Here is a 72,089-nt window from a genome sequence, read left to right on the forward strand (position 1 = left end):
CACAGCCTACCTAGCATTCTACCCTTAGTGTTTCTGCACTGTCTTGTTCATGAATCAGAGGCTCCCACTGGGCAGGAGACCACATTCTATCTGCCTTTGTATCTCTTGTAGCTAGTGCAAAGCCCTGGCAGGTTGCTTAAGATGTATTTGTTGGATGGATGAAGTGATGCTGTGGGGTTTATACGCTATAAGAAAGGGAAAACAAGGAGCACTTGGATCGCTCAGTTTGTTAAGCCTCTGCCTTTGGCTCAGGTCATGATCTCAGGGTCCTGGGATGGAGCCCTGGCGTCTGGCTCTGCACTCAGCAGGGAGTCTGGTTGGGGATTCTCTCTCTCTCTCTCTGCCCCTTCCTACCTCTCTCAAATGAATAAATAGATCTTTAAAAAAGAAAGAAAGAAAGGGAAAACGAGGGGGGAAATGAGATAACTGTTCTCAGCACATAATAATTGGCATGAGAAGAACATGGCAGGAAGTGCTCCTGCGGAGATATTGACGCACTTCCCGCTGGTTTTAGCACTGGTTTCCTGAACCAAGAAAGAGAGAGTGAGAAAACCCTGGAGAAAAGAAAAAGTAGCAGAATATACCAGATGCATGTCCTTTCCTCCTTAACTCCTACTTCCTCCCCAGGTGGTGAGAGCTAAAGGAATGACAAAACAACCTAACCAAATTGGGGCTGGCCGTTGTGGCTTGAGCAGCTATCAGATCCAATGGCGGAAGCACAGAGATGGGGCAGTGTTTGTGCAAGGACATGGTTTCAAGAAAACCTAGTTGGCCCTTTCCTTGCTTCCGGCAGAGAAATTCAAGTGACAGCAGCACTCGTGCTGTCCGCCAAAGGAATTGGCTGAAAGCAGGAGATACTGGAGGCACTAGACATGCTATTTCTTTTCAAGAGAGTGTCTGTGACAGCCTTCGGGCTCCCTGGCTCCCTTTGGCACTCGGAAGCAATGGCAGCCAAAGGAACATTGGGGACCATTCTTCAGTGCTTTTCCTCTGTGCCGTCTCAGGATTTAGAACAGCACAGGCATGGCTGAAAAGGTGACTGCAGGTGTTAAAGATTTTGTCCCTGGAGCAGAAGAGGAGCCAAAGACCAGGAAGCAGGACTTGGTTAAACATTAGCACTCAGGTGCCTCCACAGGCTTGAAATCTGGCTCCAGCATTTCTTACAAGATTTCAAATGTGTGAATCTTTGGATACTAATTTTTATATTTTAACTTGATTTCTGTTTATAAACAGGAGCTTAAATTTGAACAGAAAGTCGTTATAGAAAATTCTTAGTGTAGAGCAGCCTGATGGAAAAGATCGATGGCGATGGGCATCTTTTCTCCCACACTGATTTTTCCCTCTAATTCTGAATATCCCTGCTTTCCAATACTCATCCAAACCCCTTTCTTCCCTAAGGAAAAATATCATAGGAAGATTATCACAAGACCAGCCAAGGCAATTCTTCTGTGGAGAGTATGCTGCATGGAGCGGACACGGTCCAGCAGTCAGTGATTACACAGTTAGATTTTGAGCTCCTTCCATCCGAGAGGATGTTGGACAGTGTTACACCGAAATACATGCCGTCCATCTCTATGCAAGGGGCCATCTGTCTTTATTGTACAGCCAACCCTGAAGTTATTACTTCTCGCAGGACAGCATGCCACATAATCCTCCCACTCCTGCAGCAACAGAGAAGTCAGACTAGGGGTGGGGGAAACAAGGACTGAATGCAGACACAGCTGAGTGGGAGTCAAAGGGAAACCAGAGAGTTTCAAGTTTTGATACCAGATTTAAATTTTCATGTAGTTAAAATCCCCATTTTTTCTTTAGAAATCCCTCTCTAGCCCAAAGTTATAAAAATATTTGTCTATGTTTTCATCTAAATGTTTTGAAGTTTTGTTTTTGTATTTAACTTTTTATTCTACTGGGATTTTTTTTTTTTTTTTTTGGTAGAGGTAATGTAAGGCATTTATTTTTATCTTTGTCCACATATCTAACAAAGGATTCCAGCTTACTTATATTAAATAGTCAGCTTTTGCTCAGTGGCAGAATTACTACAAAGCAAATGCAACATAAGCTTTAGGTATCTTCACTGTTACCAGACCCTTCTAAGACCCCAGCAAGAGTTTTAGCACTGCAGTCACATAGTCATATTATTTCTATAAATCTTTCAAAAATATTTTTGTATTCTTTTTCTTAAACAGAGCACCTGTTCTAAGTAAGCTTCAGGCTTCACCAAACCTGGGTGCATCTGGTGCCCACTGATTTTTTTTAATGCTGTCTGTGGTAGGTAGAATAACAGCCCTCCAAAGAGGTCCACATCCTAATCATCAGGACATGGAAATATGTGAGGTAACATGGCCAAAGGGAATTGGTGTTGCAGATGGAATTAAGGTTGCTAATCAGCTGCCTTTAAGATATGGCGATTATCCTAGATTACCCAATGTAATCACCAGCATCCTCAAAAGTGGAAGAGGAAGGCAGAAGGAGCTATGACTCCAAGAATGGTGAGAGATGCAATGTTGCTGGCTTTGAAGATGAAAATGGGGGCAACAAGTCAAGGAATGTAGGCGGCTTCGAGAAGTGGGAAAAGACAAAGAAGCTGATTAGAGATGCCGGAAACATAGTCCTGCTGATGCATTTCTATTGGTCCAATGAGACCCATGTTGGATTTCTGAACTATTGAGTTGTACATAAATACATGTGTGTCGTTTAACCCATCAAGTTTGTGGTGATTTGTTATAGCAGTGATAGAAAACTAATACCCTGTCTGGTTGTCATATAGACAAGGGTTTGTTTCTGTGCTTTTTATTCCTGTCTGGTGGGCTCTCCATCTATTCCTGTGCAGATAGCAGACTGTGTCAATTACTATAACTTAGTAATGATTCCTGATATCAGATAGAGCAACTCTCTTATCTTCTTCCAATATCTTTTATCTTCCACATGAGATTTACACTTGGCTTGCCATATTCCACAAAAGCATAATACTACAAAGCAACAAATCAAAACCCTGTGAAATGTTGATTGAAACGGCTTTGTATTCAATAAATGATTTGGGGGCAAATTGACATTTTAAGATATCGATTCTTCCTATTCATGGACACAGTATATGTCTTCACTTATTTGGGGCAGCTGCTTCTTTGAATTGTTCCCCCTTCAGTAATGGTTTATAATTCTCTTCATCAAGGTCTTGAAAATCTTTTGTTAAATTTATTCCTCATACCTTAAATTTTTTGTTGATATTATTTCATATATTTCAAATATTTCAAAATATTTCATGCATTTTTCTATCACATTTTCTAATTGATTATTAACCATGTAAGGAAGGCTGCTCATTTTTCTTGCTGAAGTTCATCTAGAAACTTTGCTGAATTACCTTAGTTGTTTTGATAATTTGTTGGCAGATCATCTAGGAATTCTTATAATTATATTGTTTGCAAATCGGGACATAATTTCTATTCTCAATTCTTATATCCTATTTTTTTTATCTTGGCTAGGGCTTGGTACATAGCTGAATGTAAACGATCTTAGTTGTATACTTGTTTTGCACTTTTGTTCTAAGAAATTCCTTTAATGTTTGGTTATAAGGAAAGAGACTTAGTGTGGTTCTTTTCATATATAATTTTTATTAAGAAAAATATTTTCCTTATTTCTTTGTTTAGAGGTTTTCTTCATGAAATTGTTTTTGTCAGGTGATTTTTCCTTTTTTTCAAGCTTTTATTTAAATTCTAGTTAACATATAGGGTAATATTAGTTTCAGAAGTAGGATTTAGTGATTCTTCATTGATTGAGATAATTATATGTTTTTTCCCTTAATATGTTATTCTAGTATTATAGTAATAGATTTTCTAATGTAGAATTATCTTTGCTTTCCTGGGATTGACCCATTTTAGTTATTATACTTTTAACAGACTACTAAATTTATTGTACTTGTGTATGTTTAAAATTTTGCCTCTATATTTTTAAGTGAGATTGGCTTAAATGTTTTTTTCTTGTGCTGTTCTCTAGTTTTGATATCAATGTTACATTAACCTCATAAAATGAGTTTGTAGTTTTCTTTTTTTAATATTCTGTGATCCAGTTTGTATAAAACTAAGATTGTTTGTTCCTTGAATGGTTAATAGAAATCATCTCTAAAAATCACCTAAACTTAGTATCTTTTGGATTTCATGGTATTTCTCATGTGCTCAGCTCTGCCCTGTATGTCTTATCTTGGGACTTAGACTGAAGGGTCAGATTTACTTGAGACATGCTGTCCTCATGGGAAGGGAGGAGCAAAAGGTCAGAACAAAGTGTGCAAGCATGTGTATAGCTTCTTCGCAGAGATGGCAGGGAAAAATACTGTGCCCGCCCAGGGAGTGATACCAGGATATTTGCTTTTTGAGTTGAGTGGCAAGTGTTGATAAAACAAGAACAGAAATCCAGATGGTGGGAGAGCCACATATGTGATGGTAAAACTGGTAAAACTGGTATCTCTGGTCACGTAGAGAGCTACCTATATGCTGAGCGTACAGTTCTTAAAGGAGGGATTGAAAGGTAATGTTACTAGGTTTATTTATGTTGGTTGTCATTAACTACATTTTGCAAGTTATTTCTATAGTTCATAGACTATGTTTTGTTATAGATTGTAAGACACACCTTTATTTTTTGTGCTACTCAGAAAGGGAAAAATAAGCTCAATTAAGCTCTCCAGTAATGACTTATTGCATCAGTTATGAAATGTAACCAGTCTCAAAGAGATTAACATGAGAACTGAATGGGCATCTTACAATCAATAAAATGTGGTGCCAAAAAGAGATGAGCTCAGGAAAGAATTGGGCTGTTGCATACAAAAATGAAAGGGAATAAGGTCTACAAAGTCAGGGTCCTACCGAATTGGAAAAATCAACTGCCTGTAGACTCAAAGGAAGAGTTGAGATTTTAAAAGGCTTTGAGAGATGAAGATGCAGTGAGACTTCTTGGTTGAATGGAGTGACTCAACTCTAAGGCAGAGATCAGCTTTGAGTCAGATAAACGGCCTGTCTACTCAAGCTTTACAGCCTCAAGGTAGAGAGAGAGGCAGGCCTGGGGTGAGGAACTAAAGAAATAGAGAAATCTGTGATCTAAATCTACAAGATAACCTTGAATATAGTTAACAGCTCATGGATCTTACTAGAAGCAAGGAACTCAGAAGCATAATGATTATTTGAGGGAGTTTGCTGCCAAAGGGTTCTTGAGCCTTGCCTAAAAGAAAACCTAACTGTTTAGGGAATCTTACAACAGCCCTCATGCAGGACGTGGGCCACGTGAACAGTGCAGTTCTCGACAAGAGCACACTCTTCAACACCCATATTAGATGTGGCCAACATGGGTTAAAAAATTGGAAAGAATATCCTCAAGTGAAATCCAGAATTATGAAGAACAAAGGGCAAATGAGTTTCTACTTCAGAGAACAGGATTGGGGTCTATTCAAGGAGCTCTCCATTCTTTCATGGCAGACCTTCACAAAGTCAGTCCAGTGGTATTTCAAAATTGCTAAAGACGTGGCTACTAAGCATCTCCCAATTTTCCTTCTTCTGACTGGAAGTGTCTACCTGTGGAAGTAGAGGAAGGTAACTTGTCTTTTTAGCTTATAGACTATTGTACAATGAAAGCCCCATCCAGAAATGGAAAGGTCACCTAGAAATCCTGAACTTGGAAGTAGTTTCAGTGTAGATCAGATCTCTGGGTTGCCTCCCTGGGGAAGGGGTGAGCATGTTCTATGTGTGTGAAAATGGTAGGTATCTATCAAACCCAGTTCATTTTCCTGCTGACTACACTGGAAGATCATATTGCTCATTCTCCCACTATATTAGTGGAGCCATATGACTGAGTTCTGGCCAAGAAAATGTGGGTGAAAAGTGACATATACTATGCTACTTCTATACCTTGCCATCAATGCCCCTCCATAAACCTCTCTCTCCCTTCAAGGAATTTAGAGGGCTTGTGTTGAGGTGGAAGGAGCCCCTTTGAATGCCAGCAGAAACCAGGAGAGAGAAATTCTCCCCCACCCCAGTACTCCTTCCACCAGTAACTATGGTTGAAAATGAGCAGTTCAATTCAATTCTCCACCTCCTTCCACTCCCATTAATTCCAAACCCAATGGTCAATTCTTTGTTCTTATTTAATTTGAATTCTTAGCATCATTTGTAATGGTTAACCATGCCCTTTTCTTTGGTTTTCTTCCTACTATATTGGTCATTTCTTCTCCACCTTCCTCGCTGGCTTCATCCCTTCACCAGATCTCCAAATGTAGGAGTGACTCAGAGCTTCTTCTCTCAGCTCCCTAAATCACACCCTACCTGATCTTATCTACATTATGCCTCTAAAGTGTGCCATATTTATGATAGTGGAACCCAAACCTATAGATTTATTTCAATACTCTAACCTGAACCCAAGGTTCATATATTTAGCTGCTACTCAATATCTCTATGAGGAAGCCTATCTGGTATCCCAAACTTAACACGAACAAAGCAGAAATATTGATAATCCCTCCTATCATATTTATTCTTCCCCAAGATTTGCCATCTCTATAAATGGCATCACTGTCCTCAGACCCTACACCTAGGATCCCTCTTTGACTCTTCTATAATTTTTCTTTTCCTCACACCCCTTAATCAATCCAATCAATCAATCTATCAATCAACAATTTACTTCACCATCACCACTAACCAAACTGTAAATAAGCCACCTTCATCATTTGGTTTGAAATTGCCTCCTAGATGATCTTATTTTTTCCTTTGCATTCCTCCTCAGAGAAGCCCCTGGATCTTTGAGAAAAATAAATCAGATAATATCACTCTTCTGCTAAAGGTCTTTAAGCGTCTCTGATTGCAACTAGAATAAACTCCAGATTCCTTACTTTACCCCATGGGGTCTTACATAATCTTTACCCTGCCTGACTCTCCAATCTCATCTCCCCTATTTGCCCCCCTCACACACTACATTTTAATCTTACTGCTCTTGTTATCGTCACTCAATTATGTCAGGTTCATTCCTACCTTAGGGCCTTTGCACGTCCAGCTCCTTCTGGATCTTATCATGGCTGCTTTCTTCTCACCATTCTAGTCTTTGCTCAAATGTCCTTGTCTCAGAGAAGCAAGTAATAATCCCTGAGTTATTTTCCATCCCTTTAACTAATTATGTTGTCTTCATAGCATGTATGTGGTGCTGAAATTATAATTTTTCCTTATGTGCAACCAATTCACTTAAAGAAGTTTGACTGTATTTTAGTAAGTGATACACTTCCAATAGCTTAAATCATTGTGTTATCATTTATAAACAAGTAAAGGAAGCTGGATATTTAGCCTTTCTATTAGGAAATCTCAGGCAGGAACTAAATATCATGAGTGCGGTAGAAATTAAAGAGAAGTGCTGGCTTTTGTGGAGAGAAACTTAATAAAACCATTGGTTCAAAAAAATTACTTAATTATAACATGCCTGAGTTTGAATGCCACCTGATTATGGCTCCACTTCAATTTACAGCCAAGATTCTGGTGCAACCAGCACTTTGAAATGTCATGGCAACATTGCCTGCTGGCACATCTTATTCTCAGTGAAAATGTTTGTTTTTTTTCCTTCCTATTGAAAGCACCACTTTCATTCAATTGCAGTCAAGTCTTTGCCCTCCAATGTGTCTATTTTCAGGGGTAGTTCACCCCCTTTAAGCACTCATCTTCCATGCAATAGAGTACGCTTTCTCATTCTTTAAAGGGATACCCATGCAGACCTTCTGTGATGGAGGCTTTAGGTCTGGCTTTGGTCCTCGCTTCCCTCTGCTGATCCCTACCTCCCAACCATTGTCATCTCTTACTCCTTTTCCCGTTCCTACTTTTGTCCCTCCAAACCTGATGAACACAACATGGCTCAGTTTTCTCAGTCCCAGCTCTCTCTGGCTGGCCAGGAACTTCTAAGGGTAAAAGAACAGTCTAGTCACCAAGCTCCTCTTTACAACCCTGTTACCTCTTATTCTTGGATATAATTCCTGGGTAATTCCTACTGAGCACAGAATCTGGAGGCTAGACTCAGACATGGTCTGACTTTAAGCATGTTGCCCCCAACCAGAAGACTTGGGACCCCATGTTGGTAAAGAGAACTAAAGTGCTTGATAGTTTACCAGATGACTGTTCTGTACTTTTCCCCAGATTCTTAATTCCTGCCATTAAGTCCATTCATGAGAAAAGCCACCAATCCTGTGTTGGTCAGGATGATGTGGAAGATGTGAGCTGAGCTACAACTAGTCCAGATACCCTCCTAGAGAACTAGTTTGCTTTTGGACTGCTTCCTATTTGACCAACCCACTTGGCAAAAGTCCTGGGAGACCTAATCTGAATTAACACTTATTATCCTTTTGAATAGATCAGAATCTTTTCAGAATGAACTTTTAAATTTGAATAATAAATAGATCCATCTGAAGGGAAAAATTCCATTTTATTCTTGAGAATGAAGTCCTAGTTTGCTAGGACCACCCTCACAAAGTACCACAAACTGCGTGTCTTAAACAGCAGAAATTAGTTTTCTTACAATTGTGAAGGCTGAAAGTCTGAGAACAAAGTGTTGGCAGGGTTGGTTTCTTCTGAGGTCCATGGGGGAAGCTCTGTTGTGGGCCACTCTCTTTGGCTTATAGATGGCTATTTCCTCCCTGTGTCTTCATGTTGTCTTCCCTCTGTACATGTCTGTGTCCAAATCTCCAGTCATATTGCAGGAGGACCCATCCTAATGACCTCATTTTAACTTAATTATCTCTGTAAAGACCCTGTCTTCAAACACAGTCACATTCTGAGGTCCTGGGGATTAGGACTTCAACCTATGAATAGAGGTGGGGTGTAATTCATCCCATAACAAGATCTTCAGCCTTTTGAGAAACATTCCACTGAGAGCTATATTCTGTCTCTTACATGACCACCTGTAGCTAAATGAGTGCAAGAATATGAACAAATTAGTTAATTTCTATCTAAGAAGGTTTGCACTGGCCCTTTCCTTGACCTAGAATGTTCTTCTCTACATGGCCGTGTGGCTGGCTCCATCACTTCCCTTAGGCCACTTATTAAATATCACTGAAATGAAGAACATCTCCCAGACCACCAATTAACACCTTCATCTTACACCCATCACCTGCTTCTATTTATCACTTTACTGTGCTTTAGTTTTGTTCATAGCACTTAGCACTATATGAAATTAAAATTTGTTTACTTGAAAAAATAAAAAAGAGCAGTGACAACGTCCATACGTAACATTCACCGAGTGCTTACTATATGCTAGACCCTTTCGAAGCACTTTATATATTATTGCATTGGATTTCACAGCAACCCAGTGAGGTTGTCACTATTTTTAACACTATTTTGTAAATGAGGAAATGTGCTTATCATCTTATTTACCAGTGTGCCCTGAATGATACATATTAGGAACTTACATGTTGAGTGAATAAATGAGGGATTACAAGTGCAAAACTGAAACAAACAGAGAGGAATAAAGTGTGCTGGCAGGGCTTGGTTATCCAGATCCAGAATTAACTTTGAGAATAATTTAAAAAAATTGTCTATCACCAAGAATGTCTGAGAATGCATATATGGATTCTCATGTTATAGAATCACTAAGTCATGTGATCAGTGGTTCTTGATGGAAAGTGTGCATCAGAATCAATTGGGGAAGTTCTAAAAACTGTACCTGCGTGGCTCCCAGACCCATGGAATTAGAATCTTTTGAGGAAAGATCCAGGCAAGTGAGTTTTGAACTCTAGGCTGACACTTCAAATCACACCTAGGGGTGGAGGAAAGAACCCTGTGGCCTTGGAGGTCAGGGTGATCATAACTCATGCTATGCAGAGCATAGAGGAGCATATTGTTATCAGCATGGCCTTTGGAAGTCATTCAGACCAGGGTTCAGATCCTAGCTCTGTCCTTGCTTTTGGTGTAAATAATTTAAACTCCCTGACCCAAAGATTCTTCAAATGTGGAATGAATATAACATTTCCTATCTTATTTTTTTTTTTAAAGATTTTATTTATTTATTTGAGAGAGAGAGAATGAGAGAGAACACATGAGAGGGGATAGGGTCAGAGGTCAAAGCAGACTCCCTGCCGAGCAGGGAGCCCGATGCGGGACTCGATCCAGGGACTCCAGGATCATGACCTGAGCCGAAGGCAGTCGCTTAACCAACTGAGCCACCCAGGCGCCCCAACATTTCCTATCTTATAATATTGTCCTGAGGATTAGGTGAAATTACATACTGTTTAGTACAGTGTCTAGCCCGGAAGTAAATTCTCAATACTTAAAAGCTATGCTAAATAGAAAGCCCATAGGAATGCGAAGGAATGATAGAAATCCCCCCCACACTTTTTTGGGGGGTAAATGCATTGAAACCAGTCTTTGAGATATCTGAAGGACACCTCTGTGCCAGAATTTGCTACTCTAAGCACACCAGACCCTTGCAGGTGTCCTAAATACGGTGTGACCCCTGGCCAAAGTTTTCAACTGCAGACTCTTCTTGGTCATGCTCAATGGACTCTCAAATCTCATGAGAAGTTAGGAGGGATTTCTCCCTACTAAGAGTTTCTTGGGGCTGCTGCCAAGTAGTGGCAGCCCTATATCCCCCTCAGTTACCAAGGACCCATGGTGGCTTTAGCCACAGTTGCAAGGTAATTACAACCACTTTTTAATTTGGTCCAAGTTGAATAGTTCAGAGGAAGATCACCAGGTATTATTTCATTATCCCAAATCATTCTAATATGTCAGCAGAGGAAAAAGTCACCCATGAAGTAGATTCAAGTAGAGGAAATCCCTAGTAGCCCAGATTGGTTCTCCATCATGTGGATGATCTGACAAGTCTTCCACCCTCAGGATATTGTAATTCTAGAATCTTGCTGAAATTTTGACCTTGCTGGCTTTGGCTTTCCTAGAGCTCTGTAGATGTGAAGGTGATTAGCATACAGTTTGAATCACTTACCCTTTCTGTTGTTCACTGAGCAGAGTTTAAATGGAAATCATTTGCATAACTGAATGTTCCTTTCTTCAGTGTTGTGGAAGGAGCTCCTTGTTGTGAGTTATTCCATAAGGTGAATTATCTTAATGGATTCAGGGTGTATGAAAAATTAACAGATGTTTGTGGAAGTCTAAATCTATTTTGCTTTGTTTAAAGATGTGATTTAAGCTCATGTGTCTTCAGATAGCTCCTAAATGATTCAAATAAATAACGTCAACCACCAGGTGTGTTACTAAGGAAAGGTTGTGCCCAGAGAAAGTATGCATGCCAAATTGTATTTTAACTTTTCAAGGAAATGGATGATTTTCATTGTTTGTGGTGTTTACCATTTCTAAGGGAAGGTCTGAGCCTGTGCCTATACTGAGCTTTTCTGTAGCTTCTAGAAAATTGAGGAAATGAATTTGCCCTCAGGAACAGTGTTCTATATTAGGAAACGTGCATATTGGGAGATGGTCAAGGGAGTGCTACCTGAGTGTAGAGAGCTATTTAGAACTATTCAAATTTAAATCTCTGATTTGATCTGAACACAGTGGAGCAATAAACCCATTTGTTGCATTTATGCTTGGCTGAAGTCAGAGGAAATGTAATATTGGTATCATCTACTCTTGTGGCTACAGACATACATATTTGCAAATAGGTCATTGTTTAAACATATTTGCATAGCAATGAAAGTATAACCTCCAACTGAATAACTTAATGGAGATAATAATAATATTTGTCACACATCTATTGCAGAGTATTTATGGTGTGGTGAGTGTGCTCAGAAACAGGGTTATATAATCTAGGAGTCTTGTACAGCATGGCATACATCTCCATGGGCCCCACAGGGCTAAGAAATATATGCAGAGCAGTTTTAGACAGAGAAATAAACCTACTTTTCTTTGAAAACCCATTTCTATTAGTTATTCTCTAAAAATTTCTGAAGCAAGCAGTTTAAAACTGGAAGAGTAAAGTACTTATTAAAACTTCTAAAGTTCCAAAAGTGGTCTTGAAGGCAATTTGGCTATAACTGGGCACTATACCTTGGACTTTTTGGCAATAATCGAAAAATAGGCAATTGTGAAACCCATATCAACTAAGATATTAATTCCCCACTTACCTCCCTTCCTGAACTTAACTGAAACATTTTCTCTAATGTTTAGCTTATTAGTGATTTTGTTACTGCAGCTACTATGATGAGGCAAGGGAAATTTAACATGTAAGTAGATGATAACTAAACTTTAATCCATACTTCAGAAACACAAATATTATTAGAGCTGAAAGGAAACTTTGAAGGCTTTCTAGTTCAACTTCATCATTAGTTAGGAAAAGAGAAAGAATGACTTGCATAAGGTTAAATCACTGATTAATGACAGAACCAGAAGACAGGTCTAGGAGAGCCCAGATTAATTAGGATAATTAACAGCAAAAACAAGACCTATCAGTAATTTTCCTGACAATATTTCATTCCATGGGTTTTCTTTTTTCACGGAATCAAATTTTATTGAAAAACAAAATTACAAAGAAATCACCTTTATGTTCGTTGTAAAATCGTGTAAAATTGTATTTATGCACTGAATCAACTAGAATTTCTGAGTGAGTTAGGATTTCTTGAGACATACATTAAAGCATTTGTGAAATGACATGGTTTTCTGATGTTGCTTTCCATGGACCTCTTTCTAGGCTTTTCTTCTGAAGGTCAGCACAACATCACTGAACAACCTCTTCAGGGAATAAGAGACTGAGCTTGCCCAAAGGTTCGAAGTTTCATTTAACTCTATGGACACTTGATAGGCATAAAGTAAGAATTTGGACCTGAGCTAGTCATGTCTGTGTGTGCATATGTTATGTCTGTGCATGTTTGTGTGTTTGTGTGTGTTTCTTCCTCCCCTCAAGGGTGAATAAAGTAAATCTCTAGCCAAAGGCATGATTTGGCTCTTAGAATTTCAGAGTATATGGAGTCAAGCTCATACAGTAAGCCAGTCCTTCTGCTCTCCACCAATAACACTTTTAATCAGATTTTTTCTTTACGTGAATATTTTTATTTTATTCCACACTTAGTATACATGTGGGGTATATGTGTATATTTTTCCTTTATATATCTTTTTTTTTTTTCTGCTGTGGAACTGAATGAAGAGGGAACAAAAGGTTTGTGTTACAATTATTTTAGCTTCCCTAAGGATTGATCTTTTTATCATTATAACCTATTCTTTGTCTCTAGAAACAATTTTTTAAAAAGATTTTATTTATTTGACACAGAGAGAGAGCAAGTGCACAAGCAAGGGGAGCAGCTGAGGAAGAGGGAGAAGCAGACTCCCCACTGAACATGGAGCCTGATGTGGGGCTCGATCCCAGGACTCTGGGATCATGACCTGAGCTGAAGGCAGATGCTTAACCAACTGAGCCACCCAGGTGCCCCTCTAGAAATAATTTTTTAAAAGATTTTATTTATTTGAGAGACAGAGAGAGAGAGAGAGAAAGCACGCATCAGTGGGGAGAGGGGCAGAGGGAGAGGGACAAGCAGACCCCCCGCTGAGCATGGAGCCTGATGTGGGGCTTAATCCCAGGACCTTGAGATCATGACCTGAGCCGAAGGCAGACAGACGCTTAACTGACTGAGTCACCCAGGTGCCCTGAAACAACTTTTATCTTAAAGACTATTTTGTCTGATACTAGTGTTGTCATTGGACTCTCTTCTGGTTATTGTTTACATGCTGTTCTTCTACTTTCAATCTATTTGTATCTTTGAATCTAATATGTGTCTCTTGTAGGGTCAATAGCTGGGTCATGTCTTTGTAGCCATTCTGTCAAACTGCTTTTTGATTGGAGTGTTTATTCTACTTACTTTTAATGTAGTTCCTGATAAGATAGAATTTACATCTCTCATTTTGCTACTTCTTTTCTATATGATTTGTTTTTTTGTTTCTCTATTTCTCCATTACTACCTTCTGTTGTGTTAGATATTTTCTAGTGTTCCACTTTTAATTTCCTTGTGATTATTCTCTTATGTATTTTTTTTTTTTTTAGTTATCTTCTTAACAGCAACTTTGGAAATCAGATCCTCCCCCAACCTAGAGTTTGTTGTTCCGTTGTTTGTTATTTGTTTAATGACTTTCTGAACTAATTTTGTAATATCTATATCCTGTGTTGTGTGTGGTCACTGAAGTCTCTGCTCAGTTAGCTTAGTAGTCAACTAATGATTGGAAAGAAATTCCCTTAAATGCCTTGAGCAATAAGTCGTTAATTGTTGCCCAGGAACTCTGTAGAGTTTGTTGTGGCATTCCTTCAACACTTTGACAATTTACAACTCCACTGTATCTTTTTCTTACTACTTGCAAAGAGCCTCAAGGTTAACCAGGGGTGAAAGCTTAGGGTCTTCTCAGATCTTTCTTGGCATGCCCATGGCCTTCTAGATCCCCAGGAATATGGCAGAGATTTTCAAAACCCTCCGTAGATATTTCATTCCGTAGGATTTTCGTTTAAGGTTTTTGGGAAGGCTCTAATGTCCCAATTTGTATCCCCAGCTCAGGCAGCTATGATATTAAACAATTGCTGCTGATTACTTTTGACAAATGCCCTGGGGTTAAGAATTTTCCCGTGGAGTCAGAGCCGAGTCAGGTCACCGGAGGACAAGTCCTGTGACTGGGGCATTTACAGGGAGCACCAGAGAGGTTAAATGGTGACAGTTCTCTGGGGACTGGGCTTTTTGCAGTGCTTCAAATCCATTCTGTCCCCTCCAATGTCTGCTAGACTGCTGGTTTTCACAGCTATCGTGGTTGTGACAATGCTAGTTTTCAAGGCTACTGCAAAGCTTGGAAGAGGTATGGGAATAATGTAAGTCAAAGCAAAGCAAATCTCACTTTTCTTACTGTGATAAAGCTGTTTTTACTTAATAAACACTCCTCATATTGTTGTTTTTTTTTTAAAGATTTTATTTTATTTATTTGAGAGAGAGAGAGAAAGCACAAGAGACAATAGGGTCAAAGGGAGAAAAAGACTCCCCGCTGAGCAGGGAGCCTGATGTGGGACTCAATCCTGGGACTCCGGGATCATGACCCGAGCTGAAGGCAGATGCTTAACCAACTGAGCCACCCAGGTGCCCTCTCCTCATATTGTTATAAGCCTTTAGTTAACTTCCAGCTTTCTGAAAAAGTTGCTTTTGAAAATAGTTCGTCCATTTTCTCATTGCCTTTATGGAGGCACGGAGTTTTGGAGGTCCTTACTCTGCAGTGGAAGTGTTCCTCCCCTTCTTGAGATTTTAAGACTTAGTTTAGACATTAATCTGTTCCATGAGATCTATCTTGGACTTCTAGGATGGACTAAATGCTCTGATGTTGAGCCCTCATTGTATCTGGGGCATATCTCTCCATAGCACTTGCCATATTGTAGTGAAATGATGCTTCTCTGTTACTGTTCTTCTTTCATTAGCCTGTAAGTTCTTCAAGAACAGAGACAGTATCTCATTGCTCTTTGTGGCCCCTACTCCTTCTGCGGTGTCTGACCCAGCTTATTTATTCAGCTATGTCCTCTTTCTTTAGGTACATGCCAACTTCCCTCATTCTAAGATCATTCAAGGCAAATAAGAATATAATAGTAAAGGTTAAAATGAGTATTTGAGTGGACTCAGAGATAGGGAAATACATTTAGGGCTAAGATTCATACTGCATATGATCTCATACAATTGCCAGGCTTAGAATGAAAGTTGGCCTTGAGATGCCTAGGTACAGACCTCTGAGAAACTCTGGTTTCCAATATGGAGTTATGATTATAAAACAGAATGATGTAAAAAAGTATTACAACTTATATCTCCAAATATCTGTTATCCTTTTTTATTATCACTGTAGGAATTGGACTTATTTCCAATAATATTTCCCCAACACAGATCTCTCCTTGGGAACCAGCTCTTGTCAATGTAGTCCTATTACTAAAAGTACCCTGCATCAGGCTACCCTGAACCCTTGGTTCACATTGAATTTGCCCCATCTCCTGTGCTCAGTCCCTCCCCTCAAAGGATGAAGATTTACTTATCAAAGTGATATGAGTGAAATACATACTGCCCGAGGACCAAATCTTGGTCAAAAGAGGTTCAGGGGAGACAGTCCCCTAAGTTGCTCATGGGGGCTCTGCCATACCTTTCTTGCTTTCTTTTTCTTTTCTTTTCTTTTTTTTTTTAAGATTTTATTCATTTATTTAACAGAGAGAGAGCTGGAGAGCACAAGCAGGGGAGCAGCAGAGGGAGAGGGAGAAGCAGGCTCCCCGCTGAGCAGGGAGCCCAATGCGGGGCTCGATCCCAGGACCCTGGGATCATGACCCAAGCTGAAGGCAGTCGCTTAACCAACTGAGCCACCCAGGTGCCCCTGCCATGCCTTCCTTTAGCTAATGTGCCAAGAAGCTCTCTCTACTTGGAGTGGCATGGCCAGAGCAGCTAAGTGCCTGAGGATCCAGCCTCTTATTTGTGGTACTGAAAGGATTGCCGAGAAATTAAGACAGAGTTAAACAAATAGCAAAAGGCATTTGCAGAGAGATTTAATTTCTTGCTCTCACACCAAACCGCATACTTATCTACAGAGGAAGGGTACAGTAGTATTTTAACAGGTATGAAGCCCTCTGAGATGTTGATGAAATGATCTGTAATACGGTTCTCATTATTTTGTGCAACCTTGGCATTGAGCTCAGAGACTCAGAACCTAGAGTCTCTCCTTCATGAAAAAAAAAAAAAAAAGGACGAATATAAATTAACTCTTTCCTTCCCCAAAGGAAAATTGAAAGGCTGGTGACTCAAGGTCAAAAGCTTTTAAATTTAATAAAGATGACTTCCTGGCCACCTGCTGTGCCACAAGACTTTAAAGAAACAGTTACAATTTTTAGGACACATTCATGAGATGAACATACTGTCCCTTTGAATTTTCTTTTAAAAAAGTGAATAGTTCATAAGCACAGTATTATCAAACTGCTTAATTTCCATTTCTTTTAAAATAAAATTTTCTTTAAAAATGATAACATTTTGAGCAGAATTCTCCCCACAAACTTTGAAACTATAATGAAACTGCTCTTGGGTGAAGGATTAAGGAAATGCTTTTTTATTAATAACAGGAACTGACAGGGATTGGGAAGCTTTAAAATTCTTTCTCATTGTTAATGGTAAGTGAGTCTAGGTGAAGCAGGTCAGATCCAGCTAAATTTAGAGCCAAGTCTCCAATTTCTGTAAAGTAGGATTAAAAATTGGAATAGTTTTATGCCTGGAACACCCTGAGTATTTTTCTCTCCTTTTTATAGCAAAGACTTGGTATGTATGATTGACTGGTAATGTTTTTTTCTTTGGTATATCTCGAGGCATAAAACAAAGAAATTTTAAGCAGTCAACAGTCTATTTTGAGTTTATTAAGATTCAGAAATAAGACAGAGAATCAAGAAGAAAAGAAGCAAGAAATATTATGAGAAAAGAGAGCATACAGCTGATGACAATATTCTTATTTTCTCTCCCATGAAAGATGATTACATCTTTGTCAAGTTCAGAGTTTACCTGGTAGCTGTACCAAATCCCAATTGTGTTCATTCCTTACCTAGTAGTAATCCATAGGTATTGGCAAATGACAAAGTCGACTAGCCTAAATGGTTTAACTAGTTCACAAATCCATGGAATTTCATCTTTCATGTAATGAAAGTGAGACAAGTGAGACGGAGCCCACCCCCCCAAAAAAGTGTGGTGATTGCTTTAGATTTGGCCAAGGCTGTGTCCTTCCTAGAATCCATAAGTGCCTGGGCACAGGGAGTGATGGGGTGAGTCCATTGGCATGATGGGCAGAAGCACATTCCTATGCAGAATTTTGATGAGGGGAGGAAGAAGTGAGAAATACTAGCTTGATTCAAGAACAAAGCCTCAGAATCAGAGAGGAAGGAGATTTGGGGTACAATGTCTTTCTCTTTTTTTTTTTTATTTAAAAGATTTTATTTATTTATTTGAGAGAGAGAATGAGATAGAGAGAGAGAGCATGAGAGTGGGGAGGGTCAGAGGGAGAAGCAGACTCCCCGCTGAGCAGGGAGCCCGACGCGGGACTCGATCCCGGGACTCCAGGATCATGACCTGAGCCGAAGGCAGTCGCTTAACCAACTGAGCCACCCAGGCGCCCCACAATGTCTTTCTCTTAAGTTATCTCCCAGCCCAGTGTCATGGACTCATGTGTGAGTGTTCTGAAGAAAGGGCTCCAAAGGAGTCAGAAGGGTAAGTGCATCAAATCCTCACTAAGAAGTGGGAGCACCAGAGGCCTGGCGCCAAGACCCACAGAGCTGAGTGTAGCATGAAGGTGGTGAGAGGCTATCTGCCCTTCACTATGGGGATGACAGCTGACAGCGCTCTCAGCTAAGATGGATGTCTTGAGACAATAATGTATACTAGGTGTAGAGGAAAAAAAATTGGGACTAATTTCCAAACAGAAGAAATGCTGGGCTGATGATAAGAATGTGGAAGCAGGACCAAAGGGCAGGAGCAGAAACTGTAGATCAGCAACATCTTCCATGTTTGTTTTGAGCCATTGTAGTTTTCCTAGACAGGTGTCCCTAATTGTGGCGATGGCTTTGTGAGCCTGAGTCCTTGCAGATTATTAGAGAGTAATAACCATGGCAAAAGCCACCTTGTATCTGAAAGGACTAAAATGGTAAGCACCCAGGGAAAAACCTCTGAGAACCCCTAAGAGTTTATAAGAAAGAATACAATATTCAATAAGGGGAACTGGAGGTCTTATAATCATGGGTGGATGCAGAGTCGGAAGAACACAGTGTGAAACTCTGAATGCAGCCCTCATTTTATCACCAGCATATTGAGGCCAGAAAGAATTTTCTAGAACTTAAGGAAAATTGTCCCTCAATCCCTACAACCATTAAGCTTAAGGAGAAATAGGAACTTGAAAAAAACCTTATGCGTATAGTTAAAGATCACTTTCACTTATGTTTTGATGCATTTTTCACTAGGGCTGCTTTTAGAGGCCTTATTATTATCCTCACTGCATACACGAAGGAAATGGGCCTCAGTTTCCTCAAGTTGCTAAGGTTTCAAAGCTTCTGAGTGGGAGAGTTTGCATTAGCCCTCAGAGCTAATGAGTTGTTCTCTGAGAAGTGATACTCCCTGTAGGATCCTACATGCAAACATCTCATTTGCATGAGGGCAGGTACCCTTTTTAGACCTCAGGTTAGGAATGAGTTTAAAACTTGCAAGAGCAGAGGGGTAATTGCAAAACGAAATTCCAGATGTATGAAGTTGTATACAATGGTCTTTAAAAACAATGACCGGAAGCAGCCACTTTCCTTTTCTGGAGGTTGGAGCAGAACCAACGGGAACAGCAGGCTCGTGTGGTGGCCCCTGGCAGGCCCCTGGAGCACAACTGGGATGGGATAGGCATTGCTCGCAAGAGCCTGAATCAAAAACTATCTTTTAGAAAGAGAATCCTCACTCCGGGTACTTGGGTCCTCCGGGGAGCCACCAGAGTAACAGAGAGATTGAGGAATCTCAAAGAATTATGAGATCAGTTTTTGGTTTGTTTTCACTTTTTGTTGGCGGCTGCCTCAGCTGACGCTTAGTCAGTACCACATAGGTTGTCTGACTTCTCAGGCATCTTGCAAAGCCCCATCTATCCTAACCACTTTCTATCCTCGGATGACATCGAGGCTAGTTCAGCTTCTCTCTGATGGTGTCTGTCATGGGTCTCTGATTGGCTAGTATTGCAGATTCAGCTGGGTGATCTAGAATGGCCTCACTCACACATCTGGTGGGTGACAAGCTGTCAGTGAGGTACCTCCATTCTCCTCCATATTGTGAAAATTAATTGAGGAAAACCTCACTAAAGTGGAGTTGGGAGGTGACAAGGAAAGCCATACCACTTGATGTCAGCTGAAGGAACAATTGTCAATCACAGGTCCCAGCAGGGAAAAGGAGCATATTGCATCTCCTACAAGAAATCGACTACCCCTGCAACTCAACCAAGGAGAAACTCTTGTCATTTTAAACTCTTGCTTTTCTCCAATGGACTTTTGTTTCAAACACCCTTCCCAATTTCCTCTTTCTTCTCTGTAAAATACTGTTCCTCTCTTTTCTTTCTTTCTTTCTTTTTTTTTTGTCGAACTTGCCTATAGTTTTGCCATAGCTTGCTTATCTTGAATTGCAATTCTCCACTACTCCTGAATAAACCCATTTTTTTTGTTGTTGGTAAAATAACTGACAGTTTTATTCTTAAGGTTAACTGTATGGACTTTCACCCTTTGGGAGCCTAGTTCAGGTTCATCCCCGTGTCTCCAAGTGCAGCAAGAGAGGGAAAGTCCCTACAAGCAAGCACTTTTTTTTTTTTTAAGACTTTTTTCTTTATTTGAGAGAGAGAAAGCACAAGCAGGGGGCAGGGAGAGGGTGAAGCAGGCTTTCCCTGAGCAGGGAGCCTGAAGTGGGGCTCGATCACAGGACCCCGGGATCATGACCTGAGCCGAAGGCTGATGCTTAACCAACTGAGCCCCCCAGGTGCCCCATGTATAGGCACTTTTAAGCCTCTGTTTGTTACTGTTTTCTTACTGAACCTTGACAAATCCTCCTTCTTAACTCAAACTCCAACAAAATCCCATAATATATGCTGATGCAATTAATTTTTAGAACTCCTAACTATGAAATTTCCAAACATAAACATTGGTAGAGAAAATAGTACAGTGAAACTCTGTGCGTAATCCAGCTTTAATAACTAATTATACATCGCTTCTCGGCCTTTTGGCTAAGATCAAGTGTAATAACTAATTATACAAAGTATATCTTAATTCTACATGGTCATTTTAAACTGTATGCTGTGGCATAAACTGCTCATTCTCCCCCAGATCTACTCACCTCTTCTATCATAATAAAAGCCCAGATTTACATCTCAAAAGAGAGACTACATTTTCCATTCTAAGTTATAGCTAGATGCGACCATATGATTCATTTCTAGTCAATGGGATATGAGCAAAGCTTCTAGGTGTGCCCTTGATGGGTGTAACTGGGTATAACTTGCAGGGGTGCCCTGAAATGGAAGCAGCAGCTCCGTCCCTTTCCCCCTCCCCTTCTCCGTGTTGAAGACAAGGAAAGGAAGCCACCTTGGACCAGAGGCCCAGTGTCACCTTAAAGATGAGAGAGCAACAAAATAGCAAGTGTCCTGACCTCTGAGGACTTAGCAGAATGGAACTGCTATACCAGTTTGAATTATTATGCAAGAGAGAAACATACCTCTATCTACCTCATGATTTTTGGCCCTCTGGCTTAAACCGCAGTTTACTTGGGTCTCTGTTAGCAGCATAAAAGCCAGCATCCTAACTGATAGTCTTGATAAACTCCCTATGATGCTTGGAGAATAAAAATCTGATCCCATATATTGTCACTTCTGTGATTTGGTGATGGCCATTGTATTTTAGCTCAGCAGTTACATTACAATTTCTCCTGTTCTTATTTAATATTTTCTGAGTGATTATTATATGCCAGGCACTATTCTAGATGTGAGGACTCCATCAGTGAACAAAAAGAGACAAAAATCCCTGCTGTCAAGCTTATATTCTGTTACTGACTGAATGTTTGCATCCCCTCTCCCTCATTCCTATGTTGAAGCCCTAACCACACACCCCCACTGCCCCCTGCCCCGCTTCATCCCCCATCCCCATGTACAGGTATTTGAGGTGGGGCCACTGGGATGTAATTAGGTTTTGATGAGATCATGAGGGTGGGGTCCCCATGATTGGGTTTCTACCCTATAAGAAGAAGAAAAGAGAGAGATCTCTTCACTTATACTCACAGAGGAAAGGCAATGTGAGCCTCAGCAAGAGGACAGCCGCTGACTAGCCAGGAAGTAGACCCTCAGAGGAACAGAATCTGCCCACACCTTGAACTTGAATTTGCCAAACATCCAGAGCTGTGAGAAATAAAGGTCTGCTATTGAAGCCACCCAGTCCAAGGTATTTTGTCATAGCAGCCCAAGATGACCAGGAACCATTATAATAGGTTTTTCCTTCCTTCCTGCTCCAACATTTTATTGTTAGGTCATCTACTTATTCTGCCAACAAATATGTATTGAGTGCCTAATGTGTCAGGCGCTGCTCTTCAAAGCAGTGAAGAAAGGGGCAAAATTCTTCTGCTCATGGGCCTTACATTCCAAAAGGGGAGGCAGTTGGATAAGCAAGATCAGTAACTCCTACTAAAATATATACCATTACAAAATAGTGGTAAACACTAGGGAAAGCAGGAAAGGGAGATGGGAAGCAGGGGGAGTGGAATCATATATTTCAGATGGGATCATCAGAGACCACTTCCCTGAGAAGGGGATGTTTGAATAAAGACATGAAGGAGGAAGCCATGCAGATGCCGGAGGGAGAAGGAATAGCAAGTACCAAAGCCCAGAAGGGCTAACGTGTTCTAGAAGCTGTGATGAGCCTCTTGTAGTGGAGCTGAGTGAGCCAGGAGGAAACCAGTAGGTGATAAATTGGTCTTTTAGGGCTTTGGAAGGCCCAGGGGGGCTGGAAAGCTCAGTCGTCTCTTGCTTAAAAAACCAGGCGTCTTTGCCTCATGCTCGCAGCATTTCTTTTTCTCTATTATTCCCACAGTCCTGTGGGCAAACGCACGCTGGTGTCTCAGAAGAGCGACATGATTGGGACCACGGGAGCAAAATCAGATTGGATGATCGGAGGGGTGAATCTGAAGCCAGACAGGTGGGCAAGAGTGAAAAGGGTAAGCGCAGGAAGTGAGGGGGTCACAAGGTGAAGGGCTTTTGAATGTGCGCAGTAAGCTGGGGTAAGGGGCCAGCAGTGTCTGCCTGTGCCAGCTCTTTGTGGTGAGTGGGAGGTCTTGCTCAGAGGAATGCTAACATGTAGAGGGGGAAAAAAGCATCAAGGAGATAAATTTGGGAAGATTAGTAGCAAATGTTCGGGTTAGACCTTGTAAAGGGAGAAATAGAAAACATGCCAACTATGGAATAGTTTGCATATTTTCAGCGTGCAGTTGAGAGTAGCTGAGAGCACAGAAAGACTATGACTAAAGTGGGTCAAAGGGCTTGGCCACAGCCCCCCTGTGGCCCTGGTTTTAAGAGACATCAGCTGACTATAATAATCTTACAATGAGAAAGGACATCCGCAAGAGAAGTGAGGAGTAATGAGAGGTAGGTCCACGTGTGGTCTTGTTAGTCTTCCTGCAGGGAAGGTCTGGAGAGGAGTTGAAAAGGGCTTGGTCACCACCAGAGAAAGGGGAAGAATTTGGGTTAGGTATGAAGGGACTTCTCGGTGCTGAGCTCTGGAGAAAGCCCCCACGTGTAGCTGAACTTTCCCTTCTCCTGCTGACCCTGATGGAAGCCAGTGTAGGAAATAAGTCCTGTAGTGGCACATCCATGTTCAGTCGCATGGTCTACTCTGGTGATGATGCTTGGGAAGGACCTTGAACTAGAAAAGGTGCATCTGCCCCCCTGGCAGCTTGGATTGCTCTCCCTGCCCTACTGGCCTGGACGAGTCCAGATGGGAGAGCAGAACAGGAGGGCGAATGTGCAGCATAAAGACAGCTTTGGGTCAAACCAACAGGGGATGGAAAATGAAGGTATTCCCATTTATTCTATTAACTTTGCTCTCAACCTCGTACCTTCCTGAAGTGCTGTTTGACTAGAAGACAGAGGCGGGGTCAAGCTCAACAGAATGGAGTAGAATTTGTGGCTGGTTTGTCGTGTCGGCTGTGAGCATTACAGTGGAGGGTGGTGGGCTGTGTGTTACGTGATATTTGCCATCTCTGCACTAAATTATTATGTTTTTAAAAATAGAGACTTAACTATTTCAAGTAACGCTATTTTTTTTTTTTTTAGTAGGAGAACATATTTTAAATTTGAGAACAGTGAAATTCTGTCCAAAGAAAGACTGGAGATGCCAATATCAAAAAGTATATATATAACTTAGAGAAAGGTTTAATTGTTTTATTTACAAATTTCAACCAGTATGCCTTACTTTAAATTCACTTAAATTATGATTCAATGTGTGTCAAATATGAGCAAATGAAATAATATATGTATAGAAAATCATTATGGTCAGAACCTTCTGAAATAAGGTGGTAAATATGCAATCTCAGAAACAGAGATATTCTTTGTATCTGTAGAATTTGTTATTGAATTACACATGTGGAAAAAGTGAAATTTAGATAAGTGGAATAAAAGAGTAAAAACTCATTTGTGTTGTCATTCTCCCCCAGTATTATATCTGTGAGATGCATCTATTCTGCTCTGGGCGCTCGTAGATTGATCACTCTTACTGTTGTGTAACTTTCCCGGTGTGAATATACTACAATTTAATTATGCATTACATGCGTTATCTACCATTGATGAATACTTAGGTTGTTTTCATTTTTGTGAGCATAGAAACCCAACTGTGTTGGGTGTTTAACTAGGAATGGAATTGCTGGGTCATAGGATAGACATGGGTTTAGCTTGATAGATACTGCCAAATATTTTATACAGGGTATATGTATATACTTACTTGCTATGGTTGTTATGACGATAGAGTTTTCTGTATTTACCAATGTTTGATATTGTCCATCTTCTTAAAATTTAGCCATTCTGTCGGGTGTATAGTAATTTTGCATTGTGGTTTTAATTCACGTTTTCCTGATAACTAATAGACTTTTGTCCCATTTCAGAAAGAAGTGTATATAATAACATCTTAGATTTTGTAAGAAGCAAGAAAATTGTCCTGAGTTAGACACATCAAGGCTATTACATTGAGGAGGCACACTTTCGATCTCATAGTGAATCTGAGTACAAAGATAAAATGATTGGCTCTGGGAGGTCATGGTTTCTCTGTCCCAGTAGTGGTTAAAGCTGATCACTTGAAGGAAAGAATAGAAGGGTTCCCAACAGTGTTGGGAATCCAAATCCATTTCAATGCCTCAATGTTCAACGGTGTCTTTAAAATGTAAGCCTGCTGCTTGATTTTTCATAAACTCTATTTTAGTATCATCTTGATTTTCTTAAGGTCATGGTCCACAGAGACAGATATTCATTATGGATGGTACTCCTTTTTAGTAGTTCAGTAGAACCTGAATTAGTAAAAGTGATTCAACTTGGAGAAAATTTATAACATTAAAACATGTTACATGCACATGTGGCAGAAATAATGGAAATGGTACAAGAACATTCTTATAATATTTAGAGAGAAATGGGACCTTCATCACTTACATTAACCTTGCAAGTGGAGGACCCTTGGTATCATACTTCCTTCTATGGCCTAATGTGCCTTGATGAATGCTGTAATATTCAATTAGGGCCCTAAAAGTTACCTTGGTAATGGCGATTATGATTCATAAAACGTTGGAGACTACATTAAATGCTGTTCATATGTTCCATCAGATATATTGCTGCTTTCTTTCTTCTTCTTCTTCTTCTTTTTTTTTTTTTGGGTATTACTTCCCGAGGAAAAGTCTAGTTTTACTGCAATTTACTTCCCAGCAAAATCTCAGGTAGCCTTTGATCCAAGTGTAAATTCTGGTTAAGCGCTTGCCTCCATTTTTATTAAGTGTTAGCCTTTACTCTTTCCCATATGATATTTATATAATATGGAAACCTGTCATTCATTGAGGATTTACTGTGTGTTAAACATGTTATGTCTCTTATTTCATGTAATCCTACAACCACCCCATGAAGGAAGGATTGTTATTATCCCATTTCACAGATATAGAAACTGAGGCATATGGAATTTAAATAACCTACCCAAGGTCACATAGCTAGTCGATGTTGGAGGTGACATTTGAATTCAGACTTGGCCACGACAAGTACCAACTTTGTGCCCTCAGTAAGTTGTTTTAACTTTCTGGGTCTGTTTCTTCTTCTGAAGAAATGAGAAAATATTGAGAATACTGGGTTATTATAAGGGTTAAGGAAGATATATCTACAGGGCTTAGTATGTACGTGTGTGCGTAATAGAAGGACTCTAAATGATAGCTGTTGTTACTATTATTGTTGTTATCTGTTAGTGTTATTATCATTGGTTATCATTATCGACCAGGTGAATTTCTAGGTGCTGGTAACAGCCCTGCAAGGCAATTACTATTGTCCCCATTGAAAGAGACTAAGTAACTTGTCCATTGTCTTATCAATTACTATGAAACTCAAGAAGTGTTCCCTTCTTAAATACAATCCTATAACCCGGTCTATTCATTTAATCACTGTGTATTATCTCAAGTGAGATGTCTCCAATCAGCTACTCAGACTCTTTGTATTCTAGGTCAGAGGGGAGCCAACTTTGAGATCTCTGCCCTCCTGAAGGAGGGCAAACTACTTGTAGGGCATGGGGTATGGAATATGCATTCCGTCTCCCTCCCAGGCAATCTGCATTCTGTCATCATCCAGCTGTGCCACCAGAATGTTACACACGTAGCATTAGCTCATTTAGTCTTTTGGGAATTGCTTTCCTTAAATTCTTGTGCAGCTTTACCTTCAACGTCTATAGAAAGTCACTTCAAAGACCCTTTGAAACTTCTCATTGCCTTTGCCTCTGAGAACATTGCCTTCCATAGTACTTGGTGTCCCATTAATAAAGTCTCACTTGAGGGGCGCCTGGGTGGCTCAGTTGTTTAAGCGACTGCCTTCGGCTCAGGTCATGATCCTGGAGTCCCGGGATTGAGTCCCGCATTGGGCTCCCTGCTCAGCGGGGAGTCTGCTTCTCCCTCTGACTATCCCCCTCTCATGCTCTCTATCACTATCTCTCTCAATAAATAAATAAAAATCTTTAAAAAAAAATAAATAAAGTCTCACTTGAAATGATTTTTTTCTGGGAAAAGCTTATGCTTATGCTAAGGAACTAGGAAGTTTTGTTCTAATACTAAGAATTCTGTAATTGATTGTCTCACAATTTTTTTGGTTTCCTTTTTTAAATTTAAATTCAGTTAATTAACATATAGTGTATGATTAGTTTCAGAGGTAGAGTTCAGTGATTCATCAGTCTTATATAATACTCAGTGCTCATTACATCACGTGCCCTCCTTAATGTCCATCATCCAGTTACCCCATCCCTCCACCCCTCTCCCCTCCAGCAACCCTCAGTTTGTTTCCTGTGATTAAGAGCCTCTTATGGTTTGTGTCCCTCTCTGATTTCATCTTGTTTTATTTTTCCCGGTTTTGTTTCTTTTAGGAACCAGAATCATGCTGTATGTATTGTTCTTTGATGTGCTTGTTGGAGATGTCCTTCGCCTAGCACACTCCTTTTATCCGTTATATATTCCACAGAATTAGTGTCACTATTTGAGTTGCTTCATTTTGCTGTTAATAAGAATGCTCCAAATCAAATTTCCAGTGAAACTACAATAATTATTTTGGAATCTTTAGTTGGAAGTATGATTGTAATAGGCTGCTGGAAGAGGAGGACGTTTGAAAACTATCAGGACAGTACAACTTAGTGAAAGCTTTCTTGAGTATCAACTGTTATTTTGGAGTCCTTCTAGATTTATGGAATATTTTCAAAGATTGTGTGACCTGCATAGAAAGATACTGTGTGGTATTAACACCGTGGTACTGAGACATTACTGTGTGTGTGATGGTTGCTATTACTACTAGGTATGGTGGTTCCCACTGTAGCATATACACAATTACACTGTGTAATTGTTTACATGGTTTATCCGTTCATATCACTACTCTGTATTAGTGCACACTAACAGTTTACACCCCTATACAGTTGGCCCTTGAATAACATGGGTTTGCCCTGTGTGGGTCCACTTCTATGTGGATTTTTTTGTGAAATACAGTACAATGAATGCATTTTTTTTTTTTTTTTGGTAAATGTGTTTTTTTTTAAGTAAATGTATTTTTTCCTATGATTCTCTTAATAATATTTTCCCTAGCTTAGTGTATTGTATCAATACAGTATATAGTACATATACAAAATATGTGTGAATTGACTATGTTATCAGTAAGGATTCTGATCAACCGTAGTCTATTAATGGTTAAGTTTTGGGGGAGTTAGACGTTACACATGGATTTTTGATTGAGCAGGGTATTGGTGCCCCTCCTCCCCATGTTGCTCAAGGGTCAAATATACTGTGTGTTAGTTCACACTATACTATAATGTACCATGTGCTAGTTCACTCTACTCCACTGCATGAACTAGAGTTCACACTATGCTATGATGTACCGTGTGCTAGTTCACACTACTACACTGAATCACTTCACACTGTTTAGCATTTTGCACTGCTCTGCTGTGTATTAGTTCTGTATGTACTTCACATTACCCTACTGGATATTAGCTCACACAGCAGGCAGTTCACAATTCTACACTGGGTGTTAGTTCACACTGAGTGCAGTTCACACTATTACATTGTGTGGTGATCCGCACAGGACATAGTTCAGTGGTGCTGGGCTTAGCACTTTTATATGTGCAGGCCTCAAGAGCAGGCAGAGCTCTTTAAAAAAAATTGATAAGAAGAAAAAGAGAATCTTTCCAAGTTCACACTTTCTTTTTTCCTCCAAGTTTTTATTTATATTTTAGTGAGTTAACCTACAATGTAATATAGTTGAATTAAGTTATTCAATACTTCTGTACATTACCTGGTGCTCATCACAACAAGTGCACTCCTTAATCCCCATCACATATTTCACTCATCCCCCTGTGCACCTCCCCTCTGGTGACCATCAGTTTGTTCTCTAGAGTTAAGAGTCTTTGGGGTGGCTGGGTGGCTCAGTTGGTTGGGTGTCTGCCTTTGGCTCAGGTCATGATCCCGGGTTCCTGGGATCGGGCCCCACGTCGGGCTCCCTGCTCAGCAGAGAGTCTGCTTCCCCCTCTCCCTCTGCCCGTCCCCCTGCTTGTGCGCTCTCTCTCTCTGTCAAATAGACAAGTGGAATCTTTAAAAAAAAAGTTTGTTTCTTGGTTTTCCTTTTCATCCCCACCCATGTTTGTTTGTTTTGTTTCTTAAATTCCACATATGAGTGAATCATATGGTATTTGTCTATCTCTGACTGTCTTATTTACTTAGCATAATATTCTCCAGCTCCATCCATGTCGTTGCAAATGGCAGGATTTCATTCTTTTTGATGGCTGAGTAATATTCCATTGCATATATATACCACATCTTCTTTATCCATTCATCAGTTGATGGATACTTGGGCTGGTTCCATAATTTGGCAATTGTTGATAATGCTGCTATAAACATTGGAGTGTGTGTATCCCTTTGGATCAGCATTTTTGTATCCTTTGGGTAAATACCTAGTAGTGCAATGGCTGGCTCATAGGGTAGTTCTATTTTTAACTTTTTTGAGGAACCTCCTTACTGTTTTCCAGAGTGGCTGTACCAGCTTGCATTCCTACCAACAGTGTAAGAGGGTTCCCTTTCTCCATATCCTCCCCAACATTTGTTGTTTCCTGTTTTGTTAATTTTAGCCATTCTGACTGGTGTGAGGTGATATCTCATTATAGTTTTGATTTGTATTTCCCTGATGCTGAGTGATGCTGAGCATCTTTCATGTGTCTGTTGGCCATTTGGATGTCTTCTTTGCAGAAATGTCTGTTCATGTCTTCTGCCCATTTCTTAACTGGATTATTTGCTTTCTGGGTATTGAGTTTTATAAGTTCTTTACATATTTTGGAGACTAACCCTTTACAGATATGTCATTTGCAAATATCTTCTCCTATTTACTAGGTTCCTCTTAGTTTTGTTGATTGTTTCCTTTGCTGTGCAGAAGCTTCTTATTTTGATGAAGTCCCAATAGTTTATTTTTGCTTTTGTTTCCCTTGCCTCCGGAGACATATCCAGTAAGAAGTTGCTACAGCTGACGTCAAAGAGGTTACTCCCTGTGTTCTCCTCTAGGACTTTAATGGTTTCCTGTATCACATTTAAGCCTTTAATCCTTTTTGAATTTATTTTTGTGTATGGTGTGAGAAAGTGATCCAGTTTCATTCTTTTGCATGTTGCTGTCCAGTTTTCCCAACACCGTCTAAGTTCATACACCTAAGAATCTAGTGGATAGAACAATTATTTTAGCATTTACATGGTTTTTCTGCCAAGTCTGTACGTCAGGGGTTCAAAATACCAGAAAGCACCCTGTATACTGCAGAGAGTTTGGGTGTGAGAGCTTCTAGTTTTAAATCATCTGAGTATGGCCTAGGTGAGGCTGTTATTTAGAGTATCATTAAAGAACAAGTTAGGAAACCATTACTGTTGGGTTTGTAATAATCCACGTGGATAATGAAGCTTATCCACAAGCCCTTAGAGGTCACTCCCCAACACGTGACCTGAGTTTCGCCCTGGCTGTGTCAACTGCATTAGCTGTGGCCAAGGTCTGAGTGTACTGTAACACTCAAACGGTGGCATCACCCTCGAGAGACCATGTATTTGTTAATAGCTCATACAATTTGGATGGAAAATAGAATAGAAAATGGGTATAGTTTTATTACTATATTCTTCAGAGCCATCTAAAGATCTTCTGGGAGCAAAGTGCCCTCAAGGTGCCCGGGAAGATATTCAAATAAGCAGCGATGGCGTTGGGTTCTAAGACTTCTGAAGGTCAGAACTGGATGGCACAGTTTGCTGAGCCCTCCCGAGGTACGTGGCCACACAACCCTGACTGACCATGGTTTAAGAGAACAAAATACAGCAAATGTAGGGGAAGAATTCTTATTCCCACTCCTGCAATCCAAGAGGAGGAGTTTTCCTTGAACAGTCCTGGCCTCTAGCCTTGCCCTGATCCCCTCAGGCAGTGGGGTGAGTGGTCCCGTTGGTGTCTGATAATAACCGGTGCAGCCTTTCCGGGCCCTGTTTCCACATCTGTTCAGTGTAGTCCTGCCAGGTAAGTGTGTCTTTCCTGCAGCTCAAACCTCAGGCACACTGGAGCCAGGCAACCACTGGTGCCGCAAGCCTGACCCCACACTGCAGGACAGCTTTTTGTCCATCTCTATGTGCCCGAATCCTCTGTATTTTTCAACAATTCAGGATTCAGGTAGTGAGGATCATGCTTTAATGGATATGCCTTCCAACGCCACAGTGCTTCATATCGCTTAACCGTGGTTTGAATTCCGACTTTTTGTACATGATTTGCATATGATTAATATCTGCCTTCTTGGTTAATTAGAAAGCTCCATGGGGAGCAAAGTGCTTTTTTATTTTTTTATTTTTATTTTTTTAAAGACTTTATTTATTTATTTGAAACAGAATGAGAGAGAGAGAGAGCACATGAGAGGGGGGAGGGTCAGAGGGAGAAGCAGATTCCCCGCCGAGCAGGGAGCCCGATGCGGGACTCGATCCAGGGACTCCAGGATCATGACCTGAGCCGAAGGCAGTCGCTTAACCGACTGAGCCACTCAGGTGCCCCTGTGCTTTTAATCCCTATTGTATTCTGAGCACCTGGCCCAAGGTCCCAAGGTCCCAAATACAGTTGCTCAAAGGAAATGAATAAATGAGTCTCAGAAAGCCTACATTCTCTCTGGGCGTGGCTGTTTTCCCCTCTCAGAGGGTTCTTTTGCTGAGGTCTGTAAGACTCACCTGAGCCTCCTGCCAAAGTTGCCAACCCTGAATCAGTCCCTGGACCAATTTTTAACCCCAGCCAAGCCAACCACACATCACAGCGCCACCACCTAAGTAGAGGCAGCACCGTGTAACTGCATCCTGTTGCGTGGAAAAGTCATGAATTTTCCTTCTTTCTTTCCTTTGGCTTCTCACTTCTAGCTGGGGGCTTGTGTTTTTTTTACTGAAAATTCTGGCCCCGAGCTTCCATCTCTCCAATACCCTTAGCAGGCCTTCATCAACAAACCTATGTGCTTTCTCTGTTGCCGGATGCCCCAGGAAAGTCCCCAGGTCTGACACTGCATCACGGGGGGCCGTGAAACCCAAGTTGGCTGATATCGTCTTACCTCCACTCCCAGACGCTGTGCGGGTGTAGGAGAAGTTGGAGCAAGTCTTGGGGACACAGTTCGGTAAAAGTGTTGTTTCCAGACTTTCTTGGAGGGCGGTGGGGGGGGGGGGGCATAGGCGAAGAAAATATTTACAAATAGAAAAGCAAAAGGGTTGCTGTGCCTTTCTTTCAACTCTTGCTTTTCCCACTTGTTTAAGAGTGCAGAGAACATTTTCTCTTCTGTCTTGCCTGGGTTTTTCTCGGCCTTATGATTTCATTTTGACACACCCTTTTCTTCAGGATTCATTTCTGAGCCCTTCCTGGGGCTCCTTCCCCTGCTCACTATTTGATAGGAGACAGCACAAAGGAAACAAACGGTGCCAAATGATACATGAGGAGCCTGCTGGTTTTGGCCACCTGCCGGAAGGCGGTGAGGCTGAGCCCAGTGACATTGCCTTAAGGACAGAGTAATGTGCCTGCCATCCAAATCAAAGGTGCTTTTAAAAATAATTCCCTCTTTGGGGTCTGGTTTTTTACCCCCTCCCGGCTCCAGGTTTTGCTATCTTTCTGCTGTCCTGAGGGAAGGACCCGTGGTTCGATTCCTGCTTTGAATGGCAAAAATTTTACATTGTAGTACATTGTGCTGCTCAGCTGGCTGAAGCCAGCTCTGCTTGTGGCTCTTAGCCTGCAGCTGTTATCAGCTACAGCTTTTCCTTCCTATTTCACTGTCTTTTCAAAGATACAGTGTTTCCTCCTTCACTATGAAAGTTATACATGCTTCCTATAGGAGATCACTCTAGACAGATGCAGAGGGAAAAGAATTCGTTTCTAGCCCCACCCCTAAAGACAAACATTGTACATATGTTGCTACATCGCCTTTTAGAGGTTTATTTTTTTTTTACTTTAACATGCTTTAGAATTGGAAGATTCCTGGCCTATGCTCATTATATCTTACTCATCAAATATCGTGGATTCCCGAGTGGGATTTTATTTTTGGGTAAGAATGTCCTAAGGGGAAGAGACAGAAAAGGGAGAAAAATGTTGGACACAGAAGAAGCATAAACCTGCGCTCGCTCTGTATAATAGCATCTCATGGTTGTGAACTCCCAGAGTGCTGCTTAGTTACAATACTGCACAGTTAGATTCATCTATTAATTAGGAAGGGAAGTGATGAGTCAAAAACTGATTGAGTGCTAACAGCTCATCCCTCTAAGATGAATAACTTCAGCACCTTCAGCTACTTTTCCAAAAACTTCTAGTGTCCAAGAGGCTGGAAAGAGTTTACTTCTAGACCTCCGAATTCTCTGAGGAAGCGAGTAAACAAAGAGATGGCAGGCAGTTTAATAATGTATAAAATGGAAAATGGCATCCCCTCTGGGAAGGCGCATAGAGGCCCATGTGGGTGCTTGGCATGGAGTGCTGAGTGCCCCTGGAGTCTGGCCTCTGCCCAGCTGTCCTTCATCACCTCCGGGTAGGTATGACCTGTGCAGCCATATATGGTGGCTCGTGGCATGGAATGAGGAGTCAGGGGGACTCGGTCTGAGGTTTGCTTCTGGCTGCTATGTGTTTGCCCTGGGCCAATCACTCTCCCTTTGTGGGCTGGCGTGTCCCCTAGCACGAGGAGGGGCACAAAATGAAATGGTCTCTAACATGCACTGTAGGCCACACATCCCAGGGACAAAGCAAAATTACATCCGTAGATGTTGCGGACACACACTGATCTGTTCTCACATCTCACCTGAGACCTCACAGAACTGATTGCTGGAGAAGGTAGAATCAGCCATGGATTGGAATCCTGAACCTGTTTCTCCCGAGATCTGAGTGACCTTGTCCATGCTACTTCATTTTTAGAGCTCCCTTTACTCCTTTGGTAAAGGGAATAATCAAGTGCACCTTTAGCGTTGTTAGGAAGATGAAATAAAAAACAGGATCAATTAATAATTAATTAATCCAGCAATTATTTCTGAAGCACCCATGGCATTCCAGACCCAGTTGCAGGCACAGTGGGCAAGGAGCGAGCGAGCAGATTCAAGTCTCTTGTGGAGCTGCCATACTGGTTGAGGGGGAGGGAGACAGGAAATAAACAAGTGAAAATATCAGTGCCGGGCAGACAATTAAAACGGGGTGATGTGGGGTGCCTGGGTGGCTCGATCGGTGGTGTCTGCCTTGGGCTCAGGTCATGATCCCAGGGTCCTGGGCTGGAGCCCTGTGTCGGGCTCCCTGCTCAGTGGGGAGTCTGCTTCTCCCTCTCCCTCTGCCCCTCTCCCTACTTGTGCTCTCTCTCTCTCTTCTCTCAAATAAATAAATACAATCTTTAAAAATATATATATTTAAAAATGGGGTGATGTGCTAGACAGTGACAAGGTGGCCACTTCAGTCTGAGCAGTCGGGGAAGGTTTCTCTGAGGAGGTGACATTCAGCCTAGATGTAAATGACAAGAAGGAGCCGACCATGCAACAGTGACCAGGAGAAGAACGTCTCAGGGAGAGGGAACAGAAGTGCAAAGGGCAAAGAAGGGAGGCGATGTGATTGGCATGTTTAGGAGCTGGCATGATGCCAGCATGGCTCGCGCTGGAAGGTGAAGCGCAGGTTCAGGAAGGAGGAAGGCGCTGGGTCACAGAGGGTCTGATAAATCAGAGGAACAATTTGGACCCGGGAGAGACTACGCAGCTCTTGGCCCAAAGGTGCTCTTGAATGAGGGACTTGTCTGTGAACCGGGCTGCAGAGAAGGTTCTGGAGCAACCTGTTTCCTCCTGACCCTGAAGGATGAAGGTGAAGGTTTTATACATGTTGCCGTGCCAGACGGTTTCTATGGCGGCGAGTGTCTGTCGACGTCAAACAGAAACCCTGGGGGAGAACTGGGCCCTCCCCAGTCTTCAGAGGAGACACAATCAGTTGCTGAAAGTAGGAAATGACAGGAGATAGCCATTAGGTTCACAAAAGAAACCTTAAAATAGATTCAGTTAGAGATGCAAATCCAACTCCAGGCAGGTCTCCTCGTGTCATGAAGCTCAGAAGATTCCTCTGGGAGGAAATGAGGGGGGAAACTGCAGGCAGAGCAGATGGCTTAGTGAACAGGAGCTGAACACTTTAGGCTACTCCAAGAAAGGGAGTCTTAATTAAGGAGGTTAAAAAAAACCCTAATAGCCGCCTGGTCTGCCTTCCATCATTAATAGTCTTATTCTTCCGTTTATGAGATGCTAACAAATCCATCCTGGGCTATTCGGGTCCGAGAGGCAAAGAATCGCATTCTACTTCTTATTTACAAAGTCCCCTGGAGCTGCCCTCAGGTCATTTCCCAGGATTTCAAGGAAAGGCTAATGTTCCCGATGAGAAATAATTACACTCTCGGTTTCCAACTGTCCAAGTGGCAGCTCAGATGCTTAATTGGTTCTGCTATCTTGGTCTGGTGTCCTGAGGCTTTCTACATCATTCCGCTCCCTTTCCTACGTCTGAGGGCATTTTCTGTCCAGCCAGCTCTGCGTGCTTAGGTAACCTTGAAGGGTGGGTCTATCATCAGGCAACAATTGATTTCCAAGCCTCTCCAGTTCTGCAGTTGGTTGCAGGGAGCTGGCTGTTCATTAGCATCTGTGACCTTTTCATGGGCACTAATGAGGCCTGTCTGAAGAACTCAGACCCAGAGTCAGTGGAATTATTCCATGCCATAGGAAATGATTGGGAAACTTCCCGGGCCTATGTAGGTCCTAGTTAAGACCAAAAGAGCATCAAACCTGCCCCAAGATGATAGCAGTTTTACTTGAAAAGAGAATTCTCTGGAAGCTTCGGTGATAATATCTTAAAAACACTTTATAATAGAGAATTTCAAACACATACAAAAAACAACGGTTACGGGGCGCCTGGGTGGCTCAGTTGGTTAAGCGACTGCCTTCGGCTCAGGTCATGATCCTGGAGTCCCGGGATCGAGTCCCACGTCGGGCTCCCTGCTCAGCAGGGAGTCTGCCTCTCTCTCTGACCCTCCCCCCTCTCATGCTCTCTATCTCATTCTCTCTCTCAAATAAATAAATAAAATCTTTAAAAAAAAAAAAAACAACGGTTACAAAGAACCTCTATGTGCTCGTTGCTCAGTCTCAACAATTATTAACATTTTGCCAATCTTCTTCCGTCAATTTCCACACATTTTTTTCCCTTGCAAAAGCGAGACATCATATCATCTCATCCTTAAATTCCTCAGGGTTTATCTCTGTTGTGTAAAAAATTTCCCCCATGCCAATGTCGCAGGTTGGGTTCCCTAGAAAGCAAACTCTGAGATGAGGAGTAGCCCGCAGAAAGCTTATTAGGATTTTCAGGATTAGCGTCTGCAGGAAGGAAGGAAAGGAAGGCAGAGTGAGCCGATAGGCAGGCTCTATAAAGGATCCCCCGGCCCCCATAGAAAGCTACAGAGCTGAGCACTTCTCAGTGGTCCCGAGTTTGGGGCAGAAAGTTTGACCTTCACACTCCTGTGATGCTTGCATATTGACCAGGCTGTTCCCAGGAAGTGGGGATAACCTGGGAGTAGGTGTCTGTCTTCAGCCAACAGCAGTTTCTGGAGAGGGCACATAGCAGATGCCTGTTCAGGTGGCAGTACCCCCAGCTGCACAGGGAATAATCTTGAACTTCTGAAGGGGGGATCGGGGTAGCTCATCATACCACCCAGTACGGACGCTGTTATGCTTAACAAAATGAACAGTGATTCCTTATTGTTATCTAGTATTACCTGAACAAGGTCCATAAAGGGAAGAATTATGTTAAATTAAATTAAAAGACTCCTTTGGAGCAGATCTACTCTGAATTTTAAATATGCAAATGAGCACATTGTGACTTTCCAAGAAAGTTCTTTTTTTTTTTAAATTTTACTTATTTATTTGACAGAGACACAGCTAGAGAGGGAACACAGCAGGGGGAGTGGGAGAGGGAGAAGCAGGCTTCCCGCGGAGCAGGGAGCCCGATGTGGGGCTCGATGTGGGGCTCGATCCCAGGACTCTGGGATCATGACCTGAGCCGAAGGCAGACGCTTAAGGACTGAGCCACCCAGGCGCCCTTCCAAGAAAGTTCTTAAAGGTGCAACTATTCCGAAATTTATTTGACCACCTAACAGGTTTTTGGTTTAGCTTTTTTTTTTTTTTAATTTCTTGGGACATAGCCCAAAAAACAATGCCCTGGAAGATTTAATAAACAGAGAAAGCAACCCTTTTTATTTTACAGTGTTTGCAAATAGCTAAGGCCAAGACTGTCTTCCCCTTGGAGGGGAACTATAGTAAGAGTAATGACAGCGAACTCTACTTGATGATGCCATCCATTCCAAGACGGCTACGAATTCCACGAACATTCGAAGATATTTTGCAGTTGGAACAGGGCATGTGCCAAAAATACTGCTCACTTCATCACATCCACAGCCTTTCACTACAGAGCTTTTTGATATGGTCATTTCTGCACAGTGGAAGGGTGGCAGAAAATGTGGTAACGAATAAAGAGTCTCTTTGTGGCTGCTGTGAAGTTATTTTTAGGTTGTTACAAAACCTCATTTATAATTGCTCCCCCAATCTTAAGAGGTTGGTGTTGGAGACCAAGGAACTGGAAAGAAGTGGTATTCTAGGATTTAGTGAAAGGCTCATAAATCAATAGATTCCGATTGTGCATACAGCAGGGGGGCAGGCAGTGGAATTGAAAAAGGAGAGATATAGTTTGCTTCCCTAGGAATTTATGTTGAAAGGATGAAGGAAAAGGCAATGAACACAATGGAGCAAAGCAAGTAACCATGTATGCAGTTTTTATTTTGTTGTATGGTTGGTTCTCTCTGGGGCTTTTTTTTTTTTTTTTTTACAAACACTACCTCGATAAATGTGAATATGCAAGTATTATTATTCCTATTTCATAGAAAGGTGGAGAAAATTCTTAATCACACAGTGGATAAGTGAAAAATTTGGAAACACAGTCCAGACATTTTGATGGTAACTCTATTCTGGCTCTAGTAGACAATGATTCAATTCATTGGGGGTTCAGAGTCAAGAAGGAGTTGAAGGGGAGAAGATGGGGTATCTGGAATGGGGGATACAAGGGGCATAAGATTTCTCTTGGTTCCATGACTTAAGGTGTTGGGTCCCCTTCTCTTAGAGGTGAGACACTAGGCATACCTGTAGGAGTTTATGGACCTGGGAAGAATGCTTGTCTAGCCACAGCTATGGGAGAACTTAAATGTTTTCCAAATTCATAGGGGTTGCTATACTGGTCCATTGTGAGTGGGACACTATCATAAGAGAACACGGATCTGAGACCAGATATTACTGCTTGTAAATCCTAGCTCTACTTACTAGCAGTGTGTTTCTATTCATTACATTCCTAACTTTAGTTTTTGAATCCATAAATTGTGTGTAATAATACCTAATTCCTTATAGGATCTGTAGGGATTAAATTATGTGTTATTTATGATAGTGCCTAGAACAAACTTGACAGCTGGCTGATGCTCAGTAAATATTAATTTTCTTTCATTATCCCTCATTACATCACTTTTCTTCTGTACAAGTTGTTAGTATCAGAAGTACTGAATAGGCTTTCCAATAAAACCCAGAATTCCTGGCCTTCTCCTTCCCCTCCCCCATCCCCTTTCCTGCAAATCCACGCAACATACACTGCTAAAGGTCATCTGTGCATTCTACTGAATTATTTTTATATACTGGTAGATGAGTCTCTGAAAGGTTCATATTTCTCTGCCTTATCTCATTAAAGATCATTCAGTAGTGAATAATAATTATGGATGCTATAATTTCCTGGGTGTTTACCATGTGCCAGTTAAGTGTTGGACAGACAGTAACAATTTTATGAGACAGGTCCTCCCATTATATATATTCTCATTATAGTGATGATGCTTTTGAGTGTTGGGTCAAGTAGATTGTCCCAGATCATAGACCTGGTAAGTGAGGCAGCAGCTCTTGAAACCCGCTATTTGTGACACCACAGTATAGAGGTAAAACCTTTGAGTGACAAAAAAGCCTGTGACATGGACTCTTACGATCCTACAAGGCTAGGATTGCTTGGGTGTAGTGACCAGAGAGAATTGGATCTTGGAGGACCTGGATTTGAGTCTAGTCTAATGATACTCTGGCCAGAAAGTTTGGCCAGAAATTCAGCTCAAGTTTGCATCAGCAAATAAATGCAATCTCATTCTCCCTCTGACTCTTGTTCTGTTGGACAGCCTTCTCATGTTGAAAGATACCATCCAAATTTGACCCAGGAGATTTGCCAGAGATAACTTTGGCTTAGTTTTCCCTAACGCTTGTGATCTCAGAGAAAGAGGCCATGTTTCCATAAGCTCCACCAAATCTGGGTCCCCAAACTAATCACTGTGGTCAGGAGAATGGAGAGTTGTCAGTAGCTTGGCCAAGGTTATGTTCCTCTAACCCTTGGGATTGGGTAAAAAGGAGAGTAGGGTAAATTCCATTGAAAATACCTGGAACGGAACATTGTAGGTGGTAGGATTAATAAGCAAGAGAATTTACATAGAAGGCTTGTCTTGGATGGCTCCAAGATGTATAGATCTCCACACCCACCCACCTAAATATCTAAAGTTAATAGAGGCCTTAACTGCATGTACACAATCCAGATGTTCTCAAGAACACATTCCTCTCTCAAGGCTGCATTCTTGAAGACAGCTCCTACTGTGGGAACTGTGGGCAGAAGGTAATTCCAAGGACAGGGGAGGGGGTGAGGAACCTCCCATTGCCCAGGTCTAGCTTGTGGGTCAACCAATGGTCATATCCTCTCAATGACCCCCTCCAACATTAAGTAGGTCATTTCTATTTAAACTTGGTCTTCATCTGTGAATGAGAGTAATCATTTTCCTTGGAAGGTTGAGGTGAGGGACAAAGGAAATAATAGACTAGAAGGAAAATATTTTGTAAACTTTACAGATCTGTGGCAACACTACTCCAAGCTAGTATCTCTGAAAACCTGCTGTTTCCCTAGCAACCTTTGCTTTAACATAGGACTTACTGTAGGCGCTTCCTTGCCATTCTGTGATTGCAAGTCATGGACGACACTAAACTAATGAAAATACATGCATTTGCATTAGAATATATATGCTCACATTGGTTAGCTTACAGAGAAGCAAAAATGAAGGCATTAACAAATCTGGGATACAATTCTTTAGCTCTCATGTCTGCCAAATTCAATGCCAATGTACAGCTTAATTTCAGGTTTACCTTAAAATGTCTCTGCTAAAAGCTAAAAGCTGGGTAACAAGCCTGTGGATAAAAATAAACAGAGGGTTTATACAAAGGGAAAGTACAAAGCAAGAATACAAAGCTCAGGGACAGGTAGGTGAAAAGTGAACCATGAGCTTTTTGTGCGTTTGTGCAAAGTCGGGACTTTGCCCAAGGTTATGAGCCAAGTGGAGAAAGTGGTGCTTCCTTCTCCAAGCGATTAAGCCTTAATATTGCATCAGACTATAATACTCTAGTTAAGTGAATCTTGGGTGCTTGGCCTCACAATAAAAAGGAAAGCTTGAATTTCTGCAGCTTCATGCTCTAGCCAAAGACTTTGAAAACATATCTCCAAGAAAGCCATATTTTGAGAATTTTCCAGGCGATGAATTATTTTCTCTCTGGTTCTATAGCTCTAGAAAGATACTAAGTTCACTTAGGAAGTTGTATGTGTCTTAACATTGTAGCCATTGCTTTTAGACACTGAGAATTTGCTAGGTTCCTTGAAAATTAGTAAATGAAAGATTGAAGACATGAAGAAGAAAAATGACTGGGCACTGTGGCTGTGAATAAAAGGACCTATATTCTAATTCATTCAGTCAATATTCATTCAAAGAGTAAATATTTGAGCACTAAGCTTCATCCTAGGTGTTAGGGACAGAATTTTGAACCATATATTGTTCTTGCCTTCATGAAGCTTATATGTATCATGTAAGGGAGACTCATAATAAAAATAGCATCACATAAATAGTGATCGCTATGATGAAAAATCAAGTAGGACAGGGGAATTCAGAAGGGTGTTGAGTGCTCTTTTAGAAAGAGTAGTAAGAGAAGAACTCTCTAAGGGGTTAATATTTGAAATAAGTCTTGAAAGAAGCGAGAGAACAAGACATGAATTTGGGGAAAGAACGCTCCTAGAAGAGGGAATAGTATGTGCAAAGTTCCTGAGGCAGGAGTGAAATTGATTTATTTGAAGAACTAATAAGGAGGCCACATAGTTAAAGAGGATTAAGCCAAGAAAGCAGGGATGATAGATAAATAAATTTGGGAGAAAGCTAGAGGCTATATTACACGGGGACTTATGGGCCTTGGCAAGACTTTCACTTCTTTTGATGTGTAGTAGAAAGCCATTGGAGAGCTTGAGCAGAGGAATGACACGATATGATTTATGTCTTAGAAAGATCACTTCAGGGCTGCTTGGGTGGCTCAGTTGGTTAAGCATCTGACTCCTGATTTAGGCTCAGGTCATGATCTCAGAGTTGTGGGATCGAATCCCCCGTCGGGCTCCATGCTCAGCATGGTCTGCTTGTCCCTTTCCCTCTGCTCCTCCCCGCATTCACGCTCTCTCTCTTTCTCTCTCTCAAATAAATAAATAAAATCTTTTTTTTTTAAATTTATTTGACAGAGAGAGACACAGCGAGAGAGGGAACACAAGCAGAGGGAGTGGGAGAGGGAGAAGCAGGCTCCCCACGGAGCAGGGAGCCCGATGCGGGGCTCGATCCCGGGACTCCGGGATCATGACCTGAGCCGAAGGCAGACGCGCAACGACTGAGCCACCCAGGCGCCCCCAATAAATACAATCTTAAAAGAAAAAGGAAGATCATTCCAGCTGTTCTATGGAAAGAGTGAAGAGTAAAGGGAGAATCAGCAGATGACTATTACAGTAATTTAGGGTGTACATGATTGTGGTGAGAAATGGTTTTATTTGAGATAGTTTATGAAGGTAGAGGGAAAGGATTCGATGTGGCTTTTCTGCTGTAGAACTCTAATCATATGTGTGACCTTGGGAGTGACAAAATAGAGCGGACATTTTATCTAGATAATCTTCAAACATACACAAAGGTAAAGTGAACTGCGTATCCACCACTTGGATTGAACAACTATTAAAATTTTGTCATGGGTGAGATGGGTGAAGGAGGTCAAGAGGTACAAACTTCCATTTATAAAATAAGTAAGTCAGCAGATGTAATGGACAGCATGGTGATTATAGTCAGTAATATTATAGTGCATACTTGAAAGTTGCCAAGAGAGTAAATCCTAAAATTCTCATCACAAGAAAAAGAAATTTTTTTTGGTAACTTTGTATGGTGACGTTTGGTAACTAGACTTATAGTGGTGATTATTTCACAGTGTATATAAATATCAAATGATTATGTTGTACACCTGAAACTAATTTTATATGTTAATTATACCTCAATATTAATAATAAAAAAGATTTTGCCAATCCTGTTTTGCGTATGTCTTCCTATAACTCTTTTTTTTCTCTTTCTGGATATTCAAACAAACCCTAGACATCACATCATTTCACCCATCAATACTTTGGTATGTGTCATCAACAAACCAGAACTTAAAAAACAAAACAAAAACCTCACCAAAACCCACAACATCACACATAAAAAACCCACAATATTAACCTAACAAAGTAAACAATAATTATTTATTACCATCTCAAATCAATGTGCCTTCAAGTTTTACTAACATTTTTCAAAAATGTATTTTTATAGTTAGTTTGATCAAATCAGGATCCAAAGAAGATCCACCCATTGCATTTGGTTAATTTGTCACATAAATCTCCTTAATCTATAACCGCCTACCTCCTCCCACCCTTTTATTTATTTATATTTAGAATTTTTTGTTTTATTTTATTTTATGCTTTTATGGTAAGACTGAGACTGTATTTTTTTAGGGCAGTTTTAGGCTTACAGCAAAACTGAGAAGAAGGTACAGAGATTTTTCATATACCCCCTGTGCCCCACATATGCATGACCTCTCCCATTATATACACCCCCAGCAGGGTGGTACATTTGTTATAGTTAATGAACCTACATTGACACATTGTAATCACTCAAAGTACATACTTTACCTTAGGGTTCATTCTTGGTCTTGTACAGTCTTTTACTTTGGTCAAATGTATAATGACATGTATCCATCATTATGGTTTCACACAGAGTATTTTCACTGCCTTAAAAATCATCTTTGTTCTGTCTATTCATCCTTCTCCATTACCCCAATCTCTGGCAACCACAGATTTTTTTTTTTTTTTACCATCTCCATGGTTTTGCCTTTTCCAGAATGTCATATAATCACAATCATATAGTAGGTAGCCTTTTCAAATTGGCTTCTTTCATTTAGGAATGTATATATAAGGTTCATCCATGTCTTTTCATGGCTTGATAGATTGTATCTTTTTAGTGCTGAATAATATTCTGTTAAATAAACTGTGGATGTGCCACAGTTTATATAATTTATTCACCTACTGAAGGACATCTTGGTTGCTTCCAAGTTTTGGCATTTATAAATAAAGCTTGTATAAATGCCCATATGCAGGTTTTTTTTATGGATATAAGTTTTCAACTCCTTTGGGTAAATACCAATAAGTATGATTGCACACCATATGGTAAGAGTATATCTACTTTTGAGAAATTGCCAAACCATCTTCCAAAGTGGCTGTACTATTTTGAATTCCCACTAGCAAGAAATAAGAATTCCTGTTGTTCACATTCTCATGGGTATTTGGTGTTCTCAACATTCCGAATTTATCCATCCTTTTATTTCTCTCTGCCATTTTGTTGTTGCTGTTGAGAATCCTGAGTCATTTGCTCTGTAGAATTTCCCATATACTCGGTTTGGCTGACTGCACAATGTGGCATTTGAAAAATGTTTCTTTATCCTCCCAATTTACTGTAAAACTGTTAGCTAGATCTAGACACCAGAGTAAGTCATAGATGGTGCCATGTACTATCTCTATCATTGCATTGCCAACCTAAATAAAGAGGTAAACTGAGGCAAGTTCAAATGGCCAGAAATTGAGTTTATTCAGGAATAGCAGAAGAATTGCAGTTCAGGTCACACAAACTGTGGCAAGTTACAGGGGAGTTTTGGAGGGCTTGGGGTAAGCTGTTTTTACAGGCAGGGAGAGCAAAGAGAGGGGAGTTTAGCTAGAGTTCAAGTAGCAAGTTCATTGGCTTGGGGATGGGTGGAAGTTCCTGGTGGCATTCATTGGCTGAGGGATGTTTCAGTTTTCCATAAATCAGGAATGATGGGGAAACCAGTCTGTCAGTGTGTTAAATTTCATTTCGCATGCAAGAAACCCTCCATTTCCTATTCTCCACTTCATTTTGGAATGCAATCCTCTTACAGAATGGGCAGATATATAATGGCCACTTTGGGGAGGTTGAACAGTAGGGCCAAATATACCCCCACTTTCCAATGATGTCCGCCCCCTAATCCTGGAGCGTGGGAATCGGCTATGCTCCCCAGGAAAGGGGACGTCGTAGATGTATTTAAGGTAACAGACCTTCCGATAAGAGGAGCCAGGATTGCCCAGGTGGGTTCAGTTGCATCCAATGAGCCTTAAAGGCAGCAACTCTTCCCAGCAGAAGTCCGAAGAAGCAGGAGGAAGATGCAGAAGGAGGTAGGAGGGAAGCAGGAGAGACAGCAGGCAGGAGGTGTGGTGTGCCCCCACTGGGTGTGGCACGTGGGGTCCCGAGCCAGACCTCTGGAGCCAAGGGCGGCACCAAATCCAAAGCTTGTTTGGCCAACAGCTTGAATGAACCCAGAAACCGATTCTTCCCAGAGCCTCGCAATTACAGCCCAGTCTGGCTGACACTTTGCTTCTGGCCTTCTAAAATCTGCATCCGGGTGACCAGCTGAGCCTACTTTTCCCTACAGAACGGTGAGGTACACAATGTGTGTTGTTTTAAGCTGCTAGATGGTCTTTATTAGGACAGCAATAGATAACTAATACAAGTGGTTGCAGGTGTAGAGAGTGGGACCCAGAACGTTCTTGGGGACTCTCACCCGTGGTCTCAGCAGCTGTTGATGATTGTTGTTCAGATCTGTTGTCATTTGTGGTTACAAAATGCTGATTTTTCTAACATTCCTTCTACATTCATTAGCTGGAATTCTTCTCTAAGGAAGAACTTTTTCAATAATTTAGTTTCCCTGAAAAAATTTGGTATATGAAAAGCAGGATAAATGCCAGAGCTTTTTCTCTTCATTAGGTTTCAGAATACGGAGATGGTGGTTTTGCTACAATTTAAGGTGACCCGTTAGGTTTTTCTTGGTTGTTGTTGTTGGTATTATTATGAATTCATGAAGTGTTATTTATTTGTGTGTTCTGGCCACATTGCTGTCATTAATTTCTTTTTGGTGCCTGACCTGTCCCATTTGTGGTCCTTGGAGAGCCTTTCAAGTTCAATCCTCCTGTGTTTTTGTCAAGGCCTTGTTATTTATGATGGCATTCTTTCTGGCACTACAAATTATCCAGTGTTCATCTTGTATATTTTATGCCCCACACATTGCATTGTACATTTCCCCAAGAATCCTTTGTGTTTTCAGGGAGGAGAATTTAAGGACCACAATCTGGGTGCTTAGGGGTGTTCTTGTCATTGCTCCAAGTCCAACTCAGAAGACAGAGATAGCATGTAGTATTTGTTTTTTAGAAATAAAAAAAATCATGAGTTTATATTAAATTTCTAATTCAAAGATTGCAGTATGTGGTGCATGCTTTGATTTTTTTTATACTTAAATCTCTTTAAGTATTTTGTTTTCTAATGACATTAATATATTGTTTTTTCTCTATTATCTAACAATGCAAATATTGCTGAATTTGGTTTAAGATGTCTTTGCTGTTTGTAGTAGTTTTTGTTCTCAGAATTTATTCCTTTAGGGAAGTACAGTGAAAATATTGTATTTTAAAGTGTCAAAGTATTCTTCCCTGAGGGGGTTATATCACTGATTTCTTATAGTTAAATGCATTTATTTTTATTATTGTTGTTTTTTCTTTTTACTTTCGGAGGTTTTTTTTGTCTTTTTAAAATTTTGTTTTTAAATGTGTAAATATTTATATAATTTCAGGTTAAAAAAACAAACACAGAAAACAAGGGGCATTTTGAGAGTTCTAGCTTCTTGTTTACTTCCCTGATCTTCGTTGCCTTTCCTCCATAGGTAATCTTTTTATTACTTTTTGATTTCAGGTCCTTTTTTCTTGTTAAGAAACAGCACGTGACGGGGTAGAGGGAAAGAGAATCTCAAGCAGAGTCCCCACTAGGCAGGGAGCCGACTTTGGGGCTCCATCTCAGGACCCTGAGTTTATGACCTGAGCCAAAATCAAGAGCTGGACATTTCACTGACTGAACAACCCAGGTGCCCCCAGGTCATTCAATTTTTAGTTCAGAATATACAAATATATGTACGTGTACCTATACATATATGAGTATATACATATGTTTATAGTTTTCCTTACCTAAATAAAAATTAGCCCTTTTTTTTAAGATTTTATTTATTTATTTGAGAGAGAGAGAATGAGAGACAGAGAGCATGAGAGGGAGGAGGGTCAGAGGGAAAAGCAGACTCCCCGCCGAGCAGGGAGCCCGATGCGGGACTCGATCCAGGGACTCCAGGATCATGACCTGAGCCGAAGGCAGTCGCTTAACCAACTGAGCCACCCAGGCGCCCCTAAAAATTAGCCCTTTTAACACACCATTCATCCTCCTTTTTTTAGGTTAAAGTTTCCTGAAGATCACTCCATGGCAGTATATAGAGATCTTCCACAGTCCTTTTTATAGCTACATGATATTCCATAGATTTAACCTGTCCCCTTTTCTTGGACACTTGGATTATTTCCAATCTTTTGTTATTATAAATATATTATAAATGTAATGGGTCCTGTGCCTTCCTCTTACTTGCTTGTGTATATTTAGGATATGAGGCTGCTGGGTCAGAGGTAAATGTACAAGTAATTTTGGTAGATTTTTCCAAATTCCTCTCTCTGAAGGTTATAGATTTTGCAATTCCATGAGCAATTTTTGAGAGCACACCAGCTCTTGAAGAGGACTGATTTGTTTTATTTTGTTTTGTTTTTGCCATTTCCTGGCTGTGTAATTCTTGCCAAACCAGGCATACCCTTTGGGCACCGATTCTTTACATGTAAATTATGGGTACCGGTTCCTTTCTTGAACAGTAGGGAGATAAAATGTAAAGAGTTCAAAAGGTAAAAGTTTGATGCAGATAATATGTTCAGTAGATGTGCGCTTGCTTTCTTCCCTCCTTTCTTGGACAAATCATTTCAGTTGTCCACTGAAAAAATGTGTATTGAGAACCATGTGGTAGACCCAGTAGTAGGAACTAAAGATCAGCAATAAACAGACTGATACACTCTTTCCCACATGAGACAGAATTTTGTAAACAGATAAAGATGTGTCCCAGAAGTGCTGTGACGTAGAAGCAGCTGAGGTTGTCTTTAATTTTCTCATTAAAACAATATATGTGTATAGACACACACAGTTTCACCTATTTCATAAGGTTGTTTGTAAAATGAAGTAAGTTTCTGAACATTTGAGTATTTTTGAGAGTTGTTTAGCAATTGTTTTTATCTTTGAGGAAAGAAACAAAAACAAAGATGCTCTATTAGTTTCTTCGAGCAAGTACCACATCCTGGGTGGCTTTAAACAACAGAAAGTTATTGTCTCATGGTTCTGGAGGCCAGAACTCTGAAATTAAGGTGTTGGCAGGGCCATGCTCCCTTTGAAGCCTGTAGGGGAATCCTTCTTGGCTTCTCTTAGCTTCCAGTGGTTTGTGGGCAATCCAGGGCCTTCCTTGGCTTAGAGCCACATCACTCTGCAATCTCTGCCTTTATTGTTAACGTGGCATTTCCCCGTGTGTCTTTGTGTCTTCATATGGCTGTCTTCTTATAAGGATACCAGATATATTGGATTGGAGGCCAACTTGCTCTAGTCTGATCTCAATTTAAATAATCAGCAATAACCCCATTTCCAAGTAAGTTTACATTGTGAGGTGCTGGGCATTAGTACTTCAACATATCTTTGGGCACAGTGTGGGGGGCTGGGAAGCACAATTCAAAGCATAACAGATGTTAATATGCAAAAATCAGCACTTGAAACAAGCCCCAAATGTCTTCTGGCAAAGGAATAGGGATGGAGATGGACAAAGTGTAAGGGGCTTCTGACTCTTCCTCTTCAGAGGTCAGAGGGAGCAGCTTCCCATTCCAACAGAACAGCCATTAACTATGAGGGTTCAATGACTAACCACCCCGCCTCCTTCCTCCTCTTCCTTCTACACCAGATCTTTAAGTGCGCCTGTTTCTCCCTGCACAAGCAAGGGACTTTTAAGGAAAAAGTTAGTTGTTCTTATGAATTAATCAGCTGATAGAGCCCAAACAATTAAAATTTGTTCTTCCTGGGATGCGTGGGTGTCTCAGGCTCCTTGCTCAGCAGGGAGCCTGCTTCTCCCTCTGTCTGCCCCTCCCCCTGTTTGTGCGTGCTCTCTCTCTCTGACAAATAAATAAAATCTTTAAAAAAATAAAATTTGTTCTTCCTAAGATGAAAAAAGTGCTCATAGTTTTTATTATAACAATAATGCAGAACAGAAAAGTATAAAGAAGAGTGTGTGTGTGTGTGTGTGTGTGTGTGTATATATACATACACCACATCTTTTTTACCCATTCATCTGTTAATAGACATCTGGGCTCTTTCCGTAGTTTGGCTGTTGGGGACATTGCTGCTATAAACATTGGGGTGCAGGTGCCCCTTTGGATCACTACATTTGTATCTTTGGGGTAAATGCCCAGTAGTACAATTGCTGGGTCATAGGGTAGCTCTATTTTTTAACTTCTTGAGGACCCTCCATACTGTTTTCCAGCTTGCATTCCCACCAGCAGTGTAAGAGGCTTCCCCTTTCTCCGTGTCCTCACCAACATTTGTAGTCACCTACTTCTTCAACATTCTCTTCCATCATGGCTCTTATTCCTCATGTATTTCTCCCTAACCCAGCCCTTGGGTAAAAAGCACCTCTTCCACCATCCTTGAATATTTTACTTCTGAAATGGCTCTAATTTTACTCATGTATACTTTATAGTAAATTTAAGGCAGTATATACTTTTCTATGGAGCATATGTGTTTAAACCTTCATCTTAGATGGGAATAGGCTACAAAGAACATGTAGAAGTCTTTCTTCCTTTGTTCTTCTTTCCTACTCCTCCTTCCCTCTCTTCCTTCCTGCTCTTCTCTTCCACAGATATTTATTAAACATCTCTACATTCCAGGCTTTGTTCTAAGTATGAGAATACAAGGGAGAGGACAGATGAAGTCCCTGCCTTCAGAACTTACACTGTCCTGGGAAAACCAGAGAGTAAACAAACCAATAAATAGATATATAATAAAATATCAAATAATGATAAGTGCTTTGGACACGGGCCCTATTTTAGAGAGGGTGGCCAGGGAAGGCTTTTCCTATGAGGAGACTGTCCAGCCTGAAGGAAGTGAGGCAGGGAACCCTACATATACCTGAGGAAAGGATTCCAGACAGAGGGAAGTGCAAGTGCAAAGGCCCTGAGGTAGAGCCTTGGGTGGAAGTGTCAAAGACAAGGATATCAAGGACGCCAGTGCTTGGTGAACAATGAGCAAGGAAAAGACTGATACCAGATGAGCTGGAGGTAACATCCAGGTGTTAGATGACACAGGGACTTGTGAGCCATAGAGGACTTGGGTTTTTCTTTTTCTGATGATGGCGGCAAGCCATTGGAAGATTTTGATCAACAGCACAAAGTGCTCTGACTGATGCTTAAAATAGTCCTCTTGGATTACCCTGGGGCAGAAAGCAAATTTCCATTTATAAACTATAGAAATAAATAATTTGCTGAGTTGTGAAGGTGCTTTGTAAACAGTGAATTTCTATTCATTTAGTAAATAAATACTGAACAACTGTTATGCTGTGGACACTTTTTAGGCTTTGGGGATGCAGTGATCAATGTGACATAAGCCCTATCCTTGTAGAATTTATAATCTAATAACCAAGCTTTAGGAGTAAACAGATAATTGTAAATAGTGTAGTAAGTTCTACAAAAAGGGTAAACATAAGGGGATGCTAAAGCCCATCAGGGAAGCCATACAGCTCAGACTTAAGTAGATGGGGAAGGGAGGAAGTTGTGTTCACTAAGTTGTGTCCTGAAGGATGGGTGGCTGTAGGGTAGAATGGGGCCAAGTCTGCCAGATAAAATACAGGATGCCCAGTTAAATTTGAACTTTATATAAACAAGATAATTTCTTAGCATAGGTATGTCCTAAAAATATTGTATAGGGCATACTTATACTACAAATTTTATTGAAAATTCCAATTTAACTGGGCATCCAGTATATTTTATGTCCTAAATCTAGCAAACATGGAGGATGCTCCACGGGGGAATTGCAAGTATTCAGGTAAGCATGGAGTTGGACACAAGACTGTTGAGAGAGGGGTAGTTTGGACCACGTAGGTTGGGCCAAGATTGCTTCATACTGTCCGGATCAAGCCCAGAAGACAGTTGGTGAGGGGTTTGAAATACAGAAGTGACATGCTCAGGTTTCAAATTTCAGAAAAAGCGCAATGCTCTGGCTCTAACATACAGATGATGAAATGGGGGTTGGGTAAGGGAAACCGTAACCTGAAGAGAGGAGATATGAACGGGTCCTTTTTAGACACAAGTTTTTCAATTTATTTTTTAGTTTCTTTCATATTCCTTTGAGGAAGGGTTTATTATATGTTCTTTCTCATTAGCCCAGGCTACTTTTAATCCTAAAGCAGCAGAAAAGAACTTTGGAAAGAAGATTCCTTAACAAGAAACAAAAACCAGATTTCACAAAGAGAGCGCTCCTTCCTTAGGAAGCTCTCCGAATATTTTCACAGGAATTGTCGCCTTTGCCCTGAGATCACTCCCTGCTTTCCAGTTGAGGGGGTGAAGTTATCATGTGTCAAAAGCTTCATCTCCAGGTGTTGCTCATTCTACCATCAGGCAGGGATCCCGAGGGCTTCTCTGATGAGCAGGATGCTGAGGCGTTCTTAGTTCTTAGAGGCCAAGAGGACAACCGTGTGAGAAAAAGGCCGTGTGCTCTCCAGCTAGTGGGAGAGGGACAGGCTCTGCTCTTTAGCATAATTCAGCCTGACTTGGAAACTGATTCATGAGGGCCGGATGAAATTTCTTTGGAGATGAAAGTGCAAAAGGGAATTTCTCATCAAATGCAATGCCACAGGACACAATAATTCTGAAGCATGATTCCCTTCTAGTAATTTTTCATTCAGATTATCTTCCTGTCAGAATTTGCTGGCCTGCTAGCGTTGGTGGTATAGTGGTGAGCTGCCTTCCAGAATTTGCTGGCCTATAACACTCATTTTTTTTTTTTAATCCAAATCTTGTTCTTCCTTCCTCTCCCCTTGCACCTCTTCTTAGTCCTCCACCTCAACCTTCCAGTTCTTTTGTCTTTTACACCCATTTGCTCTTTCACTCATTAAATATCACAGAGTATCCACGACGAAGCCTATTTCTGTCCTAATTGCTGGAGAATAAAAGATTGATCAAAGACTGTCCTTTTCCAAAAGATATTTATAGTAGTTGGGGGAAGCAAAAGCAAAAAATGAGTAATAATTATTATTGTAAAATAATAAATAGTAAAGAATAATTATTGTTGTAAAAATAAGTAATGATAATAGTAACAATCTAGTAAATGCTTACCAGATGCCAGAGACTCTTCTCAGAACTTTGTATATATTCACTCATTTAATATTCACAAAAGTTCTGTGAGAAAACTCTAATTTGTGGCACCATTTTATGAGAAAACTAGATGTGGAGAGTTTCACAGATGTGTTTGTGGTCTCAAGGTTAGTGGAAGAGCTGGGCAGAGACCAGCACTCTGGCTTTAGAGTTTGTGTTTTTGTTTGTTTGTTTTATTTTTTGTTTTTAAGATTTATTTATTTGTTTTTGAGAGCGAGAGAAACAAAGCACGCATGAGTGAGAGGGGCAAAGGGAGAGGGTGAGAAAATCTCAAGAAGGCTCTGCCCTGAGCGCAGAGCCCAACATGGGGCTTGATCTCACAACCCTGAGATCATGACCTGAGCAGAAACTAAGAATTGGATGCTTAACTGACTGTGCCACCCAGGCGCCCCTGTGTTCTTAGTAGTATGCTTTATAAGTATGTATTGTCATATATATATATATATATATATAATTTCATACAATTCATTTTATAATTCTGATAGTTCATTATTAGTGTATAGAAACACAACAGATTTCTGTATATTGGTTTTATATCCTGAAATTTTATTGACTTCATTTCTCCTAATAGTTTTTTTGGTGGAGGTTCATTATTTAAAGACCATTTTCTGTGGGTGTGTATGCTGTTGTGTAAATACAAGGATAGAGGTAGCTTATTACTTGGCAGTAGACCATCCACCACAGGTCAGTTGTGCCAGATGTGGACATGGCACAGACATTTGGGGGTTTTCTGGAATAGGAATTTAAAACCATGGAATAAATGGTATCAACCAGAGGGGATATGTGATATAAAGAGCAGGGTGAGAGTAAAACTCTGAAGCCTCAACATTGTGAGGGAGGACAGAAGGAGAACCACAAATCAGGAAGAGAAGGGAGGGTGTGGAGCAGGGGAAGAACAGGGAAAGAAGACCCTGGAAGACGAGAAATGGAGTTTCAAGGATGGAATCATCCATGTTGTCAAATACAGCAGAGAGTTCCACTTCCTTTCCTTACCTTCATGTACAAATAGCACTTGACAAAGTGGGACAAAAATGCTTCCCCGCAACTGGCCTGAGGTGACTCCTACTCTCCTCTGGCCTGGGGCTGGTGCTCCCATCTGACCTTCAGCAGACTTCACCTACTCCTTTCTGTCTGGATAAGCCCCCTGGCCAAAAAAAGGCAAACCCAGGCCTTTGATTTTGCGAGTGTTCAGAGTTGGCTTTTGATGGAGGAAATGAGATTAAGTGATTCACCCCCAGAGCAGGAGAGGTTGGACTGAACTCATGTTAAGGAGAAAAAGAGGGAGAGAAGATGGAAGTCTGAGGAGGAATTACACTGCTTAAAGGAGAAATAGTGAGTAAAGTAAATTAAATAAAGAATTAATGTTTGCTTAAGGAAATGCTGGAATGTGGCCATTCCAATCTTAGAAACCCTTTGAAGTTACCACCAATAGTTCTTTAAAAATTCTCAGAGGTTGATTTGCTTGTCCATTTTTCTTCCAATGCCACCAAATATCCTTGAAGCATAGTTCTGCCACAAAGACCTTCAAGGAGGAATGGGTCACCATGTTCTCTCCTGATGTCTGGGGATGGGGATGAGGATGTAATGAATTTACTTTAAGAATAAGGACAGAGAGCAGAAAGTAGACCAGATTCCCACTGATGATCTCAGAAAGAGGTCCCAGTCTCTCGATGAGCTTTCAAATCTTTGTGAAATTCAGAAATTGTCATACCTTTTTGCATATTTGTTGTTTTGGCTTTCCTTTGTATATTCCTCATACTGATTAGTAATAAAAACATCCAATCATAAAGACACATGGCCTTGCTTTGAGAAGGAAATTGGGGTGACAGCAAAGTAAAGAGGTACTATATCCAACTCTGCAGCCAATTTTGAGGGAAAAGAAATCCAACAGATGCTGGTGGTAGCAATTTTAAATTGGAGGCAAGGAACCATGAGACCCAGGACAAGGAGGAAAAGTCATAAAAGGAAAGCTGAGAGAAAAAGAAAAAGTATCAATCTTACTATGATTTTATGTTATTGAGGGGTTGCGATGTTCCAGGCACTATTCTAAGTGTTTTACCAATTTTAACACCTTTAATCCACTGATAATAGTAGGTGCCATTTGTCCCTCCTACTAATGTTGCCTAACAAACCTTCCCCAATTTTAGTGGTGTAAACTAACAACCATTTTATTAGACTCACAGGTTGTGGGAGTCAAGAACTCAGGTCACAGTGAGCATAACTTTTCTCTACCCACAATGTCTGGATTGTCAGCTAAGACTCAAATATCTGGGGGCTGAAAGGGCTGGAACTGGAGGATCCATTTCCAAGATGGTTTCTTCATTCATCCATTTGGCTTCTTGACAGGGATGGATGGTTGGCTTGAAGACTGGGCATAGCTAAGGCTGTTGTACAAAGCCTCTGCCACATGATGCCTTCTCATATGGCACTCAGTAATCCCGGGAAGGAGGTGGGAACCAGATAGCCTTTTATGAACTGGTCTGGAAAAACACGTGGTGTCCCTTCCATGGTACTCTAGTGGTGGAAGCAGACATCAGCCTTCCCAGCCTCCAAGGGAGGGAACAGAGACTCCACCTGTTGATAGGAACAGTGTCAAATGATTTGTTGCCAGTTAAAAAAAATGCTACATTTTCATTATTATATTACAGATGAAGAAAAGAAAACCTGGGGGAATTAAATAATTAGCCAAAAATGACCTAGCCGGTACAGCGGAAGTAGGTATCAAACCCAGGTACTCTGGTACCAAAGCCAGTGTTTTTGTTTTGTTTTGTGTTTGGTTTTGTTTGCTGTCAATGAGAAACTTACTTGTTTTAAAGAAATCCAAATGCTGGCATTGTCCAGAAAAATTTAACAGGTTTATTTATAATTGTTATAAAGTTGAACCGCGTAACTTGTTTACTGAAACATTTTGACTTACATGAGTGCTTTATGTCCCTGCATTTATATTAAAAATTCACACACAAATGAAAATGGAAAATCTACCAATACCTGATTTCTGTCCCCTATTTTTCCACTTGTGATCAAATGCTTAGGTACCTTTTTTTTTTTTTTTTTAAAGATTTATTTATTTCAGAGAGAGAGAGTGCCTGCAAGGTTGGGAGGGGCAGAGGGAGAGGGAGAGAGAGAATCTTAAGCAGGCTCCACACCCAGTGCTTGAGCTCCACATAAGGGCTCTATCCCAGGACCCTGAGATCATGACCTTGAGGTTTTGGAATCTAGGTGACGTTTGGTGGGGTGAGGTCCAAAGCCGACAGACAAGAAAGAATTCTTGAGATATCTTTGGTGCAAAATGGTGGTTTATTAAAGCATGGTGGCAAGACCTCTGGACAGAAAGAGCTGCTCTATGGGGGTTGTGAGGGATGGCTGATTATATACTTGGGTGTTGGGGGAGATAAGGAAAAGGGAGGTTTCAAAAGGATTTTTATGTGTTAAGACTCACAGGATCCCAATAGCACTGCCATTGTCAAGTTCAGGTTGTTTTTCCCTCTAGCAAGACGTTAACATTAAGACAGTTGGGAGCTTCCTGGAGGAATGTCAAACATATGCCACCCAGGAGTGGGGGGGAGGGGGTGGTTGTAGGGTGTCAGATTGTGATTTGTCCTTAGCTAGCCTTTGCGCCCTCATCAACCTGAACTAAAATCAAGAGTTGGAGGCTTAAGACTGAGCCACCCTGGTGCCCTGGCTTTGGTACCTTTTGACCCCATGGGAAAAAATAATTTAACATTCAGAACTATCAATAGGAAGAAGAAAAAAAATTTTTCTTTTTTAAAGAACGAAACATTACCCATCGTAGTAGATTCTTACGCGTGTTCTCCACATATGCGGCATGCTAGCTAAATGTCTTTTGGCATAATTATTGCACATTTAGCATGAATGACACACAAGTTATATAACTGAACTCAAGGCATTCACTGTGTGGGGGAATTGAACACAACCCAAGGAAGTGTTGGGATTAAAGTTTTTATTGTCACAAGCAAGGAAATAGAGAGCTGGCTCTCAAAGCACTGTCTCCTCTTGAGTTAATACAGAAGGCTTTTTATTCAGTGTGCTAGGAAATGGGAGAGGGAGCTTGGTATATTAAGGAACTCACATTTTGTTACGTAGGTACTTCAATTTAACTGTGCATGATTATTATGTCAACATGCCAGTGCATACATTGCATTGTTAAAAAAGGGGCTGGAAAACCCCACTCATAGGAGATCTTGGTATTAGAATGGGCTAAAGGAAACTTTCTAGGAACTCAGGGGGCTTTTGCATGGGTCCACAGCTCCAACCTGGCTCAAACTTGCTCACCCACAGGAGCGTCCCACGGAACAACACTTAGCCGTAGGTCTCCTTGGTAGGAGCTGCTTGTTCTGGGTAGCAGACATTCTTTTCCTGCTTCCGTTCCTCCTTTTTACACATGCCTGACTGTCCAATTCCTCTTTTGGGGCAAGACTTTTCATTCAAATTAAATGCTCAAATAACTTTCTCACCTGAGAAACACCAATTATGGTTATAAGTTCCACCCGAAAATTCCTTAAGGCTCCAGCTGCTGCTGCTGAGCCAAGAACACAAGGAAGAAGGTCCAGGACCACCTGAGATCTAGAACAGGTGAGCGCCACCATTGGGGCAGATGAGATATCCAAGCGAGCTAAGTCAGCCACTCCGACAGTAGTGTTGTTAAAAGAAGGAGCAAAATTTCTTCGTGTTAAACGGTATCCTTTAAAGGAGAAAACATTAAAAGCCATATAACAGATTCTCAGTTGTTTTTTTCGACATGGACTGATTCACCCTTGTCAGTCCTCCTGTACCATTCCCATTCCACCAGTGAGGAAGCTCCATTCAGAGGAGTACTGCTTTGTTTAAGATTTAAGGGCTTATAAATGAGCTAGTTCAGAATATCTATCCTTCAGTACTCACTCTGTATACTCTATTGACTTCTCACCGTGCCAGGAGACTATAGATGGTGTACAGTGTTGGACTCCAAAGATGGCTGCCTGCCTTTGTATTCTTTTCGAAGACAAGTCTCAATTGTGTTCACTTTTGAATGGCAAGACCCAGAGATGCAGGTTATTACCCAGCATTGTTGGACTGTGTTCCCTCAGGGCTTCAAAAATTCACATTAGGTCACCCCAATGTTATATATGTGCCCCACCAAGTGTTAGTATTGTAAGAACAAAAGAGGGGGGGAGCTATTGGTTTACCACAGGCCAGATAGGAAAATAGCAAGCCCTTCTTTTGGATCACCCAAATGTCACTTTAAAGACCAAGAGCTCTTTAAATCCAGACACTCTGCTGCCTTCTCCTTCAAATGAGTCTCTTCCTCTCATAAGTGTTTGGAAGTTCTTGAAACTGGGTACTCCAGCTGGCTTGATTTATCTGACCAGCCATTGACACAGGCTGATTGGGACTTGTTCACCGATGGCAGTAGTTTTCTTGATCACGGGCAGTGCTGAGGAGGATATGCTGTGATGAGTGGCTATCGAGTTATGAAAGCAAGAGAGTTTCCCTTGGGCACATCAGCACAGAAAGCTGAACTGATAGCCCTCCAGGAAGTAATACCAAGGTATGGCCTCCCTACTTCTATCCGAAGTCATAATGGACCCTCATTCCTTGCAGCAGCAACTCAACAAGTGAGTAAGGTCTTGGGCATTAAATGGAAATTACATGTACCATGGAGACCCCAGTCTGTGGGAGAAACCAAAAAAATGAATCATATTTTAAAAAGGACAGTTGCAAAGCTATGCCAGAAAACAAACCTGAAATGGGATCAGGTCCTACCAGTTGCCCTTCTCTGCATCCGGGTGGCCCCCAGAAGTGGGTTCCAATTAAGCCCCTATGAAATTTTATATGGTAGACCATTCTTAGCTCCCCAAGATAGGGCGGAGGATATGCATTTGGTGCAGGAAATAAAACTAAGCCTATGTTCAACAGTTGAATCAGTTATTAACAGCTATGCATGAGTTTGTTTCTTTCAGAAAACTACCCCAACTAGAAACACCACTGCACCGTTTTAAGGCTGGCAACTCAGGTGCTACTCAGGACTTGGAAAGAATAGGGCCCAGATCATCAGTTGGAAGAGAAGTGGAAAAGACCCTATAATGTTCTCTTGATGACCCACACTGTCCCTCAAATTGTCAGGAATGAAACCTTGGGTGCACCATACTCTAGTTAAACAGTGTCCTGCACCAAATATTAAGTCAGATAACCAATCCCAGTGGGAAAGTCAACCCTTGGGAGATTTGAGATACTTATTTAAGAAAAAAGAAAAATGAGTGTGTTGTGTCATTTACACTTTGCCTTCTACCTGCCTTCTCAGTAGGATGGAGAGATAATTTCCTAGTTCACATTGCTTAGACCTTGGCCTCATCCATACAGGCCACTGAGTGTTGGATTTGCCTTCCAAGAGCAGAATCTATGCTGGATCACTGTGACCCATTCATACATCCAGTAAAGAATTTTTCCCAAGTCCCTAATAGATGCTGGACTGCTACTGAGGTTTTCCCCATCTCAAGTAGTGAGGTGTAGGGTCAGAATAATCCATTATCCTCATAAAGTGATTCAGAATTGCATGGCCTTAGATTATATATTGGCCCAACAAAGGGGTGTCTGTATCATTGCAAATATATCCTAATGTGCATATATATATGTTGTTAAAAGAAGGAAATATATATATATGCATATATTTGCCAATTTGAGACTAGTGTGGAAAAAATTTGGCAACAGGGTGATTGGCTGCAAAAATCTCTAGGTCATCAAACTTCTGTTTTGGAAGGAATGAGCGCAGGTCTCACTGACTGGTTCTCAGCTCTTTTGTCATGGATCCCACATGGACTTGAATCCATCTTCTTGGGCATTTTTTTGTTCTAACCCTTTTGTCACTGGTCCCAGGAGTGTATGTACTGCTAAAGGTCATCTTTTGTTGTGTGCCTTATGTCTGTAAACACTACCTATCTTAAGAGCCAGAAAGCATGATCTGGGAAAAACAAGTATAAGCCTTCCATAGTAAAAATCCCTTCACCCCTGGCCAGCAGGAAGCAGCCAGATGAGTACAACACCCCCTTTTCATAGACATGGAAGGCATGAAAGCGGGGAGACCGAAACCACTTAAAAACAAAGTTAAATCAAAATGGGTGCACTAATGCTTCAATGAAGCTCCATTATAAAGTAACTCCCTCTCTTCTGCAAGCCTCCCTTCCTCCTTCTTAGCCTTTTGTTTCAGGAACATAGTACCACCCTGAAGACAAGGCAAAGGAAGCTGACAGCAAGTACACAATTCCTGTCAAAACCGGGTAGATCCTGTATTTCCCTATAACACCCCCCAGTCTCTTCCTGGGGGGGAAGAGTGGGGTGGGGGAGGAGAGGGCTTGCAGATTTTCGAAGGCCAGAGCCTGCTGCAGTCTCCTTTGCACAGCAAAGAAAGAAATCTCTTGCTCCTCTTTATCCCAAACTCTGTCTTCACATTATATTTGGCTCTGAAGCCCAGGGGTCAGTTTGTGACCACAGTTTGCGTGAACCCAGTTTGTTGGGATCTAAAACTGGGCTGGGACAATAGACTTCTTGCCCATCGGGAAGCATTCCTCATCCAAAAGAAGCACAGGTGGGAACAGGTTTTAGGGTGTTTACTACTCTCAAATTGGAGATGCTTTAGTCCTGAAAGGTTTTGAACCAAGTGTAAATTATATAAAACCACAGGACTTCACAAACATTTTAATGAATATTCTTTCAGTAATGAAATTACTTTGGATAATGCATTTCTTGGATATGTTTTATGTAAGGAGGGGAAAGTAAAATTGTGCCAGTTAAAAACAAACTAAAATGAACTTGATGAGCTACTAAATATTTAAAAGATCTAAACAATGGTGACACTTATTTTGTGTGTTGTCTTAACATTTTATTGGATATCTTCTTTAGTATATCTGTTAGAATAACTGTGTGAAAATGTATGCAACTAAGCACCTTATTAAGGCAGTTCACACTAGGGTGCATTTACTTCATTTTTCGACTCAGAAGTTTGTTTTGGGGTGTATGGGTGTGTTCAGATGCCACATCTGGGTTTTTTCTTCATCGATAGCTTCAAAAACATAATTGGTACCAAGTATCTATCCTACTTACAAGGTCAGTTTGTGACCTAACCTCCTTTGGTGATTTTCCTTGAGTGGCTTGCAATTTCTGGGTCATATAATAATAAAAACAGCCACAGTGGTGATGATTGTTTAATTTCCACCAGGTGCTGGGCTGAGCATTCCTTATTTAGGTCTTCCAAGATTCCTTATGTGGTAGGTATTATTATTCTCATCCCCATTTTGCAGATGAGGATCCTGAGGATCTGAGGCATGACATGAATTTCTTAAGTCCACACAACTGCCAGGAGTCAGGGAGCCAGGATTTTACCCCACTTCAATCAGACTCTAGAGCCCAAGCTCCTAGCTAGTATCTCAGGTACCCTACCAGTCCTGCATTATTTATCACACAGATCTGCTGCTCTCCTGAAATGTGTGGTTAGTGGTCTTTCTTCTTGATTTACTGCATCAGCTGCCTGCTGTCTGTGAAGCCAAGGATTACAGACTGAATGTTCATGTCCCTCTGCCCTACAGATTCGTATGTTGAAGGCCTAACCCTCAATGTGATGCATTTGGAGGTGCAACCTTTGAGAGTTAGTTAGTTTCCGATGAGGTCATGAGGATGGGGCCCCCATGATTGGATTAGTGTCCTTAGAAGAGGAGGAGGAGAGAAACAGAACCCTGTTCTCTCTGCCATGTGAGCATAGAAGGAGAAGGGGGCCATCCGCAAGCCAGGAAGTGGCCCCTCACTCTGTGGACTCCTTGATCTTAGACTCCTCAGCCTCCAGAACTATGGAAAACAAATGTCTATTGTGTAAGCCTCCTGGTCTGTGGTATTTTGTGACAGCAGCCTGAGCTAAGACACCAAGGTTTGAGCTCTCTCGTGTGTAACGTTTCCAATGGGAAGGTCTCCGCTCAGTGCCCCTGGCCCCACACCTGCCTCCCCTCCAACTCAGCAGACCCCCTCTTTAACAGCACCTGGTACTCTGCACCAGCCCTCCAGAGCTCCTTGTAGGGTCCCCAAGGTCCTCACTGCCTCATGCTTCTTTGACTTTCCCTGGGCCCTTTCCCTTCCCATCTTCATGCCTGGCAAGCTTCTACTAATCAGTCACAGTTCATCCTAAGTTTTCATCCTCTGGGAAGCTGTCCGTGATTGACTTCCAGGGAGCCCCTCATGCTCCCTCCATCAGGCTCACACTTCAGCTTACATCTTCAAGACTTCTTTAGCAGTGCTGTCTGCTCTATTGCAAGGACTTCTTATTTTTTCTTGTAGCAGAAAAAAAATACCACATGAGATCACACAACAGTATCCAAGTGTGCAGGACAAGATCAATCACATGCACATTGTTGTGCAACAGACACACAGGACCCTCCCTCCCTGCGTGAGACTCTCCACCCATTGAACAACAACTCCCCACCTCCCCTTCCTGCAGCCACTGCAACCACCTTTCTCTTCTCTGTTTCTATGAGTTTGCCTGGTTTGGATGCTTCATATAAGTGGAATCACGCAGTATTTGAGTATTTGTCATTTTGTGGCTGGCTTATTTCCCTTAGCATAATGTCCTCAAGGGTCATCCATGTTGGAACATATGACAGGACTGTCTTCTTTTTAAGGCTGTATAATATTTCATTGCATGTATATATCACATTTTCTTTATCCATTCACCAGTCCATGGAGCTATTTTTTTTTTTAGGTAAATACTTTAGTTAATAATTAACTTTCATTTATGGACGTATAATTGACATATAACATTGAGGTATATGTGTAACATGTGAGTTTATGGAGTATCATGGGTGGATTTGATACATTTATATATTGTAATATGTTACCACTGTAGCATTTGCTAACACCTCTGACACATAATTATTGTTTTTTTTGTGATAAGAATTATCAAGATGTAGTCTCTTAGCAGCTTTGAAGTTTATAATGCAGTCTGGTTAACTACAATCGCTATTCTGTGAATTAGATTCCCCAGGACTTACTTATCTACTAGTTAAAAGTTGGTACCCTTGCAAATTTCTAACCACTCTTCAATCCCCCTAAACCCCAATCTCTGGTACCACCATTCTACTTTCTGATTTTATAAATTTGCCTTTTCTTTAGATTCCACATTTAAATGATATAATAGCATAATGCCCTCAAGATCCATCTATGATGTTGCAAATGACAGGATTTTCTTTCTCATGACCGACTAACATTCCATTCTGTGTGTGTGTGTGTGTGTGTGTGTGTGTGTGTGTGTATGCCACATCTTTATCCATCCTCTGTTAATGGACACTTAGGTTGTTTCCGTGTCTTGGCTATTATGAATAATGCTGCAATAAACATGAGAGTGCAATTATCTCTCTGATACATCTAGGGACCTATTGCAATTCATTTTGAGGTGGGCCATTTGCCTTATTAAATGCATTGATGGGAATTACCATCTCTTATTCCACTTTGTATTCCAAGTTCCTAGCACCATGTCTGACACACGAGAGAGACTTGATACATATTTGGAAGAACGAATTTAAATTTGAACAAATATTTGGAAAAAAGAACATGCTTCCAACAAAAGGAAGTATATATATATATATATATACATATATATATATACTTAAATATATATATATATATTTAAATGAGCAGAGCAGGGATTTGAAGAGGAATCTAGAACAAAGACATCAAAAATTAATTTCACATTTTGCTAAGTTTTAAAATCATTCCCCAAACCACAGTGATGTAACTACTTTCATAAATATATTAATACACTTTGGACTAGTGTTTCCTGCCTCAAGGAAATTCCCTTGCCAAATTGAGAATTATCCTTAAGCCCCTGAGTTTATCCCCATCTCCTGACTTTAAAAGGATTGTACACAATTCCAGACAGAAGAAAATGGTCCTCTCAGTTCATCTCCTCCCACCATTATTTTAATGCATGCTGGAACTTGTTCAGCCTTGGATTTTAAGTGTTTCTAGACTCTCTCATCAGCAATTTTAAAGATCTCTTTGGATATAAGTAAATCATATTAAAAATCCAAACATAATTTTCTATTCAGAAAAAAATGAACCCTATAAAAATTCACTTCTCCAATAAGATAAAATGTCAGCATTTAGGAATTAAATGTCCAGTGCGATCTGAGATCACTATAGCTTTATGCTTTAATTTTTTTTAAGTACTAAAGATGAATCGATTTCAAGCAGTTCTCACATTTTCATCCTCTGACTAGGGACAGAAATTTTGTTAGAAACCTGGCTGGTCCAGAGATCTCACTGGTGTTCAAGGAATGAAAAGGGAAGGGAACCAACCTTTGTTGAGTGTTCATTTACCATGTATCAGGAGCAGCAACCACCCTTGTGAGGCAGGTATCTTGCTCCCATTCCACAGATTATAGCAAACAAATAAGAACCAAACCCAAACCACTCAAAATGACAAATGCTGTGTAATGAAATCCATAACTTAGCCTTGTAACAGCAATCCTCAAAGTAACGGAACTGAGTTGTCCATCAAGTAGCCAAGTTGTATTTCTTTTCTTTTTAGGGAAGAGTGAAGTTTTTGAACATTGGGTATGGTAACATAAAGGAAACTCTTGAAGCAAAAGTCTTCATTGATATTTTTTTCCAGCTAGTTTCAGTGTGAGACATAAGAAATTTTCTTTTGTTCCTTGGTTTATATAATTTTTTATAGGGGCTCTGATTATGGGGTCCACAGACTCCCAAAGGATTCTTGAACAGAATGTTGAGGTATTATGAACTTGGATGGGGAAAATATTGCATCTTTAATTTCACTGATCTCTGACTAAAATCAAACCGGTCTTTCATTATGAATTTAGGCAACATCCTTCAGTCATATTAGCTGAACTTGTCATCTAATATTAATATGACATTATTATCACATATTAACATTAATACGACCTTGTCATCAATAGAAATCACAGCTATTTTCACATTGCATTATAGATGTTGAGGTCCTGATATACTTTGTCTCTCATTACTTTGCCTTTTTTTTTCAAATTTTTTTTGTTTTTTGTTTTGTTTTGTTTTTAAAGATTTATTTATTTGAGAGAGAGAGAATGAGAGAGCACATGAGAGAGGGGAGGGTCAGAGGGAGAAGCAGACTCCCTGCCGAGCAGGGAGCCCGATGCGGGACTCGATCCAGGGACTCCAGGATCATGACCTGAGCCAAAGGCAGTCGCTTAACCAACTGAGCCACCCAGGCACCCGCCTTTTTTTTTAAAGTAGGCTCCACACCCAATGTGGGGCTTGAACTCATAACCCTGAGATTAAGAGTCACAGGCTCTACTGACTGAGCCAGCCAGGCACCCCCGTCTATCACTACTTTGAAACTATGGTTGTTATCATACCTATCGTTGTATATTGTTATTTAATAAAGAAGCATATATATTTTGTATCACAAATTTGTCACTTTAATATTTGGTAACTGTATTTACGATATAATTAGACTCCTTTACAACCTTATGTATGTTGTTTCATGAATTTAAAAATATTCTAAGAAAGGGTCTGTAGCCTTACAAAGGGTCTGTGGCATAAAAAGGTAGGTCTCCTAAATCCTTGCTGTGTTTCATCCTCCGTCTCTTCCTCTGTTGTTATTCTTTTTTCTTTCTTTCATCTTCTCTTTTCTCTCCATTTTCCTTCCTTCCTTTTGTTTTTTTCCCTCCTCTACCTGCTTATGCTAAACATGGAGACTCCATCCAGGCTTCTATGCTGAGAAATAATGAAGTAAGTCTCCTTGACTCCATCTTTCCTTCTCTGACCCTCTTTACCTTCTCCTCTGAGATACAGGTACCTGTTGCTTATTCACTTGAGTCTGAAGCATTGGGAGGGAGTGGAGAACCCAAATGGTCTATGAGCCACCTTTGTGACTAAACCCAGTTCTGTTTTCTGAGATTTTGTTCAATGTACCACATCCTGCCTTATATTCAGGAGTACTTACTCCTTAAATAAGAGGGAAGGACCCAGATTTATTCTGTTACCCCAGTTTAACTAACATGACTACAGCCTCTATTGGGGGGAGAGCAAGAGCGATGGGGATGAGAATCATGGCGATTCATATTTTGGCCTCCTTGCTAACAGGATGGGAGAGGACAATGTGAAAAGAACTCCTTGCCTTTTGTGCACCTCTTTTCCAGAAGTCCAGATTTCACAAATCTAAATCTTATTCATTTACCTCCATGCTATCTATGTTTATATTAAATTCTTGTGTCTCACAGGCAAGACATACTTCTGGGTCATTATGATTTTCCTGCCTTCTTTTTCTTTCAGCCCAGAGGACTCAAATGTTACCCCATTCCAATGAATTCAGAAACAGTTCTTAAAACTCTCAAGACATAGGTTAGGGGCATATAATGCTGTGTCTCCATGGAGCTTAATTCAAGCTAAAGATATTCCGAAACACAGTCCTGTGATCACTTTCAATATGGATCTGTATTGATATTTTTCTTTGTTCTCTTTATTTTGGCTATTCAATGGCCTAGTCATCTTTGTTCAAAAAGTGGGGGCTTAGCCTACTATTTAAAATCTGTTATTGACAGGGCTAGAATTGGGCGTGAGGGTGGTAGTGTGATCTGCCCTCAGGAAGCAAATTATGGAGCAAAGAGAGATAGGAAAGACAGCATCCACAGGCCAATTTGAGATTCAGACAGACAGAGAGTTGAACTCAGGCTGGAGTGAGTGATGAAAGCGGAGAAGATAAAACTTGGAGAGATTGAGATAAAGCACTAGGAGCCTGACTAAAGGACAGGAGGCAAAGCTTGGACAGAAGGCTTGAAGTACTTGTACCCAGCAGTGACCACTTTTTATAGGTATTTGAGCTTTTCCAAACCTGGGGGTAGAGAGCTATCAAGGACATTTGGAAATTTTCTCCCCATATAACTTTTATGTTCTGATGAATAATTATATTCCTTTATGTCTTGATTCTTTTTTTCTTTTTCTTTCTTTTGTTTTTTTGGACATGTTCTTATAATTATGGGAGAGTGGAGCTTTCTTGCATGGCTGAGGATCTGTGAAGGTACCCATGCTGCTGCAATGGAATTAGAAAGAGGGACAGTGGATAGGAGATAAGGACAGAAAGGAGACGGGATAGAAAGGAGACGGGAGTCCAGATTATGTAGGATATTCTGGATCTTATGATAAAGACTTTGGATTTTCTCTGAGAGTGTTGGGCAGCTACCTGAGCATTTCAAGTAGAGGAATAATATAATGAGGTGGCACTTTCTAGCTGCTGTGTTGAGAAGAGATTATAGGAGTACAAGAATAAATGCAGAGTGATCACATTGAAGTCTATTGCAATTTTCCAGGCAGGAGATGATGGTGGCTTGGATTATGCTGGGACAGAAGGGATGTGAGAAATCTTGTCAAGAGGATTTGCTGATGGGTTAGATGTAGGGTATGGTAGAAAGAGAGCATTACAGATGATACTAGGGATTTGGAACTGAGGAATGAATAGGATTGAATTGCCATAAACTTCAGTAGAGAAGCTCCCGAAGAAACAGGTTTTGGGGAAAGGCTAAATCTAAAGCTTCCTTAACAGTGATATAGTTGACTTGCTCCCCAACCACATGTGGAGGGTTCTCCAGAATTGCTATGTAGGAAGAATTTAGAGACCATACTCTCCCATTCTAGGGATGGAGGTGAAGCTTGAAACTACTTTTCTTATCACATTACAGGAAATTAAGAGAATAAAACTGTACACATCACAGAGTAAGAGGCTATTGGAGAGTTGGGTTAACTAATCCATTCTTTGATAGCAGCACATCCCAGAGGGAAATTTGAAGCTCCAGTTGTGGGTCTTTTGATCTTCCTGGAAGTAACCCCCTCCCTGACATTCTTAGGGTTTTTCTGAAATTTGCTCATTTGCCAGACTTGGAGCTATGGAAAATGTTGTTATCATGTAGTTCAATGACCTTGTTTGAGGTCTTTGATGAAGAAGGAATCACCAGCATATCCTCCCTTATCAGAGAAGATTTGACCTGCCAGCAGAAGCCATGCTACCTAATTTTAAAAAAGGAATCTATTACATGTATTTATGAAAGCATTAGGAAGTGCAACCAGAAGACAAGGGAACCTCAAGAATGGCGATTGTAGGAAGCTGCTGCCAACCTTAGGGTTGGAGGGATGCATAGAAGAGCCAGGCCACCAGAAGAAGTGGGAGCCATGCATGTCTGCTCAAGGGGAACTGGGACCACAGATTTCAAAGCTTTGTCATATCCCCATGTGGATTTTAATTTTCCTTATGGTAGTAAATGCTTTAAACAAAGAGCAGGGAAGGGAGGCCCAGGAAGACAACGTTCCGTTTCACCAACACTCTTGGGGGTAGGAAAATCTCACATGATGGAACTGGCAAAGGAAGATTTTAAGAGGAGAGAGACTAAGCAATCATGTGGAATTATTAATTATGACAAAATAAAAATAAAACCGAGATGAAGCAGTAACCGCCTAGCAGGACTAATCTTAAGTTCAGCTTTCCTTTCTGATATTCTAGACCATGGTGAGCAGTTCTCACTAAAATCATCATTTGCTTTTCCATCACCAGTTATTACAGTTATGATAAGCAAACCTCTTTGTTTCTCCTTCACATTAAAGTCATTGCCTTTGTGTCTAAAAGAACACCTACCCTGGACAATGTAAATGATATTAGTTCTTCTGCAAGCATCATAACATAGGAAGATTTGTTGGATAAAATCAATATGGAGTCTGGCATTCAGAGATTGATAAGTTATATTTTGCAGAATCATTTATTATGAGCAACTGCTGGATTTTTCTTTCTTTCTTTGTTTCTTCGTTCTTTTTTTTTAAAGCAATACTTTAAGGAGACACTAAAGTCAAAACTTTGGTAATTCAAAATTCCACTCCATGATTTGTAATTGTTGTAGACAAGCCAGATTTGATTTGCCATCTGCAAGTCTAAAGTTTATAACACATGTAATTTGATTTTCTTTCTCTAGAGATATTTTATCTAGCTGATATGAGTCTTTATCAGCTTAAGCAAAGTGAAAATTTCCATAAAAGTTATTATGAAGAATCCTTTAAAAGAGACTGTTAGAAACTGTTGCTAATTTTAAAAGGTATTTGTAGCATGACCGTTGGACTTCAGGTATAAATTCTAGAAATGTTTCTAATTTTTAATTTTACTTTTTATCATACTCATCTCCTTTTGTATCCTCTGACATGTCAGTGATATTTCCCATGTTAAATATTTGAAAATTCATCAAACTGAAAATCATTTTCAGATATTCAAATCTGTATTTTAGAAATATTTATATCTTAGTATATCAACTATTTCAATAATGAAAACTACAAATTGCTCAGTATTAATAACCTCTCAATATGGTAAGTGCTTTATACTTTTCACATTTTGCTTTTGTATATATTATCACAAGAACCCTATGGAAGAGTTCAAGAGCTTTACCCTTTTGGAAGTGAGAACATTGAAGTTCAGAGAGGGTAGGTGACAACTGTCATTGTGATAGTGTGGCATGAACCCAGGTCCGTTGATGTAGAGTCTGTCTCTTTAAAGATGTCTTGTGTATAGAGCCCAGCAGAGTGAGCGGCCGAGTAGAGGTTCAGGAAATGTTGGCTTTATTACATTTACTGTCTCGTATTTGGCACATTATTTGATTCTAGGGGAAAAAAATGTAAAAATAGGGGAGTTGCTTTGACTCTCATAAGATTCTTTAGTATCTTTCAGAAGCCGATAAAATAACAGCTTTTAAAGCAGCAAATGAGCCCAATTTACCTGTCCTGATAATTCTGAAGGTTGTCATTTATGAAGATGGGGTGCAGAAATTTATGAAATAAGTGAATGCACAAGTAGACCTAGAATAAGAAGCCTAAGTGCTTTGAATAGAGATTGAATCTAAAATAGCCATAATATCTTGTTTCTTTTGAACTCACTCTTCACTGAAATGACTTCTAGTTTCGATGAAGTCCAGTTCTCCACAGAAGCAAAATAGATGTCCTCTCTGCTCTGGTTTGGGTAAAGGAATTTCTTTCTCTTTACTTTCTTCCTTTTCTTAATCCCCAGACTTCTAGGCATCATCATTTGCAGTAGAATTGTACTTTCTGGTTGGTACAATCTATAAATAGTATTGACATCTGATCCTGGGTCAGGCACCATGCATGGGAATAACAGAGAACAGGGCACATTCCCTGCCCTTGGAAATTCAGAGGAATCCTCCATGGAATTCAATAGCTTTGCCATTATTGCAATAACTGCCTTCCTATCCATAATCTAATGAATTTCTCACCAGTGTCTTTGAGGATGGTACTAAGGTTTTAGTAATAGGTGAGTCCTGAGGTTAAATATGCTTAGTGTCTCTTGGAGATGAGGGGGCGTCTACGTGAATGGCATCTACACCTCTGTTTTCCGAGGTGCCTTTTCTTCTGTGTCTGTGTGAACATGAGGAAATGTTTGGGCTAGCCTGATGGGAAATGAAAGACACGTAGAAAAGAGACATATAAAGTTGAGGCCACCGGACTTCACCCAAACATGGGCTAATGGTAGACGTGTGAGCAATTTCAGCTGATAAGAAGAGCTTCCTAGCTGACCCTGAGCTAACTCTAGTTGCTTGTGTAATAAACATCCTTTGCTGTATGCCACTGAGACTCATGATTGTTTATTATCATTATTATATAGCATTATAATGGCAACAGGTAACTGACAGTGGAATTACAAATATAAATACTATGCCTTCATTCTGTCCAAGATGTTGACAATGGCCAAAAAGTAGGCCAATTGACAACTTTAAATCTTGAGTCAGGTGAGGAAAACGGAAAAAAAAGTTATTTTTGTTATCTTTCTGTTACAGACCACATGTTTTTGCCCCCTCCCCAAATTCATGTGTTGAAACTCTAATCCCCAAAGTGATAGCATTTGGAAATGGGGCCTTTGGGAGGTAATTAAGTCATGAGGGTGGAGCCATCATGAGAAGATTAGTGCCCTTCTAAGAAGAGATACTATAGAGCTGCTTCTTTCTCTGCTCCCCTTCATGTGAGGATGCAATGAAAAGACACCTATATAGAAGAAAAGAAGCAGGCCCTCACCAGAAACTGGCTGTGTTAGCACACTGACCTTGAACTTCTAACATCCAGAACTGTGAGAAATGAATTTGTATTATTTGAACCACCCAGTCTATGGTATTTTGCTATAGCAGCCCAAGCTAAACATGTTCATTCTGGTTGAAGGACCCAGATGAGATTGTTAAGTAGTTTCTGATACCTGCCTCCAAGAATATGCCTTGGCTTCTGCCCATTTGACTCTATGAGCCACATTTATTGTTCCAATAAACTTATTTTTCTTTGAAATTAGCCCATTTTCTGTTTGCTGTTTCTACTGCTTTGTTTACTCTAAAACTAAGTAAATAATTATTTAGTTCATGATTTGGGGGGGGTTAGGAATTTGAGGATGGCTCAGATGGGTCATTTTTACTTGGAGTCTTTCATGTAGTTGCAGTTATTCATTGGAATGACTCACTGGAATGCCTAATAGGGTCGGACTTCCAAGAAGACTCACTTATGTGACTGACTGGTCATTGTTGCTGGCTGTTGGCAGAGAGTTCAGTGAGGCTGCCCTCCAGAATGCCTTCCTTTCACCTTTACAGTCAGTCCCAGGGAAACTGGACTTCTAGCATGGTAGCTGGCTTTCCTCAGAGTGAATGTCCCCAGAGAACCAGGCATGGTTCCTCCCATGGGAATAAGGTGAACAAATGTTGACATGTTTTGAAACCACCCTATTCTGCCCTTTGGCCACAAATTATTTTGATCCTTCCACTTGTAAAATATGCTTACCCCTCCCCAACCCCCTCCCAGAGTCTGTCCACTGGGACTGAGGTTCTAGCTCCAGGTCAAGAGCTTATCCTTTAAATCAGGTCCATGTGTAGATGTGGTTCCACGGATTTGTTTGCTTGGCTATAGTTTCTTTTAAGCTGAAAACCTTGGCACTAAGGGCAAACTGTCTGCCCCTGACACACCATGATACAATGCTGGTACAGAGATAGGACAACTGCAATTAATACTCTAGTTTCAAGGTAAGAGACACATAGCAGTCATGGGTCCATGTTCGCTCTGAAATCCAGAGGGATGCAAGGCTCCCATTTAATTAGAGCCTGGTTCTGCTTCCTAAAACAAAACTTATATTAGTGCAATGAAAGCAGTTGATTGGAAATTTATTTCATAATGAAGAATAGAAATAATCTTTTTTAAGAATTATAATTTTCACTCCTTTTTTCATATAAAAATTATCTCTACTTTCTGAAGAAAGGTTGACAGAGATCAAAATTATACTAATATCAGTTTGGTTGGGTTTGGTGATAATGAGGTGGTAAGATCGTAGAGAGCACTTTGAAGTAACAATGTATAGGTATCTTTGATATCCATTTGATTTTGATTTTTTTAAAAGATTTATTTATTTTGAGAGAGAGAGTGCAGTGCATGCATATAGTGGGGGGATGGGCAGAGGGGGGGAGAGAGAGAGAGAGAGAGAATCTTAAGCAGGCTCCATCCTCAGCACAGAGCCTGATGCAAGGTTCAATCCCATGACCTTGAGATCATGACCTGAGCCTAAACTGAGTGTCAGACGCTCAACTGACTGAGCCACCCAAGCGCCCCTGATTTTGACTTTTATTTTCATAGGAATAGGCTGAAAACCCTAAATTATAAAGAAATAAGAGACAAACTGAGTATTCATTTTCATTATGCTTCATTATGCTTTTTGTTATGTGAGGGTGGCTTGTCTTACGAAACACTAGATATTTCTAAGACCCTTTCTTTTGAGGTTGAATTCATGATTTCATTTCCTTTGTCCTCAAATCAATGAGGGTATTTTCCCAGAAGTTTCATCGTTGATGCTATATATGTTTGCAAAAAGAGTTGTGAATCCTTTTTCTATCTCAACAGAAGTAATTTTCAGCAGACTTTTGTAGTATTTTTGACTGCAGACTTCTGACAAATTGACTAGATTTTATCATTTTCAACTTTCGCCGCTTCCTCCAGCATTAGAAAGTTTTCACAAATTTGTGATTCTAATCTCCTCTTCCAATGTGGCAAGTTTGCCAATGGAATCCACAGTTGTCCAGCAGCAGCATCCATAAAGGTGACTGCAGAATTTCCAATTAAATGATTTATTTCATTCTTAAGTGCCCAGATAGCTGCCCAGCTGAACCAAGACATAAATGAACTCCACCCTTTCCAACTGTTCTGGGAATATGATTTACTTTTCTCATAAAAACATGTAACTTCTGCCCAAATTTCAATCAAATCCTTCAAGACTCATCTTCTTGTAAGCCAGGGAACATCTATGTAGAAGATAGCTTTGTATTCTGTCTCCTCCCAGCCAAAACCACATGAAGAGGCTGTGATTCAAAACCTACTCAGATGAAAGAGCCCACTTTAAGGGCAGCACACAACACTCCCAAGACTGTAGGTTGTCTGTAATTTCAGGACACAGTAAAGAAACCCCATGATGTGTACAGCTCCCTTCTTCATTAAAGTGGAAAAATATATTAACATCATCAGTGA

The 72,089-nt window shown here is 40.7% G+C and overlaps 1 pseudogene; it reads left to right on the plus strand.

Annotated features, from left to right (window-relative positions):
* The first annotated feature begins 20,685 nt into the window (after nt 1-20,685).
* Nucleotides 20,686-20,820, plus strand: LOC115940357 (U2 spliceosomal RNA; annotated as a pseudogene).
* Nucleotides 20,821-72,089: the final 51,269 nt, after the last annotated feature.

This window comes from Leptonychotes weddellii, chromosome 2 (genome assembly GCF_054177405.1).
Source record: "Leptonychotes weddellii isolate Sample4059 chromosome 2, ASM5417740v2, whole genome shotgun sequence".
NCBI classification, from domain to species: Eukaryota; Metazoa; Chordata; class Mammalia; order Carnivora; family Phocidae; genus Leptonychotes; species Leptonychotes weddellii.